The sequence below is a fragment of the Paroedura picta genome, chromosome 5 (assembly GCF_049243985.1).
Source record: "Paroedura picta isolate Pp20150507F chromosome 5, Ppicta_v3.0, whole genome shotgun sequence".
Lineage (NCBI taxonomy): Eukaryota > Metazoa > Chordata > Lepidosauria > Squamata > Gekkonidae > Paroedura > Paroedura picta.
The window spans coordinates 8273510-8340745 of NC_135373.1; the positions used below are offsets into that span (position 1 = coordinate 8273510).

The window sequence follows — 67236 nt, forward strand, 5'->3', positions numbered from 1 at the left end:
AGCCCCTTCCGTCTATGAACAACCATTCCTGTCAGAAAATGGTTCCTGATACTGAAGTGGAAACTCCTTTCCCGCTATTTGAAGCCCCCGTTCCCAGTGCAGGACTCCTAGTCCACACACGTTGGAGAACGCACCTTCCAGGAGTTTCTGCCCCTGAATTTTCCTGTGCAAAACACACAGACTTATCTGGAAAGTGCCTTGAAAGTGCAGAATTGGTGCTTGACTCTACAGCTGCAGCAAACAAGTGCCCCCCCCCCTCCTTCAACATGTCTCCCTTTCAAGTAGTTGAACCCAGCGATCCTATCAGTCACCGACCTCTGTTAAGGGCAGCTGCACCCCCTGTGGCTGAGCCCAAGGATGGCCCTGGAGACCCTCTCTTGGAAGCCCGGGGGGGGGCCCACATGGCCACCATGACAGGGACCCTTCAGGGCACAGCCTTAAATTCAATGAGCCACAGCCAGACATCTCTGCCAAGGTGAGTGGGGTCGTGGCTGCCTGTGCGGTCTGGCTGCCCTTCTCTCCAGTACCCTACCTTCACTCCTCCTCCACACGCAGCCAGGAGGGTCTCCTTTGGCTAGTCACAGTCCTATCACAGAGCTGTTCTAATAGAGAACAGATGGAATCCTTGGGGGGGGGGAGCCCGAATGTGGCACACAACCTTAGACTATACCAGTGACTGGAGACAGGAGAGAATCCTTAGTGGGAAAGGGCGGCGGGGGGGGGGGCTCCCCTAAGCCATCTTTGTGTCAAGATTAAGAACGGTGCCCTCTAATTGCTGGGATTGATTCCTCACTGCTCTTCCACATACTGGGTGTCCTTGGGGTAGTCACAGTGCTGTCAGAGCTGTTTTCACAGGGCTCGCTCAGCCCTACCTACCTCACAGGGTTTCTGTTTTGGGGAGAGGATGGGAAGGGGATGGCAAGCTCCCAGCAGTCTGTGCAAATGTCAGCCCTAGTTTGGCCCTTAGATTTGGTTTGAATAGGTGAGGTGACAATCAGGGGAAAACACTGCCTAGTAGTATCCCTTTGACCCAAATAACCATCCATTATGGATGCAGGTTCTGTTTGAACCTGGGTCCTTGGTTTGTTTACTCTAAGGAATGGGGGATCTTTCAAGGTGTTACCCACATCCACATGTTGGCTGCTTGGCCCTGGAGTGTCCTCCGATGGTGATGGAGTCCTTCCATCTGCTTCTAATTTGGGCCTGGGTGGATCGGGCCACAGTTGATCAATCTGTGAAGGAAAGTTTCCACTTGTGGTTGGGAACGGAGTCTTTGGACTACTCCAAAGACAAATTCAACCCGTCTGCTCCCAATTCTTCCCCCGGCTTTCAAAGGAACGTAATAATTTCAGAAGATCTATGTATGTGGAATGGGGGATCTTTCGAGGTGTTACCCACATCCACATGTTGGCTGCTTGGCCCTGGAGTAGCCTCCGATGGTGATGGAGTCCGTCTATCTGCTTCTAATATGGGCCTGGGTGGATCGGGCCACAGTTGATCAATCTGTGAAGGAAAGTTTCCACTTGTGGTCAGGAACAGAGTCTTTGGACTACTCCAAACACAAATTCAACCTGTCTGCTCCCAATTCTTCCCCCGGTTTTCAAAGGAACGTAATAATTTCAGAAGATCTACATGTGTGGAATGGGGGATCTTTCGAGGTGTTACCCACATCCACAGGTTGGCTCCTTGGCCCTGGAGTGTCCTCCAATAGTGATGGAAATCTTTTTCCTTCAAATCTGGGCTTGGGTAGACTGGGCCACAGTTGATCAATCTGTGAAAGAAAGTTTCCACTTGTGGTCGGGAATGGAGTCTTTGGAGTCTTGTTCCCTCAGTGTGATTCCTTCAATGACCAGCCTGTAGACCATTTCAGCTGTCTTGCCAGTGGCCGAATTCTGGAACTCTTGGCCCCTGATATGGGTCTCACCCCATGAATATTTAGCATGTTTAAAAATGGAACACAAATAAGGTAACTCCCACTCATTTTGGAATCCCTCCGAGGCCTGTCATGAGACCCCAGGGTTTCCTGAAACCTGGTTGAGAAACCTGCTCTCCTTCAGAGGGAGAGCCATCAAGTGGAGGCAGAAGGGTCTTCGGGGAATGGCCTGTCTATCCCTAGAACTCTCTCATAGAGAGAGGCCCCCTTTCAAGTCTGAGACTAGGAGAAACCACAAAGCCCTTTTCTCCCAACAATCAAGGTAGCATTCATCCCCGGAGGGTGGGGGCGGCAACCTCTGGCTCTCTGGATGTCCATGGAGTGCATGGTAGGGGCTCATGGTAATCGTAGTCCATAGACATGTGGAGAGCCTCAGCTTGGCCACCCCCTGCAGGATGCCGCTGCCTGCCTCTGTGCAGAGCCCCTGGCCTTCCTAGGAAGTCTCCCATCTGGATCCTAATCAGGGCTGTGCTTTAGAGGTCAGATGAGGTCAGGCTAGCCTGCCCCTCCACAACAGAGTCTGGTCACCCTACTAAAAAAAAACATCTTACCCACTCTGACAGCTCCTACCTCTCTAGTCCTAGGTTATAGGGTTTTTTAGGTTAACCGTGGTCTGTATTTCATCCTGAATAAACTATTGCCATGATGAATTTCTAGCCTGACTGCCTTTGACGGTCTAGTCCTTCCTATCCCCAGTCCCTTGAGAGGTCTGATCCTTGATAACGGAGTGACTTCTTTGCAGCAGGAAGACGCTCAGATAACGGGACTCTGAGGCACCAGCCCCTGTTCAGTTGGACATTTCCACACCCGGGAGCTCCTCAAATTCCTTAGGAAACTCTGTTTAATCCAGTGGTTCTCAACCGGCCTAATGCCGCGACCCTTTAATACAGTTCCTCCTGTTGTGGTGAGCCCCAAACATTAAATTATGCAAGGGTTCTTTCACAGAAATTAAATCGAAAGTGACTGATGCCGTGAAGATCCATTGTTCATGATGGTATATAAATTTGGGTTTTTCCCAGGGTTTCTCAGTTCAGTTCTGCCTCTTGCCCCGCCGAGCTGTGCCGCAACCTGGATCTCCTGGAATGGTTGGTGGCCGAGCGTGGGCGACTGCAGGAGGAGTGGCAACAGTGCCAGCCCCTCCCCCCCCCCGGCCAAGTGGCTTGCCCTGCCGCGGCCCCTGTGAAAGGGTTGTTTGACCCACAAAGGGGTCCCTTCCCCCAGGTTGAGAACCACTGGTTTAATCTATCTCCCAACTACCGGTCCCCAACCACGGCCACCTCCCATGGCTTATGGGAAATCAGTGGCCGGATTGGAGGCTTCTGTAGGCTTTGATTCCTGCTTTTGATATCTCTGCGCCCAAAAGGAACTTTGTAGAAGTTACCAATAAATCAGATTCCCTGAGTCTTTCCAGAAGTTGCTGGCCCTCTTTCATCCTCTTTTGACGCTCCAGCTTCTCCATTGTTTGTCGCTCCTGAATCTGAAAGAGTTGTCATGGGTCAGGAATTAGAGCATTCAGATCCTGACTTCTATACACATTTGAAACAGTTTTATCACTTTTTACCAAGGGCCTAAAAACTTCTGAGAAGTAGCCCTCAGGGAAAGTTCTGAAAAGTCTGCTTCCTAGAATGTGTAACACTTCTTCAGTCACCCCACACAAACCACAGAGTGCTCTTTGTTCTTTTACTTTCTTCATGCATAGTTTGCCAGACGCAAGGTGGATCTTGCATGTTCTCTTTCGCCACTGGTGACCCAAGTGCTTCAGTTGCCATTGAGAAGTCTCCATGTTCTGGACCCTGGTTCCCCCCTGACCCCTTCTCCATCCCTTGCCCTGTTTTCTCCCCACTGAAATTGTGTCTCTCTGAAGGCCTAGCTTGGTCATCCTCCCTGGTTCTTGTCATTCTTCAGACTGTCCTGGTCTGTGAATGGGTATTTTCTCTCCCCTGAATGAGTCTAAGCGTGTTTACATGGATACTGAGGCACCAGGAGGTGTAGGTTGTGCTGTTCCGAAATTCAATCTGCTCTACTATTAAAACACAGTGTAAGATAGTGATGTTGTTACAGGGGGAACAGATGGTCGCACTCTTGGTTGTGTTATTCCTTGTTTGGGTTGACCTACACTGGCTTTCCCAAGAGTTTTGCAAGAGCTACCTGTGCCCCTGTTTTCATACATGTGTTTATGTTCCGTGCTGTGCCAAGACTGGCCATCCAACCTGCTTCCCAGGGTTGTGAGGGGGCCCGAAATCAGGCACATGGCTCCATTCTGATTGAAATCAGACCTCCAAAGAAAAGGCAAATACCTGGACGATTCTGGAATCATCACCCTTCTAAACGTTACTGAAAACAAGGTTTGACTACGGGAACAAATTCCATCCCACCCCTGCTGATTTTTCCTCCCGCTTTGAATGGAAAATAATAATTTTAGACGACACACCTCGGCAAACATGATCTTTCTTTCTTCGAAGGCATCTTTCTTGGTTTTCTTCTTTTTAACTTGTGGGATGCCCCAAGGATTCTGCTAATGAGAAAAAGCATGGGCCATTCTAGGGGTGGATTTCCCAAGCATCCCGTCCCAGCAGGAACAGGCCAGGGTGCCCTCAGCCAGGTTGGAACAGGGCTCTGTCTTCTAGCTCAAGATCGTCCTCTCTGTCTGGCAGCTGGGCCCCAGCACCCATGGCAGGCAAACCCCTTTCACCCCTTCCCTGTTGTGGGAAAGTTATGGGAATGTGATTGTAAGCGGCTTTGAGACTCCTTCGGCGAGAGAAAAGTGGCATATAATAACCAACTCTTTTTCTTTTTCTTCTTCTTCTTCTCTTATATCCACATTCCTTACAATCCCCTCTCCCTTTTATTTTGTTTTATTCAGGACAATGTGGCTGTCATGTGACGTTAGTAGGATGCAATACAAATCTAACTCTCTGGTCCCAGGACAAGAGACCTTGCCAGCACAGCTTGTAACTTGCCTGCTTGGGCAGAGACGGAAGGGGCAAACAACTAGTCTCTTTAATTATTTCTTTTTGCAACTGGGAAAGTGCCTGCTATTAATTCTTCCTTCACAGGGTAACTGAGGCTCCAGGCTGTACCGATTGTGCTGCTTTGGATCTCTACGTGTCAGAGACTTGTGTCGTTTGAGTGGCAGCCGATTTTCACTCTCCTGGTTCTATCATTTTGAGTTTGGGATGACACCCGCTGGCTGTCTCCAGACTTTTGGAAGAGCTACCCTTACCACAATGTTCATACACTCTTCTAACTCTTATTTATCCATGTTTCCTATTTTGTCCAGACTAGGCATCCAGTGTGTTTGCCAGGGGTGTTAGTGGGCCCCTGAAATTAGGCACATTTCTGTTTCCTGATCCAAATCAGGCCCCAGAATAAAGACTGGGTGGGATCCTGGCATTTTAGGAATGACCTGCTGTCAAAGTAGAACCAAAAATCTCCTGAGAACAAAAATTGCACCCCGATATTCTGACTCTTCTTCCTTTTTTACAAGAAAACTAATAATAATTTTAGAAGATTTACCTGTCCATAGATGTTGTTCTTTCTTTCATCCCCGGAATATTTTCTTTGTGGTGGAATCCACGGTTTCTGGTGCAGAGAGAAAAAATTCTTGATCACTCCAGGTATGGAACTCGCAAACACAAATTCCCATCATGAACATTTCAAGATGCCCTCAGCCATGTCAGGATATGGCTCTGACTCCTAGCTCAGTATGCCTTTTCTGCCCAGCAGCCATGTTTCCTGTCTTCTCCAGACTAGGTATCCAGTGGGTTTGCCAGGGCTGTCAGCAGGCCCCTGAAATCAGGCACATTTCTGAGTCCTGATCCAAATCAGGCCCCAGAATAACGACTGGCTGGGTGGGATCCTGCCATTTTAGGAATGGCCTGCCGCTGAGGTAGAACCGAAAATGTGGTTCTCCTGAGCACAAAAATTTAACCTCAATGTTGCAGACTCTTCCTCCTTTTTTCCAAGAAAGATATGTTTGCCATGGCTGTCAGAGGGCACCCAAAATCAGGCACATTTCTGAGTCCTGATCCCAATCAGGCCCCAGAATAAAGACTGGGTGGGTGGGATCCTGGCATATCTACTGCCGCAGAAGTAGAACCGAAAATGAGGTTCTCCTGAGCACAAAAATTTAACCCCAATGATGCTGACTTTTCCTCCTGTTTCACAAGAAAGATAATAATAATTTTAGAAGATCTACCTGTCCATAGATGGTGTACTTTCTTTCATCCCCTGCTTTTTTCTTTTCAACCTGTGGTGCAATCCACGGTTTCTGGTGCAGAGAGAAAAAATTCTTGGTCACTCCAGGTATGGAACTCACAAACACCAATTCCCATCATGAACATGTCAAGATGCTCTCGGCCCGTTGAGAATATGAATCTATCTTCTACCTCCATATAGTCTTTTCTGCCCAGCACCCAGCCTCCAGCATTGAAGGAAGACAAACATCTTTCTTGCACCAGATTTCTGGGAACCTTTAACTAGGGAAGGGCAGACCAGCCTACTGGCAGCCAGCCGGAACTGTGTGGTCTGCCTGTATTCTGGATCCTAGCAGTGGTCAGCAGTGGGAGGCCACAGCCAGGAAGGAACAAAGGGTCTCTTCCAAGCAGCCGTTGGCCTTTTAACACCCCCAGCCAGCACCAGGATCAGCACCTCTTGGATCGTGCCTGTTCTGTGAAAGAAGACTGCGACCCAACTAGGGGAGATTATTGGAAGAACCAAACCAGAGAGAAAAGAGAACCTACATACCAGAAGGCAAAGGGCCTGAATCCTAGAATGTGTAATGTGTTGCACGGCATCAATGAAGCTGCCAGTTTGAATGGAACATAATAATTTTATAATACACACCTGGGCAAACCTGGTGTTTCCTCTCTGGAAGACATCTTCCTTGGTCTTCTTTTTTTCAAATTTTGGGGGGCCCCAAGCCTTCTTCTAATGGAAAAAGCATTGGTCGTTTTAGGGGTGGCTTTCCCAAGCATCCCATCCCAGCCGGAACAGGCCAGGGTGCCCTCAGCCAGGTTGGAACAGGGCTCTGTCTTCTAGCTCAATATTGTCCTCTCTGTCTGGCAGCTGACAAACCCCTTTCACGCCCCAGATTTAGTTGGGGGAAACAACTAGTCTCTTTTAAGTATTTCCTTTTACAACTGGGAAAGAGTCTGCTATTAATTCCTAACATGGACTGTTTAATTTCTCCCGTGTTTTTGTGAACTACAACTGAACTCAAGAGGACTGATTAGCTGTTTGAGCAAAGAAGTCTCCTATGGCATAATGTGGATACTATGACACAGTTTACTGATTTGCCACTTATTTACCTTTTCTATATATCTGAATTCTCATGATTCTTGTTCCATTTTGCCTGAGGAAGTGTGCCTGCATATGAGAGCTCAGGCCTGGAATAAATCTTTGTGGATCTTAAAGGTTCTTAGGACTCCATTCTGATGCTCGAGACTAACAGGGAAACTGAGGCTACAGGCTGTGCAGGTGGTGCTGTTTTGAGATTCATTTGTATCTATAAGTGTTGTTCGAATGACAGCAGATTTTCTCTCCCCTGGTTCTCTCCTTCTGAGTTTGGGATGACACCTGCTGGCTCTCTCCAGACTTTTTCTTCTAACTGTAGTTTAACCATGTTTCCTGTTTTGCTCAGACTAGGCATCCAGTGTGTTTGCCACGGCTGTCAGAGTGCACCCAAAATCAGGCACATTTCTGAGTCCTGATCCAAATCAGACCCCAGAATAAAGACTGGCTGGGTGGCATCCTGGCATTTTAGGAGTGACCTCCCGCAGAAGTAGAACCGAAAATGAGGTTCTCCTGAGCACAAAAATTTAACCCCAATGATGCTGGCTCTTCCTCCTGTTTTACAAGAAAGATAATAATAATTTTAGAAGATCTACCTGTCCATAGATGGTGTACTTCCTTTCTACCTGTCCATAGATGGTGTACTTTCTTTCATCCCCTGCTTTTTTCTTTTCAACCTGTGGTGCAATCCACGGTTTCTGGTGCAGAGAAAAAATTCTTGGTCACTCCAGGTATGGAATTCACAAACGACAATTCCCATCATGAACATGTCAAGGTGCCCTCAGCCCGGTGAGAATATGAATCTATCTTCTACCTCCTTATTGTCTTTTCTGCCCAGCAGCCAGACTCCAGCATTGAAGGCAGACAAACATCTTTCCTGCACCAGATTTCTGGGAACCTTTAACTAAGGAAGGGCTGACCAGCCAACTGGCAGCCAGCCGGAACTGTGTGGTCTGCCTGTGTTCTGGATCCTAGCAGTGGTCAGCAGTGGGAGGCCACAGCCAGAGAGGAACAAAGGGTCTCTTCCAAGCAGTCGTTGGCCTTTTAACACCCCCAGCCAGCACCAGGCTCAGCACCTCTTGGACTGTGTATGTTCCTACCCAAGATTGCTACCCAACTAGGGGAGATGATTGGAAGTCCCGAACCAGAGAGGTCAGAGAACCTGCATTGCAGAGGGTAAAGGGCCTGAATCCCAGAATGTATAATGTGTTGCAAGGCACCAGTGGAGCTGCCAGTTTGAATGGAATGTAATTATTATTTAATACACACCTGGATAAACCTGGTGTTTCCTCTTTGGAAGATATCTTCCTCGGTCTTCTTATTTTCACGTTGTGGGATTCCCCAGGTTTTCTGCTAATGAGAAAAACCATTGGACAATTTAGGGGTGGCTTTCCCAAGCTTCCCACCCCAGCAGGAACAGGCCAGGGTGCCCTCAGCCAGGTTGGAACAGGGCTCTGTCTTCTAGCTCAATATTGTCCTCTCTGTCTGGCAGCTGGGCCCCAGCACCCAAGGCAGACAAACCCCTTTCACACCCCAGATTTAGTTGTGGCAAACAACTAGTCTCTTTTAAGTATTTCCTTTTACAACTGGGAAAGAGTCTGCTATTAATTCCTAACATGGACAGTTTAATTTCTCCCTTGTTTTTGTGAACTACAACTGAACTCAAGAGGACTGATTAGCTGTTTGAGCAAAGAATTATCCTATGGCATAAAGTGGATACTCTGACACAGTTTACTGATTTGCCACTTATTTACCTTTTCTATATATCTGAATTCTCATGATTCTTGTTCCATTTGGTCAGAGGAAATGTGCCTGCACATGAAAGCTCACGCCTTGAATAATTCTTTGTGGGTCTTAAAGGTGCTACAGGCCTCAATTCTGCTGTTTGTGACTTACTCGGCTAACTACAAGAATCTATTCTTTGTGGAGGAGAGAGGAAGGGAAGGAGATTGTAAGCGGCTCTGGGACTCCTTCAGGGAGCAAAAAGGAGGGTATAAATACCAACTCTCTTCTTCATTCACAGGAAACTGATGCTCCAGGCTGTGCAGATTGTGCTGCTTTGAGATTCATTTGGATCTATACTAGTCAGAGAGTTGTGTTGTTTGAGCGGCAGCAGATTTTCTCTCCCCTGGTTCTCTCCTTCTGAGTTTGGGATGACACCTGCTGGCTCTCTCCAGACTTTTGGAAGAGCTACGCTTGCCACAATGTTCATACATTCTTCTAACTGGAGTTTATCCATGTTTCCTGTTTTGTCCAGACTAGGCATCCAGTGTGTTTGCCACGGCTGTCAGAGGGCACCCGAAATCAGGCACATTTCTGAGTCCTGATCCCAATCAGGCCCCAGAATAAAGACTGATCTGCCGCAGAAGTAGAACCAAAACTGAGGTTCTCCTGAGCACAAAAATTTAACCCCAATGTTGCTGACTCTTCTTCCTGTTTTGGAAGAAAGATAATAATAATTTTAGAAGCTCTACCTGTCCATAGATGGAGTACTTTCTTTCATCCCCTGCTTTTTTCCTATCAAATTGTGGCGCAATCCACGGTTGCTGGTGCAGAGAGAAAAAATATTGGTCACTCCAGGTATGGAACTCACAAACACCAATTCCCATCATGAACATGTCAAGGTGCCCTCAGCCCGGTGAGAATATGAATCTATCTTCTACCTCCATATAGTCTTTTCTGCCCAGCAGCCATACTCCAGCATTGAAGGAAGACAAACATATTTCCTGCACCAGATTTCTGGGAACCCTTAACTAGGGAAGGGCTAGCCAGCCAGAACTGTGTGGTCTGCCTGTATTTTGGATCCTAGCAGTGGTCAGCAGTGGGAGGCCACAGCCAGAGAGGAACAAAAGGTCTCTTCCAAGCAGCCATTGGCCTTTTAACACCCCCAGCCAGCACCAGGCTCAGCACCTCTTGGATTGTGCCTGATCTGTGAAAGAAGACTGCTTCCCAACTAGGGGAGATGATTGGAAGTCCCGAACCAGAGAGGTCAGAGAACCTGCATTGCAGAGGGAGAAGGGCCTGAATCCCAGAATGTATAATGTGTTGCACGGCATCAATTAAGCTGCCAGTTTAAATGGAACATAATAATTTTATAATACAAACCTGGGCAAACCTGGTGTCTCCTCTTTGGAAGACATCTTCCTCGGTCCTCTTTCTTTCAACTTGTGGGGTGCCCCAAGGCTTCTGCTAATGAGAAAAAGCATTGGCCAATCTTGGGGTGGATTTCCCAAGCATCCCCCCCCCCAACAGGAACAGGCCAGGGTGCCCTCAGCCAGGTTGGAACAGGGCTCTGTCTTCTAGCTCAGGATTGTCCTCTCTGTCTGACAGCTGGGCTCTCAGGGGAGAACGGACAACATACACAGCAGAAGGGAAAGGCCATGAATCCCAGAATGTATAATGCATTGCAAGGCATCAGTGGAGCTGCCAGTTTGAATGGAACGTCATTATTATTTAATACAAACCTGGGCAAACCTGGTGTCTCCTCTTTGGAAGACATCTTCCTCGGTCCTCTTTCTTTCAACTTGTGGGGTGCCCCAAGGCTTCTGCTAATGAGAAAAAGCATTGGCCAATCTTGGGGTGGATTTCCCAAGCATCCCCCCCCCAACAGGAACAGGCCAGGGTGCCCTCAGCCAGGTTGGAACAGGGCTCTGTCTTCTAGCTCAGGATTGTCCTCTCTGTCTGACAGCTGGGCTCTCAGGGGAGAACGGACAACATACACAGCAGAAGGGAAAGGGCATGAATCCCAGAATGTATAATGCGTTGCAAGGCATCAGTGGAGCTGCCAGTTTGAATGGAACATTATTATTTAATACACACCTGGGCAAACCTGGTGTTTCCTCTTTGGAAGACATCTTCCTCGGTCTTCTTATTTTCAAGTTGTGGAAAGCCCCAAGTCTTCTGCTAATGAGAAAAAGCATTGGCCATTTTAGGGCCAAGCATCCCATCCCAGCAGGAACAGGCCAGGGTGCCCTCAGCCAGGTTGGAACAGGGCTCTGTCTGCTAGCTCGGGATTGTCCTCTCTGTCTGACAGCTGGGCTCTCAGGGGAGAACGGAGAACATACACTGCAGAAGGGAAAGGACATGAATCCTAAAATGTATAATGCATTGCAAGGCATCAGTGGAGCTGCCAGTTGATGTACTGGAGGGTGGGCTGGTGGCAAACGTGACTGCCCCAGGAGCCATGTGGGGTGCAAGCTGCACCCAGCATAAAGGAGGGAGGCAGGACATGCAGAGCCTATAACGTGCTATGCACGTGAGTCGTGGTCCCTTTGCCCAGCACGCCGCAGGGCGGCTTCCCTCCTTCCCACCTTATGTGATACATAAGCAGCCCTGAGGCTGTGTCTGAGGTAGATGTTGCATGGCTAATATTTCATCGTAATTTTGGGCTCCACATGGGATGGAGCCTGTTGCTGTGTGACGGGACTCCTTGGGGTTCGGGGCCTCCGTAAGAGACGGCCTATGAACAAGCGTGGCTGGCCCTGCTGGGAGCCAGAGACTCGTTGCCAGCCTGCCATGGGGCAGCCAAATAAGGTGGGGGCCTGCTGGCTTCCCTACATAGGTCACTTCCCATAAGGGAGAATTCAGTAGTAAGAGCCTCTGCTCTCCCGTCTGGGAATGGGGTGTGTCCCCTGGTGCCTCTGGACTCCGTGGGTTTGGTGCAGTCCGATAAGTGCTAGGTCAGGCTCCCACTCCCATGCGGTGCCAACACTCCCATGGGGAGGTAAGAAAGCTGTGGCCTTGTTTATACCCTTGTCATGTCTTATTCCAGCCCCTAATGCTCTCCTGCAAGTCCAAGCTTCTCGCAGTAACCCCACATCAAAGCATGGATTGTGCTTTTATTTTCTTCCCTAGAGAGATTGCCCTCTTCAGATCTTGCTTGCCCTCCTTCCCCAGGGATGTTCCAGATGGTGCCACTGAAGTCTGAGTTTTCTGGTTCCCAATATCCCCCCACCCTAATTATCATTTTAATTATCTATTGTCAGATTTGCATGCAACCCTTCTGGGAGGGCTCAGGGCAGCTTACAACATATCCTGTGAGAAAACAACAATCTAAACATTTTAGACATTTTAAAAGAATCAGTTTTGCATTAAAAAGAAGTAGAACTCTTTAGCTTCTCTCTGCTAGGGAGGGAGGGGACGGAGGGTGCTTTGATGGGAACATTGAGTGGTCATTCTCTTTATATTAATGACGGGAGGCCAACTCCTTGGAGGGATTTATAGGCATCACCCCCAGGCCTCGTGGCCTCTCTCAGTCCCTCTCCCTGTTTTCTGCACATAAAAATGGTGTCTGTCTGGAGGCCTGGCTTTGTCCTTCTCCTGAGCCTTTCTCATTCCCCAGGGGAACTTCTGCTCCTGGTAGGTCAATAGAGGTCTCTTTCTCCTCCTGTGAAGGGGTTTAAATGCATCCACATGGAGACGGAGGCACCAGGAGACACTGATTGTGAGGATTCCAGATTCATTTGGAACACTTAATAATGGCATCCGTTCTCCGTAAAGCACCTTCTTCTGTTCTCTTTCTTTCGGGTTGTGGTACGGCCCAGGAGTTCTGCTACACAGAAAAGAATTCTGGACTCCTTGTACAGAACTCCCAAACACTCCATGCAGTCCTGATCAGGGCCAGATGCCCTCGCCAGGTGAGAACACGGATCTGTCATTTAGTTGGGCACTGTCTACTCTGGCTGGCAGCAGACGCTTTTCCCATGAGGCAGACAGAGGTTTCATTTTATTCATTTCTATCCCTGATCCCTGATTTGCCAGAGACGGCAGTGGACTCTGAAAGCTGCACATACCTCAGTCCTGATTTTGCTGCAGAATACAAGTTTGTGAGTGAGTGTGCGTGAATCTTGGCAATTCAGGAATCATTGCCCAGCTAAATGTCAGTGGAAACAAGGTTCTACTATGCACACAAATCTGACTCTACAACGGCTGATTCTTCCTCCTACTTTTTAGGAAACATCATAATTTGAGAAGACCTACCTGAGCAGAGAGAGCATTCCTCCTTTTTAAAAGGTCTGCCTCTGTTATCCTTCCAGTTTTTGGAATAAACCAAGGGTCCTGGTACAAGGGAAAAAATGGTTGGCCACTCCAGACATGGCACTCCCAACAGCCATACCCAATCAACAACATGTCAAGATCCCTTAACTGGGTGGGAACGTGGATTTCTCATCCAATTCTGTATTGTCAGCTCCACTTCTGCAGCCATTCTTCCACACAGAAGGCTGACGGGGACCTTTCTTAAGCCAGAGGTCTAGAGATTCCCAGCACTGGCCCCAATCCCTTTGTGTGGGAAGCTATGGCTGACCCTGTCCTATAGGACCATCTCTCTGAGTACATCCCAGAAGAGCCTTGTGCTCAGCTAATACTAACAGGCTAGTGGTTCCTTTCCCCAGAGATATTTGGCTGGCCTCAACAAGAGCCAGAGTCTTTTTGTTCCGGTAGTTTTAATCCCTGACAGCAGTAACTGTGGATGGCATCGTCAGAGGTAGGGCACCTCCAGATGGGGACTTTTCTGTTGGAACAGTGAGAAAACATCAGGGACTAAAGCGACCAGGCCACGGCCCCAGAGCCTGGAAAACCCACAACACCCAGCTGACTCTGACCGTGAAAACCTTTGACAATTTCTCTAGTTTATTTCTACAGTATCGCTAACCAATCGCCAACAACTATTGGGGGCTGGGGGAAAACAATTCCTGGCTTTGGGGCATTTGTACATGGCTATTCAAGCAAGTTGTGTCTCTGTTTCAAAAAGAAATTCAGAAATATCACCACTGATTTGAATGCTTTGATTTTTTCTTGCATTCTCTGGCCCTGGGCATGTTTAGTTTGACCTGAGGTAAACTCTTTTGGGCGATTCTGAAAGATTAAACGTGGAATCAATTACAAGAGTGCTCAGATCTTGTCTTTTAGACCTGTTTATAACAGGATTAGAACTGTTTGATTCTGCCCCAGAAAATCCTGAGAAGGGGAAATTTCAGGGGACATTCTGAGACCTTGGTTCCTGGGCATCAGGAGGAAAAGGGCCTTCACAGACTCCAGAGTGTCTAGGGTGGGGTTGACCCATATGAGTGGCTCTGAGCCACTAGGTATGGGGAGAGAACTAAGGGCCTTTTCGCACGGGGATCTTTGTTGCAAATTGTTTGCGGAATGAAAAATTGCCATTTAAAATAGTGGAATTCGTCGTTTTGCATACCTGCCTTTGTAGTGGAATCAGTTGCGTTTTTTAGCGTTTCCCACAGGCTTCCGGTCTCGGCAGAAATCGCTAGAAAGGAAGCGCTATTGCCAAGCTCGTCCCGCCCCTGGCCGTCAAGCAGCCAATGGGCAGCCGTTAGCATGCTCCCAAACAGCCCCTTTCCCTTTAAGAAAGGTTTTTAAAAAAACAAAAACAAAACAGACCCATAGCAACGAATCTAGGTAGATTCGTTGCAACGGAGAGACCCATCCAGCTGCCTAATGTGAGCTGTCGTTTGATTGTATGATCGTTGGCACGCTGCCTCGAGTGATAAAAAAAAAATCCCCCCCCCCTCTCACGGGCCCGATTTTCGGCTGAATTAATGTGTAAAAAATAAAGGGACTTTATTTCAGCAAACGGGCTTTTATGTGGTTTGTGCTTAGTGACTAAAGGTGAAGGACTGAAGCCAGGGAAGCCTCTAAACAGAAAGAGGTTCGCTGGTGCGTTTATCCCCGCTCGCTCGGAGAAAAAAAAATGGCGATCGCTTCGCCGGAAGTTTGGAGGACAGGCTCAGGAGGAGGGACTTTGAAGAACCCGCAACAATGGTAACGCACAGGTCTTTAGCGCTAGTGTTGCAGATTGGTTGCAGGAGTGTATCGCTATCCGGAGGGTGAATCCACTTTTCTGGATTCCCCTGAAAGCGCTACAACGAAGCGCTTTTTGCTGATTGGTTTCAGGAGTGTTGCAGATTGTCTGCGACGTCGTGCGTTAAGGCAAATTAGTAGCGTTTTCAATTAGCAACCATTGTGCTATTTTGAAGCCGTGCGAAATGGCCCTAAGTCTGCAGCAGTCAGTTCCTGAGAAATTGCAACAGGATGTCAGGATGTTCCCCTGAACGGTGAGAAATGCTCTAGGGCTGCATATTGACTGGGATGGAGGCCACTGTTGCATGATGCTTTGCATGGGCCGGGTGTGCCCCCGATATCTATTCATGTATATTTAGGTTTTAATGTCTTCGTCCACCTAAGTCATCCGGCATTCTCTCCTTAATTCTACATATCAATTACTTCTGATTTCCTAAAGTTATATTAGGAAGCACCAGCTGCGTCAGAGATATTTGAAGGGGGGGGGGGCTTGCTTTTAGGTCACACAAGGTCAGCTGCTTGGAGCAATCCAGAGGGCTAGTTTGCTTCTTCATTTTTATTTTTATTTTTGCTGAATGACGCCATTGCTGTATTGAACCTAATTAATGTATTCGTAAATTTCTTTTAAAGCTTTTAAAGAAAGGTTTCTTGAATGACAATAAGCGTCTGGTTTTGGGCACACAAAGACTCTGAGGATCTTTAGGGATCGACTCTGAAAGCCCCCTGGCTAGTTTGGACACTCTTGGAAGTTCAGCTCCCTCCTGAGGATGCTGCCTCCCTGTTGTGCTCCTCGTGTCTGGAATGGACAGGAACGCACACACGGAAATGCTCTGGCACCCAGCATGCAGATCCTGCTGTGCCAAAGTCCCTGCTGAACTGTTGACTATGCTCAGCAGGATCACTCCTTAGTCCCAGGGTGTCTCTGATGAGAAGATTCACCGGCCTCCTGGCCACCATCAGGAACGCCTCCCACTACTCGGAAATGCCTCAGACCATCTCGACAGGACCCCTCCTCCTGCTTTCCAGAGGCAATAAGAAGTCTGGAAGAAGTACCTGTTGACACCCGGTGGCACTTACTTGGTCCGCTCTTAAATTTGGAGGAGGTCCATAAATGACTCTGCATTCCATGACTGGGGCCTGTTTGCAAGGACAACAACAACAACAAAAGGTTTTGGCATCTCCAAGCATAGATCTTCCAACACCACATTGAGTTTCTGCCTAGTCAGACCATGAAGGGATCTGCTATTGGGCCTCGTTGATGCTGCTGAGGGCAGTAGGACTCCAGAGCCCCAGGAAATGCTTTCCCAAGTCAGATTCCTGAGATCCCTCAAGAGAAGCTCCAGGGACTGCCTTCTTGGGTGCGGAGCACGTGCTTGCACCACCCTTGAAGGGTTTCGCTTCAGCTGAGTTCAAATGCAGCTCTCTAGACCTTTCCCTCTCTGGCTGAGTGAGTGGCAGAGAGCAGGAAGAGATCATATTTTGAATGTGGCCAGATCATTTATGGAACCAAAGAACCAGCCCCATAGGGGGAAAAGATGCCTACTAATAACTTTCTTGATGCCCCCAAGTGTTTCAGAAAGGGAGGGGCTTTTGTCCAGCAAGCAAGGCCTCTGATTGGCCATTCAAGATCTGATCAATGGTGTATATTTAAGACTGTCACTTGGGTAACAGCTGCCAGCACAGCATAAGGACCCTGACGGTGTGACTGCTGGTAAGCTATTCATTCATTTATTTCTTTTCATATTCTTTGACTGCCTTCCGCGGACACTGCCGGCTCATGGTGGTTTACAATAAAATCTTAAACCCCACATAAAATATACAGTACAATATAAAACCATAATGGTGGCAAAAATGCCCCAATCTATAAACCTCCCCACTCCCGCCCATCCCTAGCCTGTAATAGCACCCCCTAGGGGGAGCATCTTCTGGTGATGTCAGGCCTGTGGGGCTCTGCCTTCCAGGCCCTGTGGAGCTGTGATAGGGCCCTCAGCTCTTCCAGGTGCTCATTCCGCCAGGCCGGGGCCAGGACTGAAAGGGCCCTGGCCCTGGCCCTGGTCGAGGCCAGAGATACCGACCGGGGACAACCAACCGATTCAAACTCAGACAGCAGAGTCCTGTGGGGGGCGTAAGGATACAAGTGGTTCCTCAGAAATGTGGGGTCCTGGCCTCAGATGACCTTAAAGGTGAGAACCAAAACCTTAAACATGATCCGGAAACTAACTGGCCACCAATGCAGCTGCCTCAGGACAGGCTGGATGTGGGTCCTCCAGAATGACCTCGTGAGGACCCTAGCAGATGCATTTTGAACCAGTTGCAATTTCCGGTTCAGAGACAAGGGTAGGACCACGTAGAGCAAATTACAGAAGTCTAATCTGGAAGTGATCATTGCGTGGGTCACTGTGGCTAAGTATACTGGGACAGGTGAGGCGCTAGTAGCCTCGCCTGCTGCAGATGGTACAACGCCTATTAGGCTACCCTCATGATCTGAGTCTCCATAGATAGGGAAGCATCAAAAATCCCCCTTGAATTCCTGGCAGTAGATGCAGCAATCAGCTTTACCCCATCCAGGGAGGGAAGGCATGCTTCCTGAACCTGCCCCCTTCTGCCCAGTCACAGGGCCTCCATCTTGGAGGGGTTGAGTTTCAGGCAACTCTGCCTCAGCCAACCTTTTAGTTCCACCAACCATCCTGCATCAGAGGGACCTGAGGTACCCCCGAGCTCAAAAAGACTGGGCATTCCTGGTTTAGAGGGTTGGAGTGGGATCTAGTGGACCTTGATGGAACAATCCCCACACTCTGAAGCTGGTATGCATCTTTCGTCCATTCTGTCTAACCAGGATCATAAACTCAGGAAGTGAAAACTACACACTCCACCTTGAGCTCTTCTGACATACAGCAGGACTTAAAAGTGCACCCAATGGGCTTGCCTCAAAGTACTTCTCTAATTTACTCTTCTACAGCCCCATCTCCCATTCCTCTTACCTCCGAGGGCTGAATCGTTTCCTCCTCCTCGGTCTCCTCGGGGAACAGATTCTGTGGGAAAGGAGAAGAGAAGGAGCAAGAGGGACAAAGGAGCCCAGGTGATCGCAGAGATGCCAGCTTTGGGTTGGGAAATGCCTGGAGACATTGGGGGTGGAGCTGGGGCGGGATTTGGAGTGGGGAGGGAGCTCAGGGGAGTAGAACTCCACACCCTTCAAAGCAGCCATACTACTACTACTACTACTACTATTATTATTATTATTGATTTCCCATCACTCCTAGAAATGGCTCATGGTAGGATACATTAATTCCATCATAAAAACCTCATAAAACCCCATTAAAATACCCTAGGTAGGACATAAAAATATTATACACAGATATATACGATCACCCAAAATTACAGTGGTGTAAAACAACTAGTCCCCCTCCCCCAAATTAATAACTAGAGTGAGCAGGGGAAAGGGGGCACAGTTGACTTAAAGCCATCACTTAACACCACTCCCCCCTAACATGGCTTAACACCGGGGGGCCCAATAAGATCTTTCTCATTGTCTTGCTGGGCCTCAACCAAAGACCTGGTGGAAGAGCTCCATTCTGCAGGCCCTTGGGAACGCCAAAAGCTCCCACGGGGCCCAGAGCTCCTCTGGGTGCTCATTCCAACAAGTAAGGACCAGGACCGAAAAGGCCCTGATCCTGGTTGGGGCCAGGCACACTTCTCTGGGGCCTGGAACGCCAAACAAGTTGGTACCCGCAGAGTGTATAGGGCGTAAAGCTCTGTGGGGGGCATAGGGCGATTTGCGGACCCAGAATGGGGGTCCCAGAATTCGTAGGGCCTTTTTTCTAGGGGAACTGATCTCTGTAAGCTGGAGATGAGCTACAATTCCAAGGGATTCCCAGGTCTGACCTGGGGATGGGCATCCCAACGTGACCAGGTTAGCCGAATCTAGTGGCTTACCAAAAATGCCTTCTGATTAACCCCAGGTTATGACCCAATTCCCTAATTCTAAAAGAGTTCTGCAGGGCCTGCAAAATGGATCTCCTCCACCAGCCATTTGGTTGAGGTCAACCGAAACTAAATAATACCTGCTGGGCTCCAAACCTCCCTGCCTTGAACCCATGCAATGGATCAGAACAACCATGGGCCTAGTAGATGGTTCACCAGGTTGGATGTTATTTTCTCTGTTTATGGTTGTTATTACTGTTACCTTTTGTTCCTTATAAAAAGTGGGTTTGATGTACGTTCTACTTGAACTGCCCTGAGCCTAAGGATAGGGCAATACACAAACGTAATAAGTAAGTACCTTGCACAAAGCCGCCTTCCATTGGGCGTAGTCATTTGATGGCGTCTCCGGGCACTCATCGGTGTTTTGGGCCTCCTGGGCTGGTGTGGACTGTAGGAAGGCAAGTGAGAGAACATCGCTTGTCCAGAGTCACACAATGCACAGAGGTGGAAAGGATTTGGGAGGTTTTTGCTCTTCTCCTTTGGGGCCATCTTCAGATTTGATAAGGATGTTTTCCATCCTTTCACGCAAAGCATTGATGCCTATGTCAAAACATTGGGGGGGGGGAGCTTTCTGACACCCCCTTCAAGAAGACCTCCCTCCAGATTAACAAAGGTGCCCTTGGGAGTCTGCAGGTCTTGATCAATCAATAAATTTATCCAACTCTATAAAGCCCATGGGGCGTTTATTGCCGCTTGCAGATGATTCTCCTGACTGTGATTCCTGGATTCCCCTGTCAGCAGAAGGACCATGAGGACCTCGACCACCCCAATTCCTACTCACATCAAATCCTTTTTCATGTCTCATGTACTCACCGGCTCTTCAGCAGAAACCTGCTCTTCAGGCCTTTGTTCTTCCGGACCTGTGGAAAAATTAGACCATACTGAACATACTGAACAAGTCCGTCACCACTTAAGAAGTCCTGCAAGAAGCCAAAGTGAGCCTTGTGGTTGTCAGAATCCGCAAGCTCTGCAGTGTGCAAGAAGGAGCAGAGGGGGTCCTTGAAGGGGCATCGGAGGAGACGTCTATTTAGCAGACTTAGATCAGGAAATTCTCTTTTGAGCATGCTTCCTCCCTGCTTGCCTCCAGAACAGCAGTTGAACGTCTGCAGACCTAAAAGTCAATTAGGTCTCTTATCTCCTCTTTCTATGCACAGTTGTTTCTGTTCATAATAAGCCCACTTTATTCCTTTAAGCAACCAGGGGCTGTGCTTCTCCTGCCTATTCAATGATCGGTCCCCTGAGCTTCGCCATTCACAATCTCTGTGGAGAACCCTGTATGACCCCCCCCCACTCCCCCGCCCCCTGTCAAGATCTCGATGATTTGACTGGGCAAGAGGAAGACCCTCTAGATCACCGCTGCAATGAAAAGAACATTCGTAGGATAGCCGAGGAAACTGGGATGGTCTGATGGGGGGATGGAGAGGGTAGTCATCAGTGGGTCCCAAGAGAGAGATGAGCCCTTGCTTCTTGGACCTGCTCACAGAAGAGCCCCTTGGCTCCTCCACTCAACGGATGGTCCTTCCTCCTATAAATTCAGACCTACTTACCTGTCACCTCTTCAGTTCGGCGCGATATTATGGTCTTCGCCACTTGTATTGCGAAAATGATTACACTGATGAAGCCAAAAAGGCCAATCCACAGAAATTCCTGTTTGGATAGGAAATATGAAGAAGACGGAACTGTGACTCAAACCAAAGTCACCTGCAGGAAGTCCCTCTCTATTGCCTGGATCCCATCAGCCAGACATTCCTGGGAGCTCCTGACTGCCATTCCCTTCCTCAGGTCAGGAAACAGATCCCTAAACTCCTCAGTTCCTCGCTGAACTCCACCATACCCCCTTCCACTACTCTCCTCTGCATGGAGACCTTGGATGGGAAGCCCCATATTCCAGTGGCTATCGCAGGCTATCTCAACCTTTTCACCTTTGAGAAACCCCTGGAACATTATTTAGGCTTCTAGAAACCCCAGAAGTGGTGCAATCATGCAGACTATGGCTGGGAAGCAGAGCTGTGTCCATGCCCACCTGAGGCTTCTGCCTTTCCCACCTCCTCCAGGCCCATCATTGGCCATTTTGGGGTGGGGGGGGGCAGAGTTCAACTTGGCTATATGTTGTCAATGTATGGTTGAATTGTTTTTTAAAAATATATAAAATGCTAATTAACTTCCAGGTACTACATACATGCATATCTTTATTACGGTCATAGACCATCAAAATCAAAACAATTTCACAGTTACACAGATAATCTGGCTAAAACATGGTTTTACTCATAAAATAGCATTATGTTAAACAGACTATGCGTCTGCTAAAATATAAATTAAAAGTAAATGGAAACATGAGTTATTGTTCTAATTGCTCTCAGGGTCAGTTAAGTTTTAGTCAACTTCCGTCGACTTTTCATGGATGCAGCACAAAACCTGGCAATGTGATGGAACAATTTGTGTCTATGAGCAGCGGGGAGATATAAGATTGTCCTGAACGCCCTGGGACTCTATGTAACGATGGTGTGATAAATATGGAACGAATGTCATTATAAAACTGACAATGCAAAAGGATATGTTCCAATGTACTAAGAAAGCCCTTCCAGGACTGTCATGGGACCGTGGTTGAGAAAGCCTGGGCTGAACTCTAATTTTTTCTGTATAGTTTCTTGAGTTCCATGTAAACCACCCTGAACCTCCGAGGAGGGCGGTATATAAATGTGATAGGTAAATAAACAAACAAACAAACAAACAAACAAACAAACAAATAAATAAATAAATAGCTGTGCCTCTCCAGATATCCACTGACTACAATTTCCAGGAGCCCTTGCCAGCACTTGAATTGTAGTCCATGGACATGCCTGCCTTGTGCAGGGTTTTGGACTACGTGACCCTGGAGGCCCCTTCCAATTCTCTGATTCTGTGACCTCTGGAGAGCCACATTCTGACCATCCCTGCCCGAAATGCTTGGATGGTATTGCAGAAAATGTCATCCTGAATCTGCTCCGATTGGCTCTTGAGGCAGAAACCCAACAGTTTTGAGGACAAGAAGAGATGTTGGCTCCTGGTGGATGGCTAGCAGATGACTGGTGGCCAAGAGACAGTTGGGCTTGGGCTTGATTAGGTGGATCTGAATCACATCTTGCCACCCATCTCATGTTCTTCAGGCCCAGCTCAGGGCGGCAGCCCTCATGACAGCAGACTTCTACCTTCCCCCTGCCACAGATTCCTCCCAACCCAAGGCCACCTCCTGCTGCCCTAACTCTCCACTTCCCACCAATCCTCCATCTTCTTCCAGAAGAGTGTCCTTTCTTACTTTTAAAACACATTTGACACAAAATATTTCATTTTCCTCTTTTTCTCCATCCATCTTCAGTTTTGCTCCTGAACTCTTCAGCTACAGAGAGCCAAATGAGCCCGAGGGCTGTTGGAAGCATCTTTTGCCTCCTCCGTTGCCATGGATGCCGGAACCCCGGGATAGTGACATCAGCAGAGGGGGTTCCGTGGGCACCGGCTGCTCAGGGAGGCTGATCTTGTGAACTGGACAGGGAGGGGGCTGGAGAGTGGGGCAAGAAAGCAGGGGCTGAGCTGCCTTCCCTCATGCCCATCCGAGGAATTTGTGCTTCTTAGAGCAGGGGTCTCCAGCCCTTCGGATCCTGCAGGATGCTTGCGATTCCTGACCCAATCTGGTGGGTGCAGCCATAAAATGGAGAAAAAGCCAGACAGACACCACCAATCACATCACCAGCGGCCTATCCGAAGTCTTGTTGGGCACAACACCTACTTGGTGCTGCCCAATTTCTGGCAATGCATGATGGGTGGCAGGAAAGGTGGGGGCACCATGTTATAGACCATATGGACGACTTCCTATGTGTCCTTCAGTTTCGGAAAGCACTCAGTGATATTTCAGCATTCATTCCATGGTTTGTCTGTTAATACATCACAGGCATGAGCTTTCTAGAGATACTATTTCAGCCTCCAGAAGCCAAGCCAGAAAGTAGCAGCCGCAGCAGGGCTGGAGCAGGAAACCTGGGCTGCCTCCGTCCCTCTGTCTTAAAGTCGCTCTTCGGGATTTTATTGACAAAGGAGTGTCAACACCAGCTGAGATGTTTGGAGAGGCAAGGGCCACGTCCTGGTTTTGATATACCTAGATATAATAAAACAAAAATCATGACAGGTTACTGTGAGAATATAACATATGTCTATATCGCAACAATGTACTTTCCCCCACATTTCATTTTTAAACATTCTAGCCCTTTTTGTTGTCGAGTTATAATTGGAAAGCTGTGGCTGCACATTACTCCTTTCTTGGAAACAACCCATTTCTTCCTCTAAGGCAGTGGTTTTCAACCTTCCTAATGCCGCGACCTTTTAATTCAGTTCCTCATGTTGTGGTGACCCCAACCATAAAATTATGGATTCCACAGTCAGCCAAATACAACTTAAAATTATAAAATTAGAAACAAAAGGAGAGTCAAATTAAGGCAAGATTCAAGTGGGCAGCCGTGTTGGTCTGAAGAAGCACAACAAAATCAGAGACCAACAAAGATTTATTCAAGGTGTGAGCTTTCGAGTGCGGGCACTCTTCCGCAGACATAGTCAGGCCAGTCCAGGACACCATGATATCTGGGCCAAATTTCTGCTTAGGCTCGCACTGCCTCTTCAAAGCTTGGTCAGTTTTAACCCTCCCCCCCCCCCCCCGCATTATACAGTTCCCGGATTTCTTAAAGCGCTTTTGAGTTCTTGTTAAATGCTGACTCGAGTAGAGCTCTCAGTGGTTACCCTCCTCCCCCCAGCAATGTGAAGGAAAATCATCCCATGGTGAGAACATTAATCCACGCAGTCCTTATGATGCTCGTATTCAAGTGGATAGCCTCTAAACCTCCAGAAGAAATTCCTGGCAGTTAGAGCGGTTTCTCAGTGGAACAGGCTTCCTCGGGAGGTAGTCTCTTCTCCATCTTTGGAAATTTTTAAACAGAGGCTGGATAGCCATCTGATGGAGAGGCTGATTAAGGGAAGGTTCAAGGGAGTGGCAGGTGACAGTGGATGAGCGATAGGGTTGTGAGTGTCCTGCACAGTGCGGGGGGCTGGACTAGATGACCCAGGAGGTCCCTTCCAACTCTATTGTTCTATGATTCTAGTTTTAAGATCTTAGTTCTCCAGCCATCACATGATGTCTGACAAACCTCTTGGAAAGGCAGGGCAATGATTGGTCACAGGAAACAATTTTGTTGTAATGTCTTATTTTGGTTACCTTACTCTTTCTCCTTCAGGACACGCAGATTTAGACCATGGAGGGCAACTTTCCCGTGAAAAACACGGGAAACAACTGCTTCTTTCCCTGCTGTTTGTGTTGTTCCCTGATGAAGATATGGAGGTTTCCATCCTCTGCAGATCTGCTGCAGAAGTTGACAAAAATGTGGTAGGGAATTAAAGAAGCCTATCTGGATAAACAGAGAACTTCAGCAGGACAAGCTGAGGGAGAAAAAGGAAATGTTCAAGGAGTGCAGATCTTTTTTGGGTCTCTTCCCAGCATCTCAAAATGCTGCATTTCCCCCATAGGTCAGCCCCCCTCCCAACCAACATGGTGACTATGGGCTCCTAGCACCTGCCCACAGTTTTCTTGGCACCAGAAATTGGGTGGGCCCTCATAAGTTCTGATTGGCTGTGTAAGTTAAATAAAATGGTTTTGACAACTCTATTAGCCCTCCAAGGCAGACTTTTGGTGAACCAATCTCTACTCTCTGGAAATTAGTTTTAATTTTGGGGTTTCTCTATCCCATATACAGCCATTTAGGTCTTAAAGCCAATGGGCTGTTTGACCAGAAAACACAGCAATGTAACAAAAAAGTCATTGCTCTTCAATATTCATTAAATACAAACAGTGCTTAATCTCAGCAGCTATATATCTGCAGACATTCTGTGGTGGATTCTGCCATTTTGTGGCATCCATTTTGGGGCTGCCCCCACCACTCTGGGTCAGAATTCCAAAGGTACCTGTAGGCTCAAAAGCTCTGGATACTCTGTCCAAACTCACCCCGTTACCGATTAGGAAGGAAGCCCCCTTACTCCAGCATGCATGGTGCTTGGCCATAGCAAGTTTGCACCAGTCAAGGGCCACAGAAGAGGCATCCATAGCTGCTGAGAATGAGGATGAGGTGTTGCCCCCCCTCGAAGCCTAAGAAGCCCTCATGGTGAGAGGAAAGACCTTTAGTAAGGGCATCTGGCTTACATACCTAAATTTCATTTTTTTACCCACCATGGACTTGAAGCAAAGCCAAAAAAACACCTTATTACAGACATGGTGATTAGGGGGGAAGACATGGGGGAAGTGTCTTAAGATTTGAGGGGGAGGAAATGTCTATGAAAACCATATTTCCTCTCCCCCCTCCCCACGTGCCACATGCCCGATAACCTCTTTGCGGAATTTGTTTGCTACCACTTCTGCTTTTTCTGATGCCCGCCTGTCACATCTTTTAACAGATTCTTCCCAAACTTCATGTCACAGAAATGTAGTGAACAGTAATGCAATGGAAGCCTCTCTCTAGCGGCAATAGAAGTAAGTCTACTTGGAGGGTCTGTGGAGAAGGGAGAAAGCAGAGGCGGGAAGAAGAGGGAAATTCTAGGGGCAGAAAGGGAAGGAGCCATACTGAAGAACAGAAATAGGAGAAGAGAGAGAGAGAGAGAGAGAGAGAGAGAGAGAGAGAGAGAGAGAGAGAGAGATGCATACCCTTCTTAATGTTTTGGCCAGTTAAGCAGTCATTCATCAACCTTCTAAATCTGATCTCTCTGTTGACTAGGTCTCTCTGTTGCTGTGAGGTCTAATAACATGAGCAGCACCAACCCTGGCTCAAAGAGCCACTTCTTGGAGAGTATTCCTGGAGACTATCTAATCTAAAGTCATAGAATTCTCTATTCTCTATTCCCTGTTTGGAAGAGGGTGGGGGAGTGCTTGATCATCCCACTGTATTTAGCTGGACCTATTTTCTTAAGAGATAGCTGGGGTGAACCTGGAAAGTTGTTGACTGACTTCCTCCTCTCCCAGAAGTTTAGATAGTAAACTTTTTGGATAAGCATGGAAATGTATCCTTAATCAGTATTTGAAGGTTTGCAGCCAAGCTCTAGTTTCTAGTTTCTGTTATCCAAATTTTGCAACTAGATTATGGTTTGCCACACACTATTTAACTAATTAACTATTAATTAATCAGTGGGATTGTTTTAGTGTTATATACTTTTAAGGCAGCTGGTTAGTTTTTGTTGCCTTTCTGGTGATAAACCTTGTTTAAAAGAGCCAAAGGGTCTTTCACGACATTAATAACCTTTCCTCTGTGGCTTACAGATTTGCTGTTATAACTTAAATTTATGCTTAAATATTTAAATTGATTTACCTGTTCTGATTTCTGTTTACCTGCCAGTGGAATGAGTTTTGGCAAAGACCACAATCTTAGTTTCATCAAGCTTTATTTTTAGCAGGTTTTTATTACAATAATCAGTGACTGTTCAAGGATAGCAAAATAAGCCCACTCACAGTTTGGATAGGATTACTATGTCATCTGTGTATAATAAAAATCGGTCTCTTGCCTCCTGAGGGAGGATGGGCATTCACTTATTCAAAGCGAACAGATAAATCACTAAGAAAAAGGTTACATATGTGTGGAGCAAGGATATAGTCTTGCTTCACCCACATATTTATTGGAACCTTCAAGATGTTTCCCTCAACAGAGAATTTAATTTGGCAATAATGGTTATGGTGAAGTTGTTTTAGAAAATATAATGATTGCTGATCAATTTTTGTTTACTAATGTTATCCACAGCTTCCTCCTGGATATTGAGTCAAAGGCTAATTTTAGATCAATAAGGGCAGAGAAGAATTTGTCCCTTTTTAGTTTCATATATATTTCTCACTGAAAAAGGATAGGACAATGCAGTGATCCAAAGTAGCATTTCTCTTACCAAAACCTATTTGTTCCAGTCCAAAGTTATTATTGGAAACTAAGTTTTTAAGATCAGAGGTCAAATGTTTTGCATGGTTTGTCAATGGTGGAAAGTAGACTAACAGAAAAGTCATTTCCTGGCAACTCAATGTTTCCTTTATATATATATGATTGTAATCTTAAATTGAGGCTGTATCAAGGGTTCATTTGCATTTCCCATTTTGGCCTATTATGCATGGGTGTTCTCCCTCTCTTTCACCATGCATATCCATTGGGTTTTATTTTTTGGTCTGCATTTATTTTGCTTCCTTCAGCATTCTGGTTGCTTTCCAGTTGCTGTTCCCCCAAATTTTCTGACAGTGGTTCCCCTCCTGCTTTCCTTCCATAGACCCATTATGCATGGCAACAACCACACCAGGCTACTGCCAGGCATTGCGTTGGGGCAGTATGCCTTGGCACTTCCCCTATATGCAAGAAGGAGGGAATCCCCCGGCATATGCGGAATGTCCCGGTATTTTGCATACACGCTTAGAAGCTCTAAGACAGGCTTTCTCAACCAGGGTTTTGTGTAACCCTGGTATTTCTTGACTGACCAGGAAGAGATTCCCAAATGGGTGGGAGTTAATTAATTTTTAATTTATTTTTAAAATTTGTTAAACATTTATGGGGTGATATGACCATATATGGTCATGTCAACCCACCCTCCATCAATGGCCAATGATGGGCCAGGAGGGGGTGGAAAGGGGTGGGCATATACACAGCTATGTTTCATAACTATATTCTGCATGATCGCACCACTTCTGTGGTTTCTTGGAACCTGAAGAATTTTCAGGGGTTTCTCTTAGTAGTAAGAAGAAGAAGAAGAGTTGGTTCTTATATGCAGCTTTTCTCTACCTGAAGGAGGCTCAAAGCGGCTTACAGTCGCCTTCCCTTTCCTCTTCCTACAACAGACACCCTGTGAGGTGGGTGAGGCTGAGAGAGCCCTGATATCACTGCTCAGTCAGAACAGCTTTATCAGTGCCGTGGCGAGTCCAAGGTCACCCAGCTGGCTGCACCTGGGGGAGTGCAGAATTGAACCCAGCATGCCAGATTAGAAGTCCACACTCCTAACCACTACACCAAACTGGCCCAGTAAAAAAAGTTGAGAAAGGATGCTCTAAGTCAGTGGTTCTCAACCTTCCTAATGCTGCAACCCTTTAAAGCAGCTCCTCAAGTTGTGGTGACCCCCAACCATAAAATTATGTAAGTGTTATTTCACAGAAAATAAACCAAAACTGACCAATGGTGTGAAGAGCCAGTGTTCATGATTGTATATAAATTGGATTTTTTCCCAGGGTTTCTCAGTTCAGTTGTGCCTCTTGTCCCCCCATGCCCATCTTGCTTTTCTGCGCTGCTCCAGGTAGATGAACACTCTATCTCAATCTACTCCACAAGGCTGTTGTGCAGCTAAAATGGAAGTGATGTTGTCCACTTTGGGACCCCCTTGGAGAGAAGAGCTTGTCGCCCTGGCACAACCCCTGTGAAAGGGTCGTTCGACCCCCAAAGGGGTACTGACTCCCAGGTTGAGAACCACTACTCTAAGGAGCTCTATGACTTATATATCCTCATCTCTTTATTGTCCCACTTTCCTTCTTCCTCAGCTGCAGAGTGCCTGCCCCAGAAAGAAACTTATAAACGGATGCTGGGGAAGAGGCAGCACCAGCAAAGCATGTATCCCCCCTGGAAGGTGATGAATCCAGCCTCCTTCTTGGCTACTTTAAGAGTTCTGATCTTTGCTGTGCTTTGCAAAGGTAGGTGTCCTGCGTGGAAGTAACACAATGCTTGGAATACGCCTCTAGCTCCAGACAAGTTCACTTCACTGCAAGGGATAGTTCCCACGTGGGTTTTCAACACGGGTTTTCCACACCACTTACCTGGGTTTTCTACACCTTTCCCCTAGTCAAAATATCACATGACTGAGTTGCATCACATTGCTTGATTTCTTACCCCTGTAAGAAGGAAACCTGTAGGAGGGGTCCAAAACATGGCGAAAGAGTGCCATCACATCATGAGGCTGTTTGGCTGGAAGTTGTCAAGTGGGTCATTTGCCAAGGTTTCTTCATCTCCTGAACGGCCAGGAAAGGAGCTGGGAACCCCCCTCAACCACGCAACATTCAGAGAAGATCTCTAAGTTGCATCTGTCCCAGTGGGAGTCCATTCTAGCCCTTGACCCACTTTGCGGTGCCTCTGGAATCTAAAGGAGCCGTCTCCCTGGAGCACTTGTGGGAGAGGAACATGGAGTTGAGACTCCAAGCCCTTTGTCATTCCCACCCCCCTGTGGTAGGGACGAGATCTACTGTAACCCTCTAGGAGCAGGGGAGTCAAAGTACAAGAAAGGAGGTTCTACTTAAATACTGGAAAGCATATTCTGACAGTGAGGGCTGTTTGTAGACAGAATATGCTTCCTCAGAGGGTGGTAATATTTAAATATATATATATATTAAAAATTCCCATCCATTTGGCAAACCCTTCCATGCTCTCCTTAGGCTGTCCCCACTCCAAATCTCCAGGAAATTCTCATGTTGGAGCTGGCAACCCTATTAATCCTATTTCAGTGGCTGATCTACAATTTAAACCGTTCCAAGGAACTAAGTGGGGGGGGGGGAAGGGTTTCCTGAACTTCTATTGGTTTTAACCCTCTTTCACCAGGTGTGCCAGCTGTACATTTACCTGTAGATATCTGACCTGGTCATGTGACAATACCAGCAAAAACCAAAACGATTAGGGATCAAATCAATTTTAGAAAGATATAAACAGTCTATTATAAGAGCTCAAGTGTTCAAAAAACATAAAAGGATATCTATTTGGCACACATAAAACATCTAAGGGCATAGACCAATAATGCCAAAATGTTTAGACGTTGAGCTAATTTGGTTCCATCTAACACATCTTCACCAGAGGCTAATTGTTCAGATGCATGTAGATATTTTGTTTTTGTTGCTGTTGTTGTTAGGTGCAAAGTTGTGTCCGATCCATCGCGGCCCCATGGACAATGATCCTCCAGGCCTTCCTGTCCTCTACCATTTCCCAGAGTCCATTTAAGCTCGCACCGACTGCTTCAGTGACTCCATCCAGCCACCTCATTCTCTGTCGTCCCCTTCTTCTTTTGCCCTCAATCGCTCCCAGCATTAGGCTCTTCTCCAGGGAGTCCTTCCTTCTCATGAGGTGGCCAAAATATTTGTTTCATCTTCAGGATCTGGCCTTCTAAGGAGCAGTCAGGGCTGATCTCCTCTAGGACTGACCGGTTTGTTCGCCTTGCAGTCCAAGGGACTCGCAAGAGTCTTCTCCAGCACCAGAGTTCAAAAGCCTCCATTCTTTGACGCTCAGCCTTCCTTATGGTCCAACTTTCACAGCATGCAAACACAAATAACACATTTTGACAATTTTCAACACTAAAATTTATTTAGTCTGTTATGACTAGTTCTGGTCCAGCAGGGTGTTCATAGTAGCATCCTCAGCCAGCAAATATTTGATTCAGGCCAAGTCAAGGAACAACAGGAGCCCCTCCTTGGGCTACACAGTAACATCGTGCAAACCTATCCCCAGAGGCGGTTTGCTGTTTGCCGGGCCGGGGGGGGGGGGGGAATTATGCCGCCTCCTTGTCTGTTTTATAGGGTGTTGCTTGGTTTTTATCCGGGTGTTATCTGTATGTGTAACCTGCCATGAGTCTCTGGAGAGCGGAGGGCTAAAATTTAAGTAATAAATAAGTAATTAAGTAAGGATACATACAAACAAAGAAATAAATAAAATATTTTTTATTCCTCCCCTGGCTATTGGTGAATCTTTCTATGTGCTTCTCTGAGGACAGGTCCAAAATGAGAGTTCTGGTGGAACTTTCTGCCCAATGAGATCTGGGCCTCTTGGGGCCTTCGACAGTCTTGCAGGGCCTGTAAGACAGAGCTGTTCTGCCAGGCCTATGGTGGAGGCCAAGAAATAACATCTAAGTCTGGCCTTATGTGTTGTGAGCCCCCCTGAGCGCCCTGGGGAAGGGCAGCATACAAACTGGAAAATAAATAAACAAACCCAATGGATTTATTTATTATATTTATATACTGTCTTCCTCTGAGGCTCAGGGCAGTTTACATGGAACTGGAGAGAACAAGTACAGATGACATGATCAACTGAACAATAGTGAAAGAGTCATAACAGCAGAACAGTAACAGAATGGAACAAACATGGTGAGAACATCCAATTTTAATTGTAACATACTGATGGCCCCGTAGGATGGACATATCGCTAGTGGTTCTCATGGGAGGGAGGCTCAGGGGCCAATGGGAAGTGACTGACCTCAACCAACATTTAAGATTTATATTTTGCACAGTGGTCCTTTTACTACCCAAATGCTTCCTGTTTATTCCATGTCTGCCCAGCAGTTCAGAGGTTCTGCACACATTCAGGTACCCCAGGGGATCTGTTCTGAACGATAAATGTGGGAGTCCTACACTTGAGTACTGTGCTGTTCAAGCATGAGGCATTTCTGCCAGATCGCAAGGGAGGGACATATGGGTTTAGGTGGTGCAGAAAATCTGATTTTTTTAAAATTGCATTTGGACTCCGAAACAGTGAGACGGAATGAGGTGCTCTGGAAAAGTGGCACCTTCCAGGGGCAAAGGGCCAATGGGTGTTGGTGCTGTGCTGTGTGTGTGTGTGTGTGTGTGAAACATTAGGATATATAGTAAGGTGACCAGATTTTAACATTGGTAAAGCGGGACACCATTACCCGGGGGGGGGGGGGTTCTTGATTAAAAATTTGGTCTATATGGAGCAACAAAAAGTTTCATAGAACGCATCGAACGCAAAATGCGCGGCGTTGGGGCTGGTAGGATTCTGCTACTGTTCTAACTTGTATATATATGTGTGTCTGTGTGCGTGTGTGTGTGTTTGTATTAATTTTTTTTGAGGGGGTGTTCTGCAGTTCAGTTTTGGTTCTCGGTTCCTTAGAGCTGCGGGCAATAAAGAGCTGAAATGGACTCCCAGTGTCCTGGCCTCAGAACCTACAGATTTAACAGGAAGCACCTGGAGATTTGGGGATGGAGGTGGGATGGGCAGGGACCTCAGTGGGGTACAATGCCATACAGCCCACCCCCCAGAACATCCACACTCCCAACCACGACACCCAGCTGGCTTGAGAGAAGGCAAATTGGGAGTTAATGGTTGGGAGGATTAGGAGTGTCCTTTCTGAAAACTGGGGAAATGATTGGGTTTAATGGGTATAGCTTTTCCTGTCTGTCAATCCCTCAGAAAAATACCAACTTTAGAATCGGATTTCTGCACATGTTCAGAGGCTCGAAGAAGCAAACATTTCAAAACAGAAAGTGGCAACTCAGCTCAGAGAATGACCCACTAGGTCAGGCCACTTTTTCCTGGCCCAAGATGTTATATGGCCACCCTACACCATAGATGGAGCTTCAGATAGTCCTTGGCAGGGTCTGTGCACTGCCAGGTTTAGAGTGCTGGCCCCATTTCCCATGAAGTCCCCTCCAAACCGGCCATTTTCTCCAGGGGTGTTGATCTCTGCAGTCTGGAGATGAATTCTCATTCTGAGGGATCCCCAGGCCCCACCTGGAGGCTGGCATCCCTGTTTGGGCCAGAAAAAGCTAACCCCCTTGCTGAGTTAGAAATATTGCCTGTTAATGATTTCATTACATTGTGTGTACCCCCCCCTCCCATTTCCAAATGTTACTCTGTGTGATTGGATGAGGTTGGGCCCTCTTTCTCTGGGACAAGGAGGCTCCAGGGTGTTCGGAGCTTTCCTCTACCCACTACAGGCCTTGCTACAGAGGTCCAAGTGCTGTTGGCAGGGAGTCCCATGAGTGATCGGACTTCCTGAGGTTCGGGCCTCCCTAGGGCAGATTTCAGAAGGCAGGGGAAGATGCTCTCCCGGCTGAGAATGGTGGGGATCTCCAGGGCGCCTCTGGACTCTGTGGGCTTTGGTGCAGTCCGCTGACTGCTAGGTCAGGCTCCCTCTCCCATGCTGCGCCAACCCTCCCATGGGGAGGTAATAAAGCTGTGGCCATGTTTATACCCAACATTGGTGTGTCGTGTCTTATTCCAGCACATAATGGGCTCCTGCAAGTCAATAGACTTTAGCATGGGAGTATATTCACAGAAGCAGGTAACCAAGATTCTGAGGACCTTTAGCTTTGTCAGCTGTTCTTCATAGAGTATCTCCGGGCCTTTCTGAAACTCTGCATTCAGCTCCCTCAATTATGTGTTTGGGATAACCCCCATCTTGGAATTGGCCCCTTAAAGTGCTCCCTGCAGAACTGAAATCAGCCATACTGGAGGTGTGACATTTCAACCTCAACATCTGCCCCAAAGATGTCCTGGATGGTGAGACCTATAATGGAGTCGTGAATTCTAGGCCACACTCTTCCTACAAGGCTTAATCTTGAGTGCCAGATGTACATCCAAATAAAGGGACAAGTCCAGAAAATCAATAGGTTCTTGGGTACCATTCAAAGTAAGAGGAAAAGGCATCCAAAGGCAACATCCATGTTCCTTTTGGGTTGAAATGGAGAATTAATATCAGCCGCAAGGCTAGACATGCAAATTCCTTGCCTTTAAAGGCAGAACATCATTGGAAACTGGCCTCAACCATGTTCCTTCCATGTGAAACAAAAATTATCTCCTTGCAACTGGCCAGAAGAGGGAAAAATGCAGCCATCTCAGAAACTGGCCAGATGGCCCTCATATGTGCTAGTTCTGTGGGAGATTGTGACGGTTGGAATTGCAATCAACAAGTGATCTGCTGAAGTCAACTTTGAAGGGTTGTTGTTAAGCTATTAAGCCAGGCTTTCTCAAACAGGGTTTTGTGAAACCCTGGGGTTTCTTGATGGAAGGGTTTCCCAAATGGGTGAGAATTAGTTTTTAATATATTTGTTAATAGGTTATTGGGTGACTAGAATTAAAGCCCATTTATAACATTGGGCAAATTACCGGCCGGGGAGAAGGGTGGGTGGGCGCCGAATGTGACGGGTGGGATCGGCTCATGAAAGGCACGGGTGGCGGCGACCGTCAGGGGTTGAATGTATTTCATCTGCATCTCCCAGGAATCCCCAAAACTCCTATTGCAGCTGCTTGGGTCATCACTGGCACACATTGGAGAGCCCACATCCAGCCTGTGCTGAGGCAGCTGCATTGGTTGCCTATGCTGGCCCAGATCAAGTTCAAGGTCTTGGTGTTAACCTTTAAGGCCATTTGCAACTTGGGCCCTGCCTATCTAAGGGACCACTTGTCTCCTTATGCCCCCAACAGAGCACTTTGTTCTGCAGGTACTAATCTAATAGAGATACCTGATCCCAAAGATGCATGCCTGGCCTCAACCGGGTCCAGGGACTTTTCAGTCCTGGCCCCGGGCTGGTGGAATGAGCTCCCAGGAGAGCTGAGGACTCTGACGGAGAAATCACAGTTCCACAGGGCTGAAAAATGGAGCTCTTCCACTAGGTCTTTGGTTGAGGTCAGAGCCAGAAGCAATGGGGACCCTTCCTCAGGTTACGTAATAACATCGAGCATACCCCACCCTGGGAGGTGGATGGCTGCAAGATGGGGGGAGGGATTCTACCGTCAATCTTGTTTGACCCTCTTGATGTTTTGTTGTTTTGTGATGGGATGGGGTTTTGTCATGTTTATATTGTACCCCATCACGAGTCCCCAGAGAGTGGCAGGCTACAAAACTATGGGATGGATGGATGGATGGATGGATAGATGATAGATAGATAGGTAGGTAGGTAGGTAGGTAGGTAGGTAGGTAGGTAGGTAGGTAGGTAGGTAGGTAGATAGATAGATAGATAGATAGATAGATAGATAGATAGATAGATAGATAGATAGATAGATAGATAGATAGATAGATAGATAGATAGATAGATAGATAGAACTTTCTGTTGCCCCCATCACCATGACCTCATGAAAGGAGGGCTCTACCCCCAGCATGCCGTTCGGGAGGTCTTCCTACAGCTGCCAGAATATGCCAGGAGCCACACTGCCCCCAAATTGTACTCAGTTCACCTGGAAGGCACCCTTTTGTGTAGCGATCCCCTGAGCCTCACCTGAGGCAGCCTCAACTGACAGTCGCTGGTAAGTCAGAAGTTTAGTCTTGCAGCCTTAATCCATAACAACCGTAATGAAAAAAGTAAAACAAACAAGTGTGTGCAGAAACAGTAATTCAATTTAAATTCAGACTAAACATTAATAAACAAAAACCTTATAACATTAATAAGAAACCTTAGAACATTAATAAAAAACCTTAGAACATTATTAAACAACCTTAGAACATTAATAAAACACAATATTGAATCTATTTACGGGGCTATTGACAAAAAGCATTTTGAGAGAGTTCTGTACAAATTGGATGTTCAGTCTGGGCTGTTGCTGGGCTGCCGCTTGAGCGCGCAGGGCATGCACTTCCCGTCTTAATGCGCGCAAGCCCTGCGAGTTTCTGGCCATGCGGTTCTCCATGGCTGAGACTGCAAAGGAAGGGAAAACAGGAATGCTTGAGACTCCTCTGGCCAATCAAATGGCCCCATGGAACACAGAGGGCGGGATGGGGAGCCACTTACCTCTGCCCAGCACACGCTGCTCCACTGAGCCCAGAGCGGAGATCAGCTGCAGGAGGTCCTCTTTCGTTGCTATGTCCCTCTCAGGCCCTGCAGGGGAGGACACTGAAATGAGGACACTGGGCCCATCTGTGCACGGAGCACTTTGCTTGCTCACACATGCTGGGTGTTTTCTTGTGGGAGTGGAGATGGAGTCACTTACTAGAGCCTCCGGCCTGCCCCTGAGGTCCTGCTGGCTCCTCTGCAGCTGGGACAGGAATCCCTGTGGTGGATGAAAGTGGCCAGAGTCAGTTGGACAATCCACAACCCACTGCAAAGAGCCCCTGGGGAGTTGGGAGGGAGCAGCGAAGGGGCTAAATCTGCAGGTGACACGAGGTTGTTCGGGGAGGACTGTGAGGTGCTCCAGAGATCTTTCTCACAGGTGGGAGAGAGAGCAACAATGGCCAAGGAGGTTCAAGGTGGGCCAGGGCAAAGTCCTGCATACTCTTGCCAAAAAGCCTAACTTAGAACTATACGTTGAGGGAGTCCGAAGTGGGATGGAAGGATCTCGGAGTCTTGATAGAGAACTCCCTGAAAAGGTGTGAAGGCAACTAAAGAAAGGCCAGTGTGGACCAGGGGATTATTTGGAAGGGGACTGAAACAAATTTCCCCCCTGTCCTAATCTATGACATGGCTTCATTTGAGCACCATGTACAGTTTTGGTGATTAGACCTCAGGAAACGTATTGTGGCATTGAAAAGGGGCAGGAAAGGGCAGGTGGAATGATGGAGGGGATGGAGCACTCTCCCTAGGAAGAAAGGTGAAAGAGGTCAGGGCTCCTTCCCTTGGAGAAACAAGGATTAAGGGTCACGGGACAGAAGGGGACCAATAAAATTGCTGAGCAGCAGGAAGTCCTTCTTCACCCAAAGAGGAATTGACATGTGGAATTTCCTGCCACAGGAATTGGGGGTGGCTCTAAGCATCGGCAGCCTCTAGAGAGATTGGAGTAGAGGCCCAGGAGTGGCTCTTCCCCCCAAGGTATGGGTGGAAGGCTCTATCTGGGGAAGGGAGGCTCTTCCTCCTTGGTGCTTCGTGGGCCACAGTGGGAGGGTCCCACTGGAGGACCTCCTGATGGCACCTGGGGTTTGCCCACTGCCACCATGAGCTTTAGATCTGAGGAGCCATGGGCCTGATCTAACATGCCTTCTCTGATGTTCTCTTCTTCCAAAGCTCTGTTCAAGGTACTTTTGTACATTTTGTGCCTGGTAACCCTCTAAGGCAGGGGTCCTCAACCCCCGGTCTGCGGCCCGGTACCGGGCCGCAAAGGCCATGGTACCGGGCCACCAGCGGCCGCGCCTGCCTCCCCCCCCCCGCAGTGAGAAGGGGGGAAGAGGCAGGCACGTCCACCGGCACGCCAGCGACGCAAATGCGCATGCGCGTTTACGTGCAGCTATGGCGGGCGGCTCTCTTCCACCCTCGGAGGCGGTCCCTGACTACAAGAAGGTTGGGGACCGCTACTCTAAGGCACAGGTGCATTTCGCAGGAGGGTGGCTCTTTGGGAGAGTAAAAAGAGCCTCCACATGGACCAGTCTCTATCCTAGAGAGTGCACCTTTACTGGGTTGTTAATAGAGGCCAATGTGCCTTGGGGTGCATGAACTCTCAGGCTTCCTCCTCTCCTCTCCCCTTCCTGGACATTACAACCGATCATGAGGTGTCCATTGGCCTGATGTGCATGGTATTGGTTTAAATTCTGGGTTTCCTTAGGGGCTGGTTTCAAAAAGGAAGGTGAGTTCTTTGGAGGGTGGTCAGTGGGCTTGCCTTCTTGGTTGCTACATCTCTTACCAGCATGCTCAGCTGTGGGGCCTCCCTGTTCCCTCTCCGGGGCCAGTTGTTCCTTTGTTTTGTCTTCATTGTCTGCAGCCCCCCTGCCTTGGCTATCTCCTTCCATGTTGAATGGCTGTGAGGGAGGAGCAAAGAGGATAAACTTTTCAGTGCCACAAAATTCTTAGCACTACAAGCCCAAAGGAGACCCTAAGAAGGGGAGGCAACTGCTGAATCAGAACCCCACAGAGCTCCAAGAGACCGCAGAGGGCCATCCGAACTAGCCCCCTTCCCATGTCTGGGGGAATTAAATTCACCCAAGCCAGTCTCCCGCAAAAGAGTTGGCCACCCTCCGAGGCAGCCCCCTCCGTTCACAAACAGCCCTCCCTGCCAGAAAATGATCCCTGATACTGAAGGGGAAACTCCTTCCCCGCTATTTGAAGCCCCCGTTCCCAGTGCAGGACTCCTAGTCCACACACGTTGGAGAACACACCTTCCAGGCGTGTCTGCCGCTGAATTTTCCTGTGCAAAACACAGACTTATCTGGAAAGTGCATTGAAAATGCTTTGTCCAAGGTGTGCAGAATCGGCGCTTGACTCTACAGCTGCAGCAAACAAGTGCCCCCCCCTCCTTCAACATGCCTCCCTTTCACGTAGTTGAACCCAGCTATCCTATCAGTCACCGACCTCTGTTAAGGGCAGCCGCACCTCCTGTGGCTGAGCCCAAGGATGGCCTTGGAGACCCCTCTCTTGGAAGCCGGGGACCCTTCAGGACAAGGGCATGGCCTTAAACTCAACGATTCACAACCAGATGTCCCTGCCAAGGTGAGTGGGGTCGTGGCTGCCTGTGCGGTCTGGCTGCCCTTCCTCTCCTCCACTCCTCCTCCACATGCAGCCAGCCGGGTGACCATGGACTAGTCACAGAGAGAACTGTTCTCTCAGAGAAAGCATGGGGATGGAAACCTTGGTAATGGGGGCTTCTTGAATGTGGCACAAAACTTTAGACTATACAAACAACTGGAAAGGGGAGAGAATCCTTGGTGGGAAACAGGGGGCAACTCTAAGCCATCTTTGTGTTAAGATTGAGAGCGGTGTCCTCTGATCTGGAGAGCTGGGCTTGATTCTTCAGTCCTCTTACACATGCAGCCAGCTGGGTGTCCTTGGCCTACTCACAGTGCTGTCAGAGATGTTCTCACAGGGCTCTCTCACCCCCACCTACCTAACAGGGCTTTTGTTTTGGGGAGAGGATGGGAAGGGGATGGCAAGCTCCCAGCAGTCTGTGGAAATGTCAGTCCTAGTTCGGCCCTTATAATTGGCTTGAACAGATGAGGTGACATTCAGGGGAAAACACTGCCTAGTAGTATCCCTTCGACCCAAATAGCCATCCATTATAGATGCTGTTTCCCTTTGAACCTGGGTCTACCTGTTGTCCTTGGTTTCTTTCTCTAAGGAATGGGGGATCTTTCGAGGTGTTACTCACATCCACATGTTGGCTGCTTGGCCCTGCAGTGTCCTCCGATAGTGGAGTCCTTCCATCTGATTCTAATATGGGCCTGGGTGGATCGGGACACAGCTGATCAATCTGTGAAAGAAAGTTTCCACTTGTGGTCGGGAACAGAGTCTTTGGATTACTCCAAACACAAATTCAACCCGTCTGTTCCCAATCCTTCCCCTAGCTTTCAAAGGAACGTAATAATTTCAGAAGATCTACTTGTGTGAAATGGGGGATCTTTTGAGGTGATACTCACATCCACATGTTGGCTGCTTGGCCGTGCAGTGTCCTCCGATGGTGGAGTCCTTCCATCTGATTCTAACATGGGCCTGGGTGGATCGGGACACAGCTGATCAATCTGTGAAAGAAAGTTTCCACTTGTGGTTGGGAACGGAGTCTTTGGACTCCTCCAAACACAAATTCAACCCGTCTGTTCCCAATCCTTCCCCTGGCTTTCAAAGGAACGTAATAATTTCAGAAGATCTACTTGTGTGAAATGGGGGATCTTTCGAGGTGTTACTCACATCCACATGTTGGCTGCTTGGCCCTGCAGTGTCCTCCGATGGTGGAGTCCTTCCATCTGATTCTAATATGGGCCTGGGTGGATCGGGACACAGCTGATCAATCTGTGAAAGAAAGTTTCCACTTGTGGTTGGGAACTGAGTCTTTGGACTACTCCAAACACAAATTCAACCCGTCTGTTCCCAATCCTTCCCCTGGCTTTCAAAGGAACGTAATAATTTCATAAGATCTACTTGTGTGGAATGGGGGATCTTTCGAGGTGTCACCCACATCCACATGTTGGCTGCTCGGCCCTGGATCCTCCTCTGATGGAGTCCCATAATTTTCTTCTAATGTCGGCTCTGCTGGATCGGGAGTCGTTTCATTTCCTGCAGATCTGGGCATTTCAGGCTCCTGCCACAGCTGATCAATCTGTGAAGGAAAGTTTCCACTTGTGGTTGGGAACGGAGTCTTTGGACTACTCCAAACACAAATTCAACCCGTTGCTCCCAATTCTTCCCCCGGCTTTCAAAGGAACATAATAATTTCATAAGATCTACTTGTGTGGAATGGGGGATCTTTAAAGGTGTTACCCACATCCACATGTTGGCTGCTTGGCCCAGCAGTGTCCTCCAATGAAGATGGAGTCCCATAATTTTCATCTAATGTCGGCTCTGCTGGATCGGGAGTCCTTTCATTTTCTGCAGAACTGGGCATTTCAGACTCCTGCCACAGCTGATCAATCTGTGAAGGAAAGTTTCCACTTGTGGTCGCGAACGGAGTCTCTGGACTCTTGTCCAGAACTCTCTGATAGGCCCCCTTTCAAGTCTGAGACTAGGAGAAACCACAAAGCCCTTTTCTCCCAACAGTCAACGGAGTATTCATCCCCGGGGGGGGGCAGCAACCTCTGGCTCTCTGGATGTCCATGAAGTGCATGGCAGGGGCTCATGGTAATTGTAGTCCATAGACATGTGGAGAGCCTCAGCTTGGCCACCCCCTGCAGGATGCCGTTCCCTGACCTTCCTAGGAAGTCTCCCATCCGGGTCCTAATCAGGGCTGTGCTTCTGATGAGGTCAGGCTAGCCTGCCCCTCCAAGTCATGGTCTGGCCACGGTACTAAAAATACAACTTAGCTACTCAGAAAGCTCCCCCCTTTCCAGGTTATTCCCTGGTTATAGGGTTTTTTAAGTTAACCGTCATATTTATAAACTATCCTGTTTAAACTATTGCCATGATGAACTTCTAGCCTGACTGCATTGGACTGTCTAGTCCAGGGGTAGTCAAACTGCGGCCCTCCAGATGTCCATGGACTACAATTCCCAGGAGCCCCCTGCCATGGACATCTGGAGGGCCGCAGTTTGACTAACCCTGGTCTAGTCCTTCCAATTCCCAGCCCCTGGTCCCGACCACCAGGTTGAGAACCACTGATTTAATCTATCTCCACACTACCTGACCCCAACCTCAGCCACCTCCCAGGTGTTAAGGGAAAAAGAGGCCGGATTGGCGGCTTCTGTAGGCTTTGACTCTTGCTTTTCATCTCTCTGCATCCAAAAGGAACTTTGTAGAGATTACCAATAAATCAGTTTCCCTGAGTCTTTTCAGTAGTTGCCGGCCCTCTTTCATCCTCTTTCGACGCTCCAACTTCTCTATTCTCTGTTGCTTCTGAATCTGAAAGAGTTATCATGGGTCAGGAATTAGAGTGTTCAGATCCTGACTTTTATACTTATTTGAAACAGTCTTATCCCTTTTTATCAGGGGCTTAAAAACTCCTGAGAAGTAGCCCTCAGGGAAGGTCCTGAAACCTTGGTCCTTGGATCTCTGCTTCCTAGAATGTGTAACGCTTCTTCAGTCACCCCACACCAAACCGCAGAGTGCTCTTCGATCTTTTGTTGTCTTCATACATAGTTTGCATTTCTCACAGGGGCGCAAGGCAGATCTTGCATGTCCTCATTCAGCACTGGTGACCCATGCGCTTCAGTTGTTGCCATTGATGAATCTCAATTTTCTGGACCCTGGTTGTCCCCCTGGCCCCTTCTCCATCTCTTGACCTGTTTTCTATGGATTGAAATTGTGTCTCTCGGACGGCCTCGTGTGGTCATCCTCCCCAGTTCTTGTCATTCCTCAGACTGTCCTGGTCTGTGAATGGACACATCTTTCCCCTCCCCTGAATGAGTCTAAACATGTTTACATGGAGACTGTGACACCAGGAGGTGCAGGCTGTGGTGAAATTCAATCTTCTTGCCTATTAAAATGTAGTGTAAGATAGTGATGTTGTTACAGGGGGAGCAGATGGTCACACTCTTGGTTGTGTTATTCCTTGTTTGGGATGGCCTACACTGGCTTTCCCAAGAGTTTTGTAAGAGCTCCCCTGGCCCCTATATTCATACATGTGTTCATTCATGTTCCGTGCTTTGTAAAGACTGGCCATCCAACCTGCTTCCCAGGGCTGTAAGGAGGTTGAAAATCAGGCACATTCCTCTGGCCTGATCGAGATCAGAGACCAAAGCCAGGGGGGAGACTTGCCTATTTAGGAATGACCACCCTCCTAACTCAACCCCTCCAAGACGGAGGTCCTGTGGCTGGGCAGAAGAGGCCAGGATCAGTAAGCGCGCCTCCCATGCCTGAATGGTGTACAATTAACATCTACACCAGTGGTCAGGAACTTGGGGATGACTTTTGATGTCTCCCGGTCTATGGAGGCTCAAGTCACGAAAGTAGCCCAGATGGCTTTTTTTCATCTTCGCCAGGCCCGGCTACTAGCGCCCTACCTGTCCTGGGAACACCTAGCCACTGTGATCCATGTAACGGTCACTTCCAGACTAGACTACTGTAACTCGCTCTGCGCAGGCCTACCCTTGACTCTGATCTGGAAGTTACAGTTGGTACAAAATGTGGCAGCTAGGGTCCTCACTAGGACACCTTGGAGGGCCCATATTCAGCTGGCACTCTGTCATCTCCATTGGTTACCAGTCTGTTTCCGGGTCAAGTTTAAGGTGTTGGTATTAATCTTTAAGGCCATATGCGGCTTGGGTCCTACTTACCTGCGGGACCGTTTGGTTGCTTATGCCCCTCACAGGGCTCTCCGTTCTGTGGGTATGAATCTACTGACTGTCCCGGGCCCCCGGGACGTTCGCCTGGCCTCGACCAGTGCCAAGGCCTTTTCGGTCCTGGCCCCAACCTGGTGGAATGAGCTCCCGGAGGAGCTAAGGGCCCTGTCGGAACTACCATCTTTCCGCAGGGCCTGTAAGACAGAGCTCTTCCGCCAGGCGTATGGTTGAGGCCAGGGCAGAGCCCGGGTTCCATCCAAGATCCCTAATCCATCGGCCAGTCTTTCTCTCCTCCCTCTCTTACAGAATTAATGTCCAACCTCTCTCTGAACAAGCGGGGAAAGTGGGAAAGAATAGAATGCCATCTTTTTATTGTAATAATGGGGTATTTATGGGATTGGATGTGATTTTACTTTGATTTTATATTTTATTGTGAACCGCTGTGAAACCTTTTGTCGAATGGCAGTATATAAATCCAACTATAAATAAATAAATAAATAAATAAATAAATAAATAAATAAATAAATAAATAAGTGAGTAAATAAGTGAGTAAATAAGTGAGTAAATAAGTGAGTAAATAAATAAGTAAATAAGTAAGTAAATAAGTAAGTAAATAAGTAAGTAAGTAAATAAATAAGTAAATAAGTAAGTAAATAAGTAAGTAAGTAAGTAAGTAAATAAGTAAGTAAATAAGTAAGTAAGTAAGTAAGTAAGTAAATAAATAAATAAATAAATAAATAAATAAATAAATAAATAAATGTCACAGAAAACAAGGTTCTGCTCCAAACACAAATTCAATCCGTCTGCTCCCAATTCTTCCCCTGGCTTTCAATGGGACGTAATAATTTCAGAAGATCTACTTGTGTGGAATGGGGGAACCTTTCGCGGTGCTACCCACATCCACAGGTTGGCTGCTTGGCCCTGGATTCTCCTCCGATGAAGATGGAATCCCATAATTTTCATCTAATGTCGGCTCTGCTGGATCTTCTGCAAAACTGGGCATTGCTGGCTCCTGCCACAGCTGATCAATCTGTGAAAGAAAGTTTCCACTTGTGGTCGGGAACGGAGTCTTTGGACTCTTGTTCCCTCAGTGTGACTCCTTCAATGACCAGCCTGTAGACCATTTCAGCTGTCTTGTAAAAGGCCGAATTCTGGAACTCTCAGCCCCTCGTGGTGATCTCACCCCATGAATATTTAGCATGTTTAAAAATGGAACATAAATAAGGTAACTCCCACTCATTTGGGAATCCCTCCCAGGGTCTCCTGAAACCTGTTTGAGAAACCTGCTCTCCTTCAGAGGGAGAGCCATCAAGTAGAGGCAGAAGGGTCTTCGGGGACTGGCCTGTCTATCCCTAGAACTCTCTGATAGAGAGAGGCCCCCTTTCAAGTCTGAGACTAGGAGAAACCACAAAGCCCTTTTCTCCCAACAATCAAGGCAGCATTCATCCCCGGGGGGTGGGGGCAGCAACCTCTGGCTCTCTGGATGTCCATGAAGTGCATGGCAGGGGCTCATGGTAATTGTAGTCCATAGACATGTGGAGAGCCTCAGCTTGGCCACCCCCTGCAGGATGCCGTTGCCTGCCTCTGTGCAGAGCCCCTGGCTTTCCTAGGAAGTCTCCCATCCGGGTCCTAATCAGGGCTGTGCTTCTGAGGTCAGATGAGGTCAGGCTAGCCTGCCCCTCCAAAACAGAGTCTGGTCACCCTACTAAAAAAAGCATCTTACCCACTCTGACAATTCCTACCTCTCTAGTCCCAGGTTATAGGGTTTTTTAAGTTAACCATGGTCTTTATAAACTATCCTGTTTAAACTATTGCCATGATGAACTTCTAGCCTGACTGCATTGGACCGTCTAGCCCTTCCAATTCCCAGCCCCTGGTCCCGGCCCCCAGGTAGAGAACCACTGGTTTAATCTGTCTCCAAACTACCAGACCCCAAATTCAGCCACCCCCCCCCCAGGTGTTAAGGGAAAAAGAGGCCGGATTGGCGGCTTCTGTAGGCTTTGATTCCTGCTTTTCCCCTCTCTGCGCCTAAAAGGAACTTTGTAGAAGTTACCAATAAATCAGTTTCCCTGAGTCTTTCCAGGAGTTGCTGGCCCTCTTTCATCCTCTTTTGACGCTCCAACATCACTATTCTGTATCGTTCCTGAATCTGAAAGAGTTATCATGGGTCAAGAATTAGAGTGTTCAGATCCTGACTTCTATACTTATTTGAAACAGTTTTATCCCTTTTTACCAGGGGCTTAAAAACTCCTGAGAAGTAGCCCTCAGGGAAGGTTCTGAAACCTTGGTCCTTGGATCTCTGCTTCCTAGAATGTGTAACGCTTCTTCCGTCACCCCACACCAAACCGCAGAGTGCTCTTGGATCTTTTATTGTCTTCATGCATAGTTTGCATTTCTCACAGGGATGCAAGGCGGATCTTGCAGGTCTTCTGTCGCTACTGGTGACCCATGCGCTTCAGTTGTTGCCATTGAGAAGTCTCCATGTTCTGGACCCTGGTTCCCCCCTGACCCCTTCTCCATCCCTTGCCCTGTTTTCTCCCCATTGAAAGAGTGTCTCTCTTAAGGCCTAGCTTGGTCATCCTCCCTGGTTCTTGCCATTCCTCAGATTGTCCTGGTCTCTGAATGGGCACGTCTTTCCTCTCCCCTAAATGAGTCTAAACGTGTTGACATGGAGACTGAGGCACCAGGAGGTGCAGACAGTGCTGTTCTGAAAGTCAATCTGCTCTACTATTAAAACACAGTGTAAGAAAATGATGTTGTTACAGATGGTCACACTCTTGGTTGTGTTATTCCTTGTTTGGGATGACCTACACTGGCTTTCCCAAGAGTCTCGCAAGACCTACCTGTGCCCCTGTTTTCATACATGTGTTTATCCATGTTCCCTGCTGTGCCAAGATTGGCCATCCAACCTGTTTCCCGGGGTTATGAGGGTGTCAAAATCAGGCACATGCCTCTGTGCTAATCGAAATCAGAGACCAAAACTGGGGTGGGGGGGGGGGAGACTTGCCTATTTGGGAATGACCACCCTCCTAAATATCACAGAAAACAAGGTTCTTCTCCAAAAACAAATGCAACCCGTCTGCTCCCAATTCTTCCCCTGGTTTTCGAAGGAACGTAATAATTTCAGAAGGTCTACTTGTGTGGAAGCCCCATTCTTTTTGCGGAGATGCTCGTTCAATGCACTCCCTCTTTTGATCTCCGGTCCTAAGAAAGGCTTCTGGGAGAGGGAAACAAACACTCCAACTGGCTGCCACTTTCCACCATCAAAGGCAGACTGAGGCCATTTCTGCACGCAAAGCATTATTTGGAGGATCACTGAATGGGAGTTTAAGGCTACCTATATTTTTTGCACACATGTTTCTACTAACTGGTGCTTTCCCATGTTCACTATTCTGTCAAGCCAGGGTGTCCAATGTATTTGCCAAGGGCATCATTGAGCCCTAAAAGGAGGGACATCCCTGAGGGACATCTCTCAGTATGGATCCAAACCAGACCCCCATTAAAAGACCAATATCTAGACCATTCTGGAATCGTCACCCTTCTAAACATCCCTGAAAACGAGGTTTGACTACGGGAACGAATTCCACCCCACCCCTGCTGATTTTTCCTCCTGCTTTGAATGGAACGTAATGATTTTTGAAGACACACCTGGGCCAACATGGCGCTTCTTCTTTGGAAGTAGTTTTCCTTGGTCGTCTTCCGTTCTAGTTGTGGGATGCTCCTAGTCTTCTGCTAATGAGAAAAAGCATGGGCCATTCTAGATGTGGATTTCCCAAGCATCCCACCCCAGCAGGAACAGGCCAGGGTGCCCTCAGCCAGGTTGGAACAGGGCTCTGTCTTCTAACATGAGCAGTTTAATTTCGCCCATGTTTTTGTGAACTACAACTGAACTCAAGAGGACCGATTAGCTGTTTGAGCAAAGAAGTCTCCTATGGCATAATGTGGATACTATGACACAGTTTACCGATTTGCCACTTATTTACTCTTTCTATATATCTGCATCCTCATGATTCCTGTTCCATTTTGTCAGAGGAACGATTCCTGCACATGAAAGCTCACGCCTGGAATAAATCTTTGTGGGTTTTAAAGGTGCTACAGGACTCAATTCTGCTGCAGCTTGAGACTAACAGGGCTACCCGCGTGAATCTATCTTTGTCGAGGAGAGAGGAAGGGAAGGAGATTGTAAGCGGCTTTGGGTCTCCTTCAGGGAGTGAAAAGAAGGTATAAAAACCAACTCTCTTCTTCATTCACAGGGAATCTGAGGCTCCAGGCTGTGCAGATTGTGCTGTTTTGAGATTCATTCATTCTATGTGTGTCAGAGAGGTGAGTTGTTTGAGTGGGAGCAGATTTTCTCTCCCCTGTTTCTGTCCTTCTGAGTTTGAGATGACACCCGCTGGCTACCCTTGCCCCAATGTTCATACACTCTTCTAACTGGTGCTTATCCATGTTTCCTGTTTTGTCCAGACTAGGCATCTAGTGGGTTTGCCAGGGCTGTCAGCAGGCCCCTGAAATCAGGCACATTTCTGAGTCCTGATCCAAATCAGGCCCCAGAACAAAGACTGGGTGGGTGGGATCCTGGCATTTTAGGAATGACCTGCTGCCAAAGTAGAACCAAAAATCAGTTTCTCCTGAGCACAAAAACTGAACCCCAATATTCTGACTCTTCTACCTCTTTTCTAAGAAAACTAATAATAATTTTAGAAGATCTACCTGTCCATAGATGTTGCTCTTTCTTTCATCCCCTGCATTTTTTCTTTCAGATTGTGGTGGAATACACACTTTCTGGTGCAGAGAGGAAAAATTCTTGATCACTCCAGGTATGGAACTCGCAAACACAAATTCCCATCATGAACATTTCAGAATGCCCTCAGCCATGTCAGGATATGGCTCTGACTCCTAGCTCAGTATGCCTTTTCTGCCCAGCAGCCATGTTTCCTGTCTTGTCCAGACTAGGCATCTAGTGGGTTTGCCAGGGCTGTCAACAGGCCCCTGAAATCAGGCACATTTCTGAGTCCTGATCCAAATCAGGCCCCAGAATAACGACTGGGTGGGATCCTGGCATTTTAGGAATGGCCTGATGCTGAGGTAGAACCTAAAATGAGGTTCTCCTGAGCACAAATATTTAACCCCAATGTTGCTGACTCTTCCTCCTGTTTTCCAAGAAACATAAGAATAATTTTAGATCTACCTCTCTATAGATAGTATATCTTCTGTCATCCCCTGTTTTGTTTCTTTCATATTGTGGCGCAATCCACGGTTTCTGGTACAAAGAGAAAAAAATATTGGTCACTCCAGGTATGGAACTCACAAACACCAATTCCCATCATGGACATTTCAAGGTGGCCTCAGCTGGGTCAGAACATGGATCTGCCTTCTAACTCTGTATTGTTTTTTCTGCCAGGAAGCCAGCCTTCAGCCCTGAAGACAGACAAACATCTTTCCCGCACCAGATTTCTGGGAACCTTTAACTAGGGAATGGCTGACCGGCCTACTGGCAGCCAGCCGGAACTGTGTGGTCTGCCTGTATTTTGGATCCTAGCAGTGGTCAGCAGTGGGAGGCGACAGCCAGGGAGGAACAAAGGGTCTCTTCCAAGCAGCCGTTGGCCTTTTAACTCCCCCAGCCAGCACCAGGATCAGCACCTCTTGGACTGTGCCTGATCTGTGAAAGAAGACTGCGACCCAACTAGGGGAGATGATTGGAAGTTCCAAACCAGAGAGGTCAGAGAACCTGCAATGCAGGGCCTGAAAAGGGCCTGAATCCCAGAATGTATAATGTTGATGTGGTGGAGGGTGGGCGGGAGGCAGATGTGACTGCCCCAGAAGCCCATGTGGGTTCTGCACTGTGCACAGCATAAAGGAAGCAGGCAGGACCGACACAGCCGGTAAGGCACTATGCACGTGAGTCCTGGTCCCACCTAAATGTCAGTGGAAACGAGGTTCTACTTGCACACAAATTCGACCCTACAACTGCTGATTCTTCCTCCTTTTTAGGAAACATCATAATATTAGAAAAACCTACCTTAGCAAAGAGGGCCTCCCTCCTTTCTAAAAGGTCTGCCTGTATTGTCCTTCCAATTTTCGGAACAAACCAAGGGTTCTGGGACAAGGGAAAAAATGGTTGGCCACTCCAGACAGCCATACCCAGTCAACAACACATCAAGATCCCCTTAACTGGGTGGGAACATGGATTTCTCATCCAATTCCGTATTGTCAGCTCCACTTCAGCAGCCATTCTTCCGCACAGAAGGCTGACGGAGACCTTGCTTAAGCCAGAGGTCTAAAGATTCCCAGCACTGGCCCCAATCCCTTTGTGTGGGAAGCTATGGCTGACCCTGTCCTATAGGACCATCTCTCTGAGTACATCCCAGAAGAGCCTTGTGCTCAGCTAATACTAACAGGCTAGTGGTCCCTTTCCCCAGAGATATTTGGCTGGCCTCAACAAGAGCCAGAGTCTTTTTGGCCCAGTAGTTTTAATCCCTGACATTTCGGCAGTAACTGTGGCTGGCATCGTCAGAGGTAGGGCACATCAGGATGGGGATTTCTCTGTGGGAACAGTGAGAAAACATCAAAGACCAAACCTGCCAGGCCACGGCCACAGAGCCTGGAAAACCCACAATACCCAGATGACTCTGACTGTGAAAACCTTTGACAATTTCTCTAGTTTATTTCTACAGTATCTCTAACCAATCGCCAACAACTATTTGGGGCTGGAGGAAAACAATTCCTGGCCTTGAGACATTTGTACATGGCTATTCATGCAAGTTGTGTCTCTGTATCAAGAGGAAATTCAGAAATATTACCACTGATTTGAAATCTTTAAGTTTTTCCTGAATTCGCTGGCCCCGCCTTCTTTTATCTTCAGCTGGTGTAACCTCCTTTGGGAGATTCTGAAAGATTAAACATGGGATCAGTTACATAAGTGCTCGGACCTTGTCTTTTAGACCTATTTATAACAGGAGTAGAACTGTTTGGTTCTATCCAAGAAAATCCTGAGAAGGGGAAATATCAAGGGAAATTCTGAGACGTTGTTTCCTGGGCATCAGGAGGGAAAGGGCCTTCACAGACTCCAGAGTGTCTAGGGTGGGGTTGACCCACATGAGTGGCTCTGAGCCACTAGGTATGGGGAGAGAACTAAATCTGCGGAAGTCAGTTCTTGAGAATTTGTAGCAGGATGTCAGAATGTTCCCCTGAACATTGAGAAATGCTCTAGGGCTGCCTATTGACTGGGATGGAGGTCATGGTCGCATGATACTTTGTATGGGCCAGGTGTGCCCCCAATATCTATTCACGTATGTTGATGTTTAATTGTCTTTGTCAACCTAAGTCTCCAGTCATTCTATCCTTCGTTCTACATACCAAACAACTTCTGATTTCCTAAAGTCATGTTAGGAAGGACCAACTGTGTCAGAAATATTTCCAGAGGCAATAAGTCTGGAAGACATACCTGTTGACACCCGGTGTCACTGAAGGTTGGAGGTGGTCCATCAGCAACTCTGCAGTCCATGTCTGGGACCTGTTTGCAAGGACAACATCAACAACAAAAGGTTTTGGCAACTCCAAGCATAGATCTTCCAACACCACATTGAGTTTCTGCCTAGTCAGACCATGAAGGGATCTGCTATTGGGCCTCGTTGACGCTGCTGTTGGCAGCAGGACTCCAGAGCCCCAGGAAATGCTTTCCCAAGTCAGCTTTCTGAGATCCCTCAAGAGAAGCTCCAGGGCCTGCCTTTTTGGGTGCGGAGCACGTGCTTGCACCACCCTTGAAGGGTTTCGCTTCAGCTGAGTTCAAATGCAGCTCTCCAAACCTTTTCCTCTCTGGCTGAGTGAGTGGCAGAGAGCAGGAAGAGATCATATTTTGAATTTGGCCAGATCATTTATGGAACCAGAGAACTGGCCCAATAGGGGGAAAACGTCCCTGCTAATACCTTTCTTGATGCCCCCCTCAAGTGTTTTAGAAGGGGGGGGGGCTTTTGTCCAGCAATCAAGACCTCTGACTGGCCATTCAAGAACTGATCAACGGAGTATATTTAAGAATGTCACTTTGGCAACAGCTGCCAGCACAGCATAAGGACCCTCACTGGGTGACTGACGGTAAGCTATTTATTTATTCCCTCTTTTATTTATGTTCATATGTTTTGACTACCATCCCCGCCTCCGCTGGCTCGTGGTGGTTTACACCAAAGTTTTGAAACCCCACATAAAATACGCAGTACAATATGAAACAATAATGGTGGCAAATAGCCCCAATCTATAAACCTCCCCCCACCCACCCATCCCTAGCCTGTAATAGCACCCCCTAGGGGGAGCATCTTCTGGTGATGTCAGGCCTATGGGGCTCTGCCTTCCAGGCCCTGTGGAGCTGTGATAGGGCCCTCAGCTCTTCCAGGTGCTCATTCTACCAGGTTGCGGCCAGGACTGAAAGGGCCCTGACCCTGGTCGAAGCCAGACGTACCGACCGGGACAACCAACCGATTCAAACTCGGACAGCAAAAAGCCCTGCATGGAGGGTAAGGAGACAAGCGGTCCCTCAGAAATGTGGGGTCCTGGCCATAGATGACCTTAAAGGTGAGAACCAAAACCTTAAAACTGATCCAGAAGCTAACTAGCAACCAATGCAGCTGCCTCAGGACAGGCTGGATGTGGGTCCTCCATAATGACCTTGGCAGGACACTAGCATCCGCATTTTGAACCCATTGCAATTTCCGGGTCAGAGACAAGGGTAGGTCCATATAGAGCAAATTGCAGAAGTCTAATTTGGAAGTGACCACTGTGTGGATCACTGTGGCCAAGTATTCTGGAGACAGGTTGGCACTAGTATCCTCGCCTGACGCAGGTGGTAAAACACCAATTGTCCTGCCCTTGTGATCTGAGACTCCATAGATGGGGAAGCATCAATGATCACTCTCGAATTCCTGGCAGTAGGTGCAGTGATAAGCTTTACCCCATCTAGGGAGGGAAGGCATGCTTCCTGAACCTGCCCCCTTCTGCCCAGTCACAGGGCCTCCATCTTGGAGGGGTTGAGTTTCAGGCAACTGTGCCTGAGCCACCCAGACTGCCTTTTTGTGCTGGCTCCTATGGCAGCCATTTTTGGCAGCCATGTTTTAGCTCCGCCAACCATACTGCATCAGAGGGACCAGAGGGCCCCCCCAAGGTCAAAAAGGTGGGCATTCCTGGTTTAGAGGGTTGGAATTGGATCTAGTGGACCTTGACGGAACATTCCCCACACTCTGAAGCTGGTATGCATCTTTTGTCTATTCAGTCTATCCAGGATCATAAACTCAGGAAGTGAAAACTACACACTCCACCTTGAGCTCTTCTGACATCCAGCAGGACTTAAAAGTGCACCCAATGGGGTTGCCTCAAAGTACTTCTCTAATTTACTCTTCTACAGCTCCACCTCCCATTCCTGCCTTTCCCCTTACCTCCGAGGGCTGAATCGTTTCCTCCTTCTCGGTCTCCTTGGAGAACAGATTCTGTGGGAAAGGAGAAGAGAAGGAGCAAGAGGGACAGAGGAGCCCAGGTGATCGTAGAGATGCCAGCTTTGGGTTGGGAAATGCCTGGAGACATTGGGGGTGGAGCTGGGCGAGGGTGGGATTTGGAGTGGGGAGGGACTGCAGGGAAGTAGAACTCCAAAGCCCTTCAAAGCAGCCATATTGTTGTTGTTGTTGTTGTTGTTGTAGGAAATAGGCGGTCCCCCAGGTATTTGGGTCCCAGAACGTGAAGGGCCTTTTCTCCAGGGGAACTGATCTCTGTCAGCTGGAGATGAGCTACAATTCCAAGGGATTCCCAGGTCCCACCTGGGGACGGGCATCCCAACATGATCAGGTTAGCCGAATCCAGCAGCATACCAAAAATGCCTTCTGATTAACCCCAGGTTACAACCCAACTCCCTTATTCTAAAAGAGTTCTGCAGGGCCTGCAAAATGGAGCTCCTCCACCAGCCATTTGGTTGAGGTCGACCGAAACGAAATAATACCTGCTGGGCTCTGAACCTCCCCGCCTTGAACACATGCGACGGATCAGAACAACCATGGGCCTAGTAGATGGTTCACTAGGTTTAATGTTATTTTCTCTGTTTATGGTTGTTATTACTGTTACCTTTCGTTCCTTATAATCAGTGAGTTTGAGGTACGTTCTACGTGAACTGCCCTCAGCCTAAGGATAGGGCAATATACAAGTGTGATGAATAAATACCTCACACAAAGCCTCCTTCCACTGGGCGGAGTCCTCTGATGCCGTCTCTGGGCACTCATCGGTGTTTTGGGCCTCCTGGGCTGGTGTGGACTGTAGGAAGGCAAGTGAGAGAACATCCCTTGTCCAGAGTCACATAATGCACAGAGGTGGAAAGGATTTGGGAGGTTTTTGCTCTTCTCCTTTGGGGCCATCTTCAGATTTGATGAGGATGTTTTCCATCCTTTCATGCAAAGCATTGATGGTTATGTCAAAACACTGGGGGGGGAGAGCTCTCTGACACCCCCCTCAAGAAGACCTCCCTCCAGATTAACAAAGGTGCCCTTGGGAGTCTGCAGGTCTTTATCTGGCTGTGAATCCACCCAAGGTGCTCTCATCTCTTCCGCACTTTGGTAGCTACAGTCTCACCAAGGCCCGGGGGTCCTTGTCCCCCCCACAGGAGCGACTGGCCTCGACCAGGGCCAGGGCCTAGTGAACTCCACTCCCAGCAGAGAGGAGGGCCCTGACAGAGCTGGGCCTGCAAAACAATCCTATTCCATCAGGCATATGGTTGAGGCCAGGATGTATAGATGAACTTTCCCCGCCCCAACCCATCCCGGGCACCCCTCGCCAAATGTGATGCACAGCTCCCCTAGCCTGGTAACATGGAGGACCAATCAATACATTAAGTAATTAATTAATGCACCTCTGGAAAGCCTCCTGTGCATTTATGGCCCCCTTGCAGAGGATTATCACTCTGATTCCTGGATTCCCCCGTTAGCTGAAGAACCATGATGACCCCAATTCCTACTCATATCAAATCCTTTTTTAAGGCTCATGAACTCACCGGCTCTTCAGCAGAAACCTGCCCTTCAGGCTTTTGTTCCGGACCTGTGGAAAAGTTAGACCTTACTGAACATCAAGTCCGTCACCACTTATCTCCTCCTCTGTCCTGATTGGCTCAAGAGGAGACTTCCTGCTCTTTTGAACACGCTTCCTCCCTGCTTGCCTCCAGGACAGCAGTTGAACGACTGCAGACCTCACTGTAAATGAGGTCTCTTATCTCCTTTTTCTATGCACAGTTGTTTCTCTTCATAATAAGACCACTTTATTCCTTTAAGCAACCAGGGTCTGTGCTTCTCCTGCCTATTCAAACTCTGTCAAAAACAGCGATGGACAAGATTGAACCAAAGATCTTCACCATTCACAATCTCTGTGGAGAACCCTGTATGATCCCCCCACTCCCCCGCCCCCTGTCAAGATCTCGATGATTTGACTGGGCAAGAGGAAGACCCTCTAGATCACCACTGCAATCAAAAGATCATTCGTAGGATAGCTGAGGAAACTAGGATGCTTTGGCGGGGGGTGGATAGGGTAGTCATCAGTGGGTCCCAAGAGAGAGAAGAGCCCTTGCTTCTTGGACTTGCTCACACCAGACCCCCATGGCTCCTCCACTCAGCGGATGGTCCTTCCTCATATAACTTCAGACCTACTTACCCGTTACCTCTTCAGTTTGGCACGATATTATGGTCTTCACGACTCGGATGGCGAAAAAGATTACACTGATGAAGCCAATAAGGCCGATCCACAGTAATTCCTGTTTGGATAGGAAACATGAAGAGGACGGAACTGTGACCCAAACCAAATCAAAGTCACCTACAGGAAGTCCCTGTCCATTGCCAGGACCCCATCAGCCCTCCCAGACATTCCTGGCAGCTACTGACTGCCATTCCCTTCCTCAGGTCAAAAAACAGATCCCTAAACTCTTCAGTTCCTCGCTGAACTCCATCACACTCCCTTCCACTACTCTAATCTGCATGGAGACATTAGATGGGAAGCCCCAAATCTCAGTGGCTATAGCAGGCTATCTCAACCTTTTTACCTTTGAGAAACCCCTGGAACATTCTTTAGGTTTCTAGAAAGCCCAGAGGTGGTGCAATCTTGCAGAATATGGCTGGGAAGCAGAGCTTTGTCCATCCCCACCTGAGGCTTCTGCCTTTCCCACCCCCTCCAGGCCCATCATTGGCCATTTTGGGGGGAGGGGCAGGTCAACATGACCATAGGTTGTCATATCACAAAAATGCAAGTTTGAATTGTTTCCAAAATATATAAAAAGTTAATTCCAGCTACTCAGAAAACCCTTCCAGGTCTGTCATGAGACCCTGGTTGAGAAAGCCTGGGCTCAACTGACCCTCTCCAGATGTCCATGGACTGTAAATCGCAGAAGCCCTTGCTAGTACTGGAATTGTAGTCCATGGACATGCCTGCCTTATGCAGGGTTTTGGACTAGATGACCCTGGAGGCCCCTTCCAAGTCTCTGATTCTCTGGAGAGCCACATTCTGGCCATCCCTGGCTGAAACACTTGGACGGTATTGCAGAAAATGTCATCCTGAGTCTGCTCCAATTGGCTCTTGAGTCAGAGATCCAACAGTTTTGAGGACAAGAAGAGATGTTGGCTACTGGTGGGTGGGTAGCAGATGACTGATGGCCAAGAGACAGTTTGGGGGTTGCTGGAGCTTGGTTAGATAGATATGAATCACATCTTGCCACCCATCTCATGTTCTTCAGGCCCAGCTCAGGGCGGCAGCCCTCATGACAGCAGACTTCTACCTTCCCCCTGCCCCAGATTCCTCCCTGAAGAGGGTCCCACACCCAACCCAAGGCCACCTCCTCCTGCCCAAACTCTCCACTTCCCACCAATCCTCCATCTCCTTCCAGAAGAGTGTCCTTTCTTACTTTCAAGATACATTTGGTACACAATATTTCCTTTCCCTCTTTTTCTCCATCCATCTTCAGTTTTGCTCCTGAACTCTTCAGCTACAGAGAGCCAAGTGAGCCCGAGGGCTGTTGGAAGCATCTTTTGCCTCCTCCGTTGCCACGGATGCCGGAACCCCGGGATAATGACATCAGCAGAGGGGGTTCCGTGGGCACCGGCTGCTCAGGGAGGCTGATCTTGTGGACTGGGCAGGGAGGGGGCTGGAAAGTGGGGCAAGAAAGCAGGGGCTGAGCTGCCTTCCCTCGTGCCCATCCGAGGAATTTGTGCTTCTTAGAGCAGGGGTCTCCAGCCCTTCGGATCCTGCAGGATGCTTGCGATTTCTGACCCAATCTGGTGGGTGCAGCCATAAAATGGAGAAAAAGCCAGACAGACACAGCCAATCACATCACCAGTGGCCAATCAGAAGCCTTGTGGGGCAAAATGCCTATATGCTCCTGCCTCCTTTCTGGAAATGCATGGTGGGTGGCAGGAAAGGTGGGGGCACCATGTTATAGACCATATGGACTATTTCCTTTGTGTCTTCAGTTTTGGAAAGCACTCAGTGATATTTCAGCATTTTATCAATGGTTTGTCTGTTAATAAATCACAGGCATGAGCTTTCTAGAGGTTCTACTTCAGCCTCCAGAAGCTAAGCCAGAAAGTGGCGGCCGCAGCAGGGCTGGAGCAGGAAACCTGGGCTGCCTCCGTCCCTCTGTCTTAAAGTCGCTCTTCAGGATTTTATTGATAAAGGAGTGGACACCAGCTGAGATGTTCGGAGAGGGATGGACCACGTGCTGTTTCTGATATACCTGGATATAATAAAACAAAAATCCTGACAGGTCCCTGTGACAATATATTGGCATATCACAACAATGTACTTTCCCCCACATTTCATATTTAACATTCTAGCCCTTTTTGTTGTAGAGGTATAATTGAAAAGCTGTGGCTGCACATTACTCCTTTCAATAGTGAAAGCTGGGAAGTAACACAATCTAAAAGTCCTTGGAAACAACCCATTTCTTCCTCTAAGGCAGTGGTTCTCAACCTTCCTAATGCCGCAACCCTTTGATACAGTCCCTCATGTTGTGGTGACCCCCAGCCATAAAATGATGGACTCCACAGTTAGCCAAATACTTCTTGAAATTTTAAAATTAGAAAAGAAAGGAAAGTCATATTCAGGCCAGATTCAAGTGGGTAGCCTTGTTTGTCTGAAGAAGCACAACAAAATCAGAGTCCAATAGCAGCTTTAAGACCAACAAAGATTTATTCAAGGCATTCTTCCTCAGACATACTCAGGCCAGTCTAAGACTCCGTGCTATCTGGGCGAAATTTCTGCTTAGACTCGCATTGCCTCTACAAAGCTTGGTTTGAAGCTCAGTTTTAACCCCTTGCATTATACGGTTCCCAGATTTCTCAAAGCGCTTTTGAATTCTTGTTAAATGCTGAATCACGCAGCGCTCTCAGTGGTCACACACACACACACCCAGCAATATGAAGGAAAATCATCCCATGGTGAGAATATTAATCCACGTGGTCTCTGTCGGTGCTTGTGATGTTTGTATTCTAGTTGGTAGCCACTAAACCTCCAGAAGAAGTTCCTCACAGTGAGAACGCTTTCTCAGTGGAACAGGCTTCCTCGGGAGCTGGTGGGTTCTCCATCTTTGGAGATTTTTAAACAGAAGCTGGAGAGCCATCTGATGGAGAGGCTGATTCTGTGAAGGCTTAAGAGGGTGGCAGGTTACGGTGGATGAGCGATAGGGTTGTGAGTGTCCTGCATAGTGCAGGGGGTTGGACTAGATGACCCAGGAGGATCCTTCCAACTCTATGATTCTGACTCTGTGATTCTAGTTATAAGTTCTTAGATCTCCAGCAACCCCCCAGAGTCTGACAAACCTATTGTAAAAGGAGGGCAATTTTGTTGAAATGACTAATTTTGGATATACCTTCCTCTCTTTTACTCTTCATGAGGGCCTGATTTAGGCCATGGAGGGCAACTTCCCCGTCTTTGTGAGTGTCTGCCTTGAAGAATGAAAAGCAACACAGGAAACAAGAGCTTTGTTTCCTGCTGTTTGTGGTGTTGTCAGACAAAGATATGGAACTTTCCGTCCTCTGCAGATCTGCTGCAGAAATTAACAAAAACGTGGTAGGAAATTAAAGAAGCCTACCTGGATAAACAGAGAACTTCAGAAGGACAGCTATGGGAGAAAAAAAAGAAATGTTCAAGGGGCGAAGGACAGACCTCTAAAGAAGAGTACCTGCAGGTTTTTATCCCGGACAGAGCCCACCCTATCTCCTCCCACATTGCACTTACCCTTTTATTTAAACAGCTCGGCAGGAACGGTCAAAGATGTGTCTCTCCGCCCTGCTTTCTTTTACGCTGAGCTGTTATTTTACAAAATAAAGACCTTACTTCTCACTCCCTCATTTTGACCGATTGGTAATTTGCTTCAAGACTGGAATCACAAAATAGTTGGTTTCAGTTTGTGGTGAGCCAGCCAGGAAACAATGCCAAGGTGTACATTCAATTTTCAGTCATCAAGATAAATAACGGAAAAGAAACTTATCCAATACATCTGGGCAGAAGAAGAGGACCACAAGTTAAGTGAGTCACCCTGTGGTTAGCAGGAAGGAAAGCAAGTGGATCACAATGATGATCAACAAGCTCTAGTATTTGCTACTAGGAATACCTCTCTGCACTCTTTTCCCCTTACTGGGGTAAATTTTCCCTCCAAAATGAAGCTCCTTGTCCCAGACTATCACTGTTCAATGTCTTTGCTTTTGTTCAGCCCAACATGGCACTGAATCGCTTTTACTAATAAAGCCTGGTAGGGGTGGGCTATAAGTCTAACTAATAAATAAATAAAACTGATTAAAGGTTTTATTTTACAAAGAGGGGAAGGGTGGTTGGAATGACAAATCATGGTTATGTTCCCAAATTAATTAGGTCACAGGCTTTTTGGATGGATGTTTACAGGCTTTTCTTTCAGTGCTTACGTTTCTTATTTTAACAAAGAGGTTTCTTTCTTGCCCAAACACCTTGGTTCTACTCTGACCTGTAGTCTTTGTAGTTCCCCGGAACTCCCCTGGTTCTTAGAAAGGGGACAATCTCAGCTGGGCCACAGCTTTCTATCTCCCTTTCTGATGGAAGCTCTGCCTCACACACACATGTATCTTAGGCAATTCACCCCTGATTTCCCCCTCCAACTAGGCAGAGGTCCCCCTCCTCTCCCTTAGAAGGGTTCTCCTTCTAATTGGTGTTTGCTCCTAAATTGTCTACCAAATCACTGCTCCAGCTGACAGATACTGTGTGGCTTCTCTCTCTATCAAAAACTCAGTACTTTCACAAGTGTTTCTTCTCAGATAGGTGTTTCAGCTAAGGAGCTGTCTGAGGCTTAACTGATTGCATCTAGCCAGCTTTCTCAATCTTTTTACCATTGGGAAACCCCTGAAATGTTCTTCAGGCTCTGAGAAACCCAGAAGTGGCACGATTGTGCAGAATATGGTACATGCTCCCCTTCCCACTCTCCCCAATCCCATTTTGGGAAGGGTGGGTGGTCACATCTCTCAATAAATGTTTAACACGTTTTTTAAAATATAAATAGAAAGATAATTAACTCCCATTCATTTGGGGAAACATTCCAGGAATCTATCTATCTATCTATCTATCTATCTATCTATCTATCTATCTATCTATCTATCTATCTATCTATCTATCTATCTATCTATCTATCTATCTATCTATCTATCTATCCATCCATCCATCCATCCATCCATCCATCCATCCATCCATCCATCCATCCATCCATCCATCCATCCATCCATCCATCCCTCCCTCCCTCCCTCCCTCCCTCCCTCCCTCCCTCCCTCCCTCCAGCCAGCCAGCCAGCCAGCCAGCCAGCCAGCCAGCCAGCCAGCCAGCATATATATATGGGAGCCAAAATCGGGTCCCCTATATAACGGAGACATTGTTAATTGAACAATACAGATCCTTCAGATCCTTACTTATGGAAAAATACTGTTGACATTCTGAATGAGAGGGACTAGCCCCCGAAGAAAAGGTGTTTGCCTTGAAAATGGGTAATCTTTAATCTGGACCCCATTCTGGCTCCCCTATATATATATGCATATATAATTTTGCGGAAGACATTGTATTATTTTTGCCTTTGAAGACATACATATAAAGGATACTGGAAGAAATATGTCCATCACTTTGAACTTATACCTTTGAACTCTATAAGAACCACACGGAGAGGTCTCAGAAAATACTTTTATTTTTCACCAGTCTCCTCCTTTCCTTTCGTTTCTCATCGCCTGGAGCTTGGCAACCCTGCTGGAAAGACAGGGCAATGACTGGCTGCAGGAAGCAATTTTGTTGTAATGTCTTCTTGCGGCTCTTTTTCTTTTGGAGAGACTTCCTCTCTTTCTTCTTCAAAACAGCCATGTTCATAGCCACCGAGGGCAAGTTCCCCATCAGTGTGAGCTTCTGTCTTTGAAAATGAAAAGCAACAGGAAACAACCGCTTAGTTCCCTGCAGTGGACAGTTTGTGGTGTTCCCAGACAAAGACACGGGGTTTCTCGTCCTCTGCAGATCTGGTGCAGCATTTGATGGAACCGTGATAGGGAATTCAAGCGGCCTCTATGGATGAGCAGAGAACCTCAGGATAAGCCAAGGAAGAAATAGGGATTGTTCAAGAAATGGAGGGAAGTACAGGAAAAAAAGAGTCTTCAGGTTACTAGGCACTGCAGGTCAGTCATCAGAGAGGCCAAAGATGGGAGAATCCTGAGACGGGTCAGAGAAGCCGACTATAACAGACTGAAATTGGCAACATGCTTTCTGCAATGAATCTGATGGAGGCAGCCTCCCATCATGCTTTGCTCCCCTACCACTTTTCAAGAAATGTGTTTTTTGCAACATAGTGCCTGCTTGCACCTTTGTTTTCGTTGCATCCCTTGATCGCCTTCCCCCCTTCTTCCCAAATTGTCCTGAATGTATATATTTTTTAAAGCTTGGGACATAATATTATAATGCTGCTGTGTAAGACTGCTGTTTTTTAAATATAGAAGCAGTGTTGTAACACAGTCACTCCTTTTTTAAAAGAAAAAAAGGCAGATTTTTTTCGTAACAGAGGGAAGGAAGGGGAGGGAGGACGACAATTGGGAAAGGGTGCGTTGAAATGACTCAAAACGCCAGGCATAGGGAAAAACCCAGTTGCATGCATTTCTGCATTGGGTAGCCCCCAATTAGACCCTCTTAGAACCCCCTTGAAAAGATGAAATCGGGTTTTCTGGGGATTCCTTTGCTGTGGGACAAGTAAGGGGAAAATGTGGAACTGCGCCTGCAGAAGCAAATTTTAGTGCAGAAACGGAAGAAAAAGTCGACCCTTTACAAATGCAATTCCGAACAATATCGCTAGTGAGGAAAGAAACAGAGAGAAAGCAGAAAGTACTTATTTTGTACCTATTTTGCTTCTGTTTCCCCACCAGAAGATCATGGACCATCTAGGGATGGTAATTGGCAAGATACAGTATGGCAGTTTGAAATACACAGAGAGGTTGTCAAGAGACACCTGGTTGCACTGGATGAATTCAAATCCCCTGGGCCAGAGGGTGTGCCCCATCAAATAACTTTCTTGAGAGCTTGTGGAACCCTTGTCCATCATCTTTAGGACCTCATGGAAGACCGGAGACAGGTCAGAAGATTGGAGGAGAGCAAATGCTATCCCAATCTTCAAAAGAGGGAGGAGAGATGACCCGGGAAACTAGTGAGTCTGACCTCTGTCACAGAGAAGATAATGGAGGGGATATTAAAGGAGTCGATTGGGAAAAAATCTGAAGGTTTCATCAGTTTGGAGGAGGATAAGCAGTAGGGTGCCACAAGGCTGAGTCCTGTGTCTGGTACTTTTCAACATTTTTACCAGTGATCTGGATGAGCGGGTGGAGGGACTACTCATTAAATTTGCAGATGACACCAAATTGGAAGGAGTGGCGAAGACCCCAGAAGGTAGAGATAGAGTTCAACGAGATCGGAACATGCTGGAAAAGTGGGCAAATGTGAACAAGATGCAATTCAGTAAGGAGAAATGCAGAGTTCTACATCTGGGTCACAAAACTGAGAAGCATTTGCATACTGGATGGGAGATACACTTTTGGGTGGCTGTGTGTGTGTGTGTGAATGAGCTCTTGGAGTACTTGTGGACTGTAAACTACATATGAACAGTGTAATGAGGCGGTAAAAAAGGCAAATGCAGTCTTGGGTTGAATCAACATCAATTGGAAATCGCAAGATGTCATAGTCCCTTCCATTCTGCATTGGTCAGACCCCACCCAGAGTCCTGTGTGCAGTTCTGGAGGCCTCACTTCAAAAAGGACATGGACAAAACTGAGAGAGTGCAGAGGAGATGCTACCCAGGAGTGTATCACCCATCCAGTATGCCTGCTTCTCAGTTTTGTGACCGAGATGTAGGTAGAACTCTGGCCTTGACCTTTTTGAATTGCATCTTGTTCTGATTTGCCCACTTTTTGAACTCTATCTATGTCTTCTGGGGTGTTCACGTCAACTCCCAATTTGGTACCATCCACAAGTGTCATGAGGTGTCTCTCCACCCCCTCCTCCAGATCATGGATAAAAATATTGAAAAGTAACAGGCCCAGTACTGAGCCCTGAGGTACCCCACTGCTCACCTCCCTCCCATCCGATGAAACGCCATTGACAACAACTCTTTGGGTGCAGTTTTCTAGCCAGTTCCTTATCCTCCTAACCACCTAAAAATCCAGGCTGCAGTCCTGCAGTTTACCCATCAGAAGATTGTCAAAAACCTCTATTGGCCTTTCTAAGACTGCCACCTTAATGTTTCTCATTGCTTAGTCTACACAGGGTTTTTCCTGCTGTTTAGAACAAGACAACAAGTGAAAGTAATTATTAAGATACATGATAAACATTAGAGTACCATAGATTCAATGGGTAGCTCTGTTGATCTGTAAAAAGGTAAAGGTATCCCCTGTGCAAGCACCGGGGCATGTCTGACCCTTGGGGTGACGCCCTCCAGTGTTTTCATGGCAGACTCAATACAGGGTGGCCTTGCCAGTACCTTCCCCAGTCATTGCCGTTTTACCCCCCAGCAAGCTGGGTACTCATTATATTGACCTTGGAAGGATGGAAGGCTGAGTCAACCTTGAGCCGGCTGCTGGGATCTAACTCCCAACCTCATGGGCAGGCAGCTTCAGACAGCATTTCTGCCGCTTACCACTCTGCACCACAAGAGGCTCTGTTGGTCTGCAGTAGCACAATAAAATCAGAGTCCAGTAACACCTTTAAGACCAACAAAGATTTATTCAAGGCATGAGCTTTCGAGTGCAAGCACTCTTCCTCAGACTAAGAACTCTCTTTACATGCATATATGAGAAATATGGAGAACAGGACAATCTTTTAGGTAGAGATGAGTGCTCTGGGTCAGCTAGAAGAGGGAAACAAAATGCTAGCTTTCTATGAGAAGATCATCATTAGATCACCATGCAAGCCTAAACCCCTTTATGTGAATAGACTTTGAAAGGTCTATGTTTGTTTTGGATTGCACTGATAATTATGTATATGAATGAATGAATGAATGAATGAATGAATGAATGAATGAATGAATGAATGAATGAATGAATGAATGAATGAATGGAGGGAGGGAGGGAGGGAGGGAGGGAGGGAGGGAGGTACCAAATCACAAAATGGTGAAATAAGAAAACCTCTCATTGGATTAATTCTTTCATAAGATCTGTGAACGTGCAAAACTGGTAGAAGACCAAACTTAGATAGTAGCCAAGCAGAAAGAGATAAACCAGATGCAAAGATTACATGCAAGCATTTTGTGATTCTGCACTATGATTATCCTCCACAATCCTCTTGGGACTTCATGGTCTTGTTCTGTGCTCTATATTTGTTTCCGTTCCTTTAACAAAATAATGGTTTCAGCTGTTTCTCACTTTGGAAGGGGGGGGTCAACATCAATGTGAGACAACTTCCTTGTTTGTAGTTTCCCACATTTGGGGGTGAAAGGCAGCATAGTGTTTACATAAATATCTGAGGATGGATCTTTTTCAGCTGGAATCCATGGCCCGGTACCGACTGATCCACGGACCAGTACCAGTCCACGAACTGGTACCGGTCCCCAGACCGAGGGTTGGGGACAGCTGTATTAGGCTATAGACTGTCCCAAAGAAGCTTCAACAGCTCAGTATCATGGACCTAGTCCGAAATCAAAGTGTTAACAATATCTGCAACAAAACTATCCTAAGGCATTTATGCACAACCTCAATTTTCATAGACAAAAGTTCCAAATTCAGCAAAAATAAAAACACGGGGCTTGGAAGAAAGCACACCCGGGGACGGTTTCTGGGCCAAATGGGGAGAAAAAACGTATCTCCTCATTTGTCCCTTTTTTTTCTGATTTTGTTGAGACAGCCCATGAGACAAGCATGATGAGTGGCATGCAAGTGATTCCTCCCCCCCCCCACCCCCATTCTGGAGAAAATGGATCTCCAGTGTTGCTCAACAAAGCAGACCTCAGATCCAGAGCACAGAGGGAGTGTTGCCAAACTCGGCTGATTGAAGGAAGGAAGTGGATGTCAGTACCCAGTGGCCCATCCTTGGTGGGGAAGGGCTCTGAGGAAGTGGGCAGATGTCTAGCTGCAGCACTCACAGGCAAAGAGATAAGCTCCACTGTGGCACCACCAGCTCCCCGCTATCTATCATAAGAACACCAGAAGAGCTTTGCTGGATCAGACCAGTGGTCCATCTAGATCAGCATCCCGACCCACACAGTAGCACCCGTTTCTCGACAGGGCACAGAGATTGAGGCCTTGTCCTGGGGATGCCTCCTAGCACTGTTTTTCAGAGGTTTACTGACTCTGAATATGGAGGTTCCCCTATCCTCCATGAATCTGCCTAATCACCTTTGAAGGCCAGCTGAGTCTGTGGACATCACTACTTCCTCTGGCAACAGAGTCCACATTTCAATCATTCATTGAGGGAAGAAGTATTTCCATTGGTCCAGCCTGAATCTCCTTTCTATTACCTTCCCTTGATGCCTTTCAGTATCAGATTTGGAGAAGGGAAGGAAGCTTTCTCCTCTCTCTCACTCCTTTGTGCACGTCAAAGGCTCCTGCATTAGTAAATGTATGGTGTGCTCTCTCAACCACGGTCAGCTTAATCTGCTGCATTATACATATTATATGTGACAATATTGTTGTGTTTTGCAGTGTGTGCATGTGTGTGCATGCTCAGACATGTCCCAAACCTTCTTGGAAACCAAATTTAGCCTTTCAGGAAGGCTTACTCTCCAATGCCCAAAAGCTGGAATAAATTTGGCTCATCTCTAAGAAGCCAGTTTGATTTTGGAAACCAAGGGGTTCAGGTTTGTCTACTATCTCTGTCTCAAAGCTCCCTCCCACACCCTGCATCTGAACTTTGCACCAGACCTCTAAGCCATCTCTCATTGGAGGGAGCCAATCCAGTAGGTATGGCTGTTACACCTCCTCATCCGAAGGACCTGCATTAGGGGCGGAGAATGTGAAGTCAAATCACGTAGCTTTTCCTCACAAGGAACTTTGCTGGCCCAGCTCCCATGTGGATGACGTGCACCAGGCCAAGTACTCCCCCGTGCGGGAACAGGAAGAGGTGGGGGAACCTGCCCCGACTCAAACTTCAGCTTGCAGCCTGGCTTGAATTCTCCAGTGCGGAAATGGTCACAGTCGATTGCTGACTTTTCAAGGCCAACAGACCAGCAGCTTAACAGCCAGTTTGGGGTAGTGGTTAAAAGTGATGGCACCTAATCGGGAGAACCGGGTTTGATTCTCCACTCCTCTTTCACATGCAGCCAAGCTGAGTGAGGTGAGCCAGTCACAGTTCTCTCAGAGCTCTCTCAGCCCCACCTGCCTCACAGGCTGTCAGTTGTGGGGAGAGGAAGGGAAAGGTGTTTGTATGCCACTATGAAGCTCTGTTGGATAGTGAAAAGTAGGGCGTAAAAATCACTTGTCCTTCTCCTCTTCTTCTTCTTCTTTGGTAATTTGCCTCTGCTTAGTAGCCCTGAACATCCAGGGTGTCATGCTAGCACACACCGGGGCCAACCCTGTTTAGCTTCTGAAATCGGATGAGAGAGTGCTCCTTGTTTGGTTTGGTTTGGTTTGGTTTGGAGACAAAATTTAGCAGAAAGTCCTCTCATGGGGACATCCTAGGCCTACTAGGAACATAAAAACCTCAGGGGTGTCCTCCTGGATCTGCATCTGTCCATCTCGCCCAGGCATTTAAGGATCTTTGTGGCTAGAGACACACAACGTTTTGTCATCTTAATTGTTAGCCGGTGAAGGATTCCCTTTGTTCTAGGTTGGATAGTAACTTATTTAGAAGTTTAGACAAACTTATTTAGAAGTAACTTATTTAGAAATTTAGAAGAACCTATTGAGAACCCTGTTTGCATCACAACCAGCCAGCGAAGCCTTTGTTTGCTCTTCTCTATAATTATAACCAACTCTATATTTAAATAAATAAAATTTAAACAAAAGCTGAGAGCCTGGGTCCTGTTGGGAGTTACAGTCATATATTGCGCTTGGTTGTGAGGAGACATTATGTAATCTTTGCACTTTTGTGGCTTTTTGAAATGTTGTATTATGAAATTTTGTATAATTTTCTCTGACTTCTCCACATTTCATGTGACCATTGGCAATTCACAGTGTATATTGTATTTGAGAATAGTAGAGTTTGTATGTTGTTATTAAAATTGTTTGCATACTTTTTCAACTTGCATCATATTTCTTGCGTTTGAGGTTTCTTTGTGGTTCATTTATTTATTTATCCCATCATTCGACCGCCAACCAGCTGTCCTGGAGAAACTAGGGTTGCCAATATCCGGGTGGTAAAGACTTTAAACTTTATTGTGACACTGTTGGGTTGATCATTTCTTGGGTCTTTGGTTCACTGATCAACCAGCCTTTTTTCTTGAAGCCTGTGGGTGGTGTCCGAAGACCTCTTCAGATGACAATTGATCTTCAGGCAACAGAGATCAGTTCCCCTGGAGAAAATGGCCTCTTTGGAATACAGGCTACTCTATGGCCTTATACCCCACTGCCCTCCTTTCCCCAAAGCCTGCCCTCCTTGGGCTCCACCCCCAAAATCTCCAGGGATTTCCCAACCAGGAAATCTTCCGCATGATGCGCCCAGCTGTGGTATTCAGAAGTTGGCTCTCCCTGGCTGTGGAGCTTTCCTTGAGTCACAATGGCAGCACTGATGGACCACTACTCTACAGATCTGTCTAATCCTCCTTTAAAGCCCGTGAACAAAGCAGGAAGGCAGCAAAACATTTATTTTATATTATTTAAGATGTATATAACTGCCCTTCCTTGCATGTAGTGCCTTCCTGGACTAAATGCATTCCTCTATCAAGGTGCAGAGTCCAAAAAGGGGAACTCCACTCCTGGATTTCCCACCTGCCTTCCAAATCTACATTAAACATCACGGGGCTCTTGCCTCTATGCTTTCTACGGTTAAGCAAGGCTCCTTTTCTGTCTAACGATCAAAGTACCATTTCCTTTCCGAAGTGGAATTCAACATTCTCATTTGAATACCCGGCCGCGGCTGTGAGTCCCACCTAGGGTGATCTCTCATATCACAAGCAGGTCACTTCCCTCGGGGACCCGTATTAGAGGAACCGAAAATACAGCTGTCCTCCTGCTCTGTTGCCCACGGTCTTCTGGGGTTGCTGAAGGTTTTGTTTGCCAGAAACAGAATGTTATTCATTTCTAGGATACTGTCCTGTGTGGGGGGGGGGGGGGGCTTATCTCTGTCTTGCCTTTACTTATTTGGCCTCCCATCAGAATCCAATCTATGGCATCTCCAAATTGGAGATCAGGTGCCTTCAAGCGTGATCCAGAACATGTCATGCCCCCAAACCATCCTTCTTCTCC

General features: G+C 47.5%; 4 long non-coding RNA genes across 4 annotated transcripts; 1 reads left to right on the forward strand and 3 right to left on the reverse strand.

The window, feature by feature from the left end:
• Positions 1–1670: 1670 nt before the first annotated feature.
• Positions 1671–5477, reverse strand: LOC143836999 (uncharacterized). Its single transcript, XR_013230884.1, has 4 exons — positions 5450–5477; positions 4365–4448; positions 3315–3410; positions 1671–1771 (listed from the first exon to the last, which is right to left on the reverse strand). It is a non-coding gene; the product is annotated as an uncharacterized LOC143836999 (long non-coding RNA).
• Positions 5478–10700: 5223 nt separating this feature from the next.
• Positions 10701–13287, reverse strand: LOC143837001 (uncharacterized). Its single transcript, XR_013230886.1, has 3 exons — positions 13205–13287; positions 11045–11128; positions 10701–10770 (listed from the first exon to the last, which is right to left on the reverse strand). It is a non-coding gene; the product is annotated as an uncharacterized LOC143837001 (long non-coding RNA).
• A 12172-nt stretch (positions 13288–25459) lies between these two features.
• Positions 25460–49268, forward strand: LOC143837000 (uncharacterized). Its single transcript, XR_013230885.1, has 5 exons — positions 25460–25559; positions 28575–28724; positions 46621–46690; positions 47128–47184; positions 47769–49268. It is a non-coding gene; the product is annotated as an uncharacterized LOC143837000 (long non-coding RNA).
• LOC143837002 (uncharacterized) lies at positions 35382–35791 on the reverse strand. Its single transcript, XR_013230887.1, has 3 exons — positions 35731–35791; positions 35532–35618; positions 35382–35438 (listed from the first exon to the last, which is right to left on the reverse strand). It is a non-coding gene; the product is annotated as an uncharacterized LOC143837002 (long non-coding RNA).
• Positions 49269–67236: the final 17968 nt, after the last annotated feature.